The following is a 72,089-nucleotide window of genomic DNA, read 5'->3' on the forward strand; positions in this document are numbered from 1 at the left end:
ACTGAATGTAACCCAGAGTCACCACTGGAAGTCATGCCTCACCACAAAATAATGCCTGTACCAGACTCTGTATCTTCCATTACTAGGAGTCATCACTAGGGCCATCCTCATAGATTCCAGGAAATTTATACTACACTAGGGCTCCACATCACCTCCATATTCCCCCCTCCAGTCCAGTTGTCTCTCCCTACACTCTCTCCTCTTTGCCTATTTTTTCAATGCCTGTTTAAAATCACTCAAAATTTAACAGTTTGAAGAGAAATCTCTAACAATATTGGCCTGAACTTCTTCACAGATACCCCATCTATGTCTTCAAGAGTCTTTGAGACAGCTTTGCTCTCCTTTCGAGAGGCGTCTGTCTCTGCATAGATGCAGAAGTCGTTTTTATTCTTTCTTCCTTTCAAATGACATTTCCTAGTTTTATGCTGTATTCCTGTGCTGGCTGGAGACAGCTCAGTAGCTAAGAGCACTTACTGCTCTCGCAGAGGACTGGCGTTTAGTTCCCAGCACCTACTTTAAGCAGCTTACAACTGAAGTTGTGTAGAAATCCATGTCAGGATTTGGGATACCAGGCTGGAGGTGAGTGGGGCTGTGTTGAGGCAGAAACACACCATGGGGTCCTGCACTGAGAAGGTGCAAGTGATTCTTTTAGGCTGGCCCTGGCATCCACAGTAATTGCTAACAGACCACATTTCCCCCTGGCTGCTATTCACCCCTCCCCCAGCTCCTAGCATGTTAACAGTGTGCTTTATTTCTGAGTTATTAAAAATTACATCTTTTTTATATTGATTCTTGACAGTTGCCAGCTGACCTCTAATTGTTTCCAGGTCTGAGGTTTCAAATGTACTGATTTCCTTTTTGATATTTTAATCATTTTCTGTCCCCTGCTCACTCTCTCCCCTGCTGATTCGCCTTGTCTTTGGAATTTCTCAAACCCCAGCTTTCTTTTTCCCCCTCTTTAAATGTTTCTTTCCATTCTGAAGGGCACTAGTCATGCAGTGGACGAGCACTTGCAGTCTCCATGGTCCTCTGGCTCATTTTGAACAATCACTGTTCACAACACAAAGTCTGGACCAGGAACTTTCCTTTCCAGGACAGAACTGCACTCAGCTTCCTCTGGGAGGCCTCTACAGCAAAAAAGCATGCAACCTCTTTAGGTCAAATGATGCTTGGGCAAAATGAATTTCTTAGCATTATATCCAAGCAGACTCTGGACTAAGATGGTTGTTTGTGGGGATGTGTAAGAACAGTGAATTAAATTTGACTGCTTTGGTAACAATGGAATTGGAGTTGACATGAGTTAAAGCAAGTCTACCTCAATGAAGGTGTAAAAGATTCAATGACAGCTCGTTTTAAGAGCTTAGCAAATGTGTGCATTGATTTGATATCTTGTCCTCAAGTGCTTGAGACAGCTTGTGGGTAATACCCAGCAATGAATAAATAATTGGTGAGTTGAGTATTATTTTAACCCTTTCCCTTTTTATTCATTTGACAATTTGAGAATGAGACACATTTAGTAATATTTAGCAGGAAAATCCCATGTGCCTACTAAGTGACTTTCTCTTCTTGATATCTATTGGCAGTTCCTCTTTATGGCCCAAGAATATATCCTAAATGATATCCTAACACTTTCTTTAGAAGCACAGACATGTGTCTAAGTAGACAAATTCAATGAGTGAAGATGAAAGGGACCTTGGAAATGACTAGGTTTAACACTACAGCTGTTACCATGGAAGTAAAATAGTTTTCATTAGTCCCATAGATCTGTGGAGAAAGACTATCAAAACATGGCTGAATTAATTAAAACCATCTTTTAAAAATTCATGTACACAGGCTATCTATCTCCCCTTAAAGCAGGGTTCAAGAGACCATCATTGGGCATGAGGAAAGTGAGCGTTTTTAGAGCTCAGGAGAAGGTGGTTTCCAAATGAGTGATTTGGCAGGCATGTGGGGGTCACATTAACTACCATTTGTAATTAAGGTTACAGGTGGGATATAGCCCGATCCTTCAGAAACACATTTCCTCATAAACAGGAATGAATTTAGTTGGCTTTTACTATTAGATGGCTTTCAAGCCCAAACTGGAGGCACATGGCTTATTATTTTCCCCCGAAGAGTCTTGACTACACAGAATGCTTGCATGGCCACAGAACATTTATCCACAGAACAAACATCTGTTGAGAGTACAATTACTAATTTTCTGGTAATTCTGATCTATGGTACATGCCATAAGAGAAGATTTTCCAATTCTAGTGGGAAACATCTTCTATCTACAAAGACATATATACTGAGAGATGGTAATTATCTGTCACACCATGAAAGATTTGAGGGACATTAGAAGTTGTTGTAATTTAAGTGAGAAATGTCACACAAAAACGCAGGCATTTGAACAGTTGCTATCCTGGTTAGTTTGATGTCAAATTGACATAAGCTACAACCATCAGAGAGGAAGGACTTCCTCTGATGATGAACTATGATATGGAAGCATGAGCCAAAAATAAAATTTAAAAAACAAAATCAAAACAAAAGAAAAATCCCTCTTCTCCCCATGCTTTTGGTCATGGTGTTTTATCACAGCAATAGAAACTCCACTTTGGATAAGTTAGTAACAGGATAGTGGCCTGACCACTGACCACAGGCCTGACCATGTTGTTTTAGGAAGGATTTTGAAAAAAAAAAAAAAAAAAAAAAACCTTTGGAATTTTGGGCTAGAAAATCCATTGAGTGTCTGAGAGCTCAGTGAGCTGTTCTGTAGGAACTTGGGAGATAAGAATGTTGAAAGTAGTGCAAATGATACAGGCCTGGTTTTTGAAGTTTCAGAGGGAAGCAAGACTACCTTGCCATTTATGTGAAGACTCTGTGGTATATGGACACGTGAAGGTGGAGAATCGGTTGTGAATAACAGGAGAACAGCACCACTAGAGTAAAACCTTTCTTTTACTGGGACAATTGGTGCTGGTTAGCTGGAGCTGAGAAATTAGCAGCGATGAAGAAGAGACCAGCATCAATTAAGGTAAAATCTGGAAAGTCTTTCCTAAAGTCCACACACAAAAACTTGTGTCCCAGAGGTGTCCAAGGTTGTACCTCACACTGGCAGCCAAACATAGCAGTGTAAACATCACCCAGATGTTCCTGGTTCTGAAGGTATGAAGGAGTCATGGAGAGCAGCTGAGGCTTGGTCTGGTAAAAGGCCAGGGGAGGCCATTGATAAAGGTACAGTCTCAATAACCGTTGAAGGCCCATGACTGAAGAAGCCATGCAGAGAAGTTGAAGGTACTGAAGTATTCTTGATGAGTGCCTGTGAAAGGCTATTGATTAGACTACAGCCCAGGTACAGCAGAAGACCCCAGTATTTGGGAGATGCCAGCACCATAGGATTACCAGCAGGAACAGCAGCCCCTGTGGAATGAATCCAGCTGGTACCTAGAAGATAATCTCTGTGTGCTGTATTGGATAGAGCCAGAGTATTGATCCAAGCCTCTCAGAGGAGCCCAGAAGATTGTGAGTGAATCCCAGACATTAGATATTGAGTCCCTCTGGAGATGTATGCTAAAATAAACTTACTTCCATAAATTGTTTCTAGCCATTTTGTTTGGCCAGTTGTTTCACAGCAACTGAAGGTAACTAAATCAGGGAATCCTGACAGCACCTGCTACATGCATCACCATATCAGGAAATGGTAAGGAGTTGATGGGTGTGTGATTGAGACATGTGACTGGTCCACCTGTCTTAGAGTGAGAATCAAATTAGGTTGTGAGACCTCTGGGAGGTTGTTCCAAGATTTTATCACACTTGTCCTCATGATGTCCTCAAATCTTAGGCCATTCATAGAAGTGAGCACCTGTGTCTGTGTCAGCATAAGCTTAGAGCCCTCAAGGAGTGAGCATCTGTGTTCATCTCAGCATCATCAAGAGGGTGCAAGGGGGAGGATATAGGGATAGCTCTATGAGAGTATATCTGACAGTTTGAGGATATAGGGACAGCTCTATGAGAGTATATCTGACAGTTTGAGGATATAGGGACAGCTCTATGAGAGTATATCTGACAGTTTGAGGATATAGGGACAGCTCTATGAGAGTATGTCTGACAGTTTGAGGATATAGGGACAGCTCTATGAGAGTATGTCTGACAGTTTGAGGATATAGGGACAGCTCTATGAGAGTATATCTGACAGTTTGAGGATATAGGGACAGCTCTATGAGAGTATATCTGACAGTTTGAGGATATAGGGACAGCTCTATGAGAGTATATCTGACAGTTTGAGGATATAGGGACAGCTCTATGAGAGTATATCTGACAGTTTGAGGATATAGGGACAGCTCTATGAGACATATCTGACAGTTTGAGGATATAGGGACAGCTCTATGAGACATATCTGACAGTTTGAGGATATAGGGACAGCTCTATGAGAGTATATCTGACAGTTTGAGGATATAGGGACAGCTCTATGAGAGTATATCTGACAGTTTGAGGATATAGGGACAGCTCTATGAGACATATCTGACAGTTTGAGGATATAGGGACAGCTCTATGAGACATATCTGACAGTTTGAGGATATAGGGACAGCTCTATGAGATATCTGACAGTTTGAGGAGGCACATATTTACTTGGGAAAGTTTTCAAATTTGGTTTTACATTAAACCAATAGGAGAACGTCTTGTAAAGTTAGGGTTGCTAATACATAAATTCACAAGGAAAACTACCTCTTATATTTCCATGTGTATTCTCCCTACTGCTATACAAGACACGGCCAGGACCTGGACCATGGCTTAGAGAAGATTAATTGATTGCTGAATTCACCCTTCCAGTTTTTATATAACTTTATGTATGATAGAATTACATACTGGTATCATTTGCCATGGTAGAATTCCTTGCTCCTGGACTTGTTTGACCATGTTACATGTTGTAGCCAATGTAGTGACAGAGTAAGTGATATATGCAGAAACTGCATACATCCAATTGTTTTGTCTACTTGGGTCCCAGTGGGAAAAAGTCCTATGGCTCAGCCCTGGCTTAGACCCTAGGGCAGCCCACTCCCAAGGTTCCAAAAGTTCAGCCACTCAGACAAATCTGGGATGAATTGCCCAAAAAAGCCAATCCACTGTGGCCCTAAGATTATTTTTAAATGATTTTTTTTATTTTATAAGTATGAATGTGTGTCTGCATGTGTTTATGTGCACCACATGTGTGCTGGTGCCTGCTTAAGCTAGAAGAAAGTGTCTGTCATTGGATCCCCTGAAACTGTATTATAGGCAATTATGAGACACCTGCTGTGGGTTCTGGGAACTGAGCCTGGGTCCTGCTGCAAGAGCAACAAGAACTGTTAACCACTGAGTCATCTCTTCGGTACCCTCCCCTTTTCCAAAGATTGGCTCTGAGATGTTCTTTGATCATTTGTTATACAGCATAAATTAATACTGCAGAAAAATCATGTGTGTCAAATCAAATGCATGGTAAAAGGAGAAACTAACATTGCATAGTTATACAGGGCAGGTGCACTTTACTATCTAAATCTTTGTCTCTGTGATGAGCAGAGACCTTATGAGAGATCAAAACCTGGATAGCAATTCAAGTGACCGGCAGTATGGGTAGAAGTGGGCCAGACATTTAAAAGCAAGGCAGTGGGGCTTTGCAACACTTAAGCAATGAAAATAAACAGTCATGAAACCAGGAAAAGGCAATCCCCAGCTCAGGGGTCTGCCACCAGCTGCCTCAGCTTTGGTACATTTAATCTATCGCATTAGCACAGCTTTTACAGTTACAGTCCCTCTAAAGGATTTGGACTCCACTTGTAGTGTGGTTGCCAGGGCCTAAAGCTGTCAATTAGAAAACCATTTACCCAAGTCAACGCCTCCACTGGCTGTCAGGTGAAAGTCATTAGCCCAGCCTTCATTTTGGCCCTTGTTTTACTTGCAGATCCAAACTTCCATCCAAATCACATCCCCACAGCACGTCATTGGGGGACTGGGGGTGGGAGATGCACTTTCAAACAGTGTGCAGCTATGTAAAAGCTGCCTCATGTGCTGTGGGTGTGATGCAGAGGGGTCATCTGGCATAGGGTTGGGCAAGCCTTTTCCATGACTGCCTTTTCTTGGCCGTTTTATTTTCACTCTCAGTTCTAGCTTCTTGTCTGAATCCAGTTAAGTTAAAGTGAACAGCCTATTCCTCCAGCCACATCCCTCTTACACATCTCACAGAGGAATGATAAACATAAGGGCCATTTTAGAACAGGGATCCCTCTGCTCTGGGAGGCATGAGACGTAAGTGTGCTTCTTGTACCACCTCCCTGAAAGGTGCACCACTTAGAAAGGAAATTAACATTTCCTGAATGCTGGATCTGTGGTTTCTCATTTAATCTCCCAGCTCTCCTGTGAGTGGGTCCGTTAGTCTTAGTACACAGTGAAGAAAATTGAGACCACCACAGAGGTGATGTGACTGAACTGGGATTCTAACAAGCTTGTCACATGAAGAAGCCAGTTTCCCTCTGTGTTATACTTAAGAAAGAACAGAGCTATGGTATAAGATGCTGAGGTCTGTTCTTATATCCTGTGATAGGATAAATCACTCTCCATATAGATTTCTGTCTGCTTGTTTTGCATCGGCAAATGGTGGAGGTATTGCATCCTGCAAGCAGAGACCCACACTGGTCTCTTTGTCTCTGCCCTTGCTTCCTGGGTATGCATTTTACAAACCAATACAGTAACTAGAGGGTGATTTTTTTCTTTTTTTTTTCTTTGATTTGTTTGTATTAATGTTACAAAGTGACTAGATTCAAAGCAAACTATAAGGAAGTTTACCCATGCCCCTCCGGAACCTACACACGTTTAACATCTCGGTAATCAGCATCCCCTCCAGAGCTATGGAGTTGTCGTAATTGATTACTGCACAGTGTGTCATAATTGATGCTATACATTCTAGATGTTTAGACAAATGTGTCAAGATGTGTATCCACTAATACAATGTCTTCGCCTATTTTCACTGCCCTAAAAGTCTTCTGAGTAGTGTGTATCACTTCTTTCTCCTTCCCTAATAGGGAACTATGATTTTTTTTAATTGCCTCCATAGCTTTGCCTTTCCCTGAATGGAATGTAGCATTCCCAGAATGACTGTTTCACTTAGCTGTACAAAGGTCAGTTCACTCCATGCTTTTTCAGGGCTTGTTATTTTTTTTATTCTTATTAATATTCTGCTGGGTGGAAATACCACAGTTTATTCTCCATTCACTGACAGACATCTTGATTGCTTCCAAGTTTTGGAAATCACAAAGAAAACTGCTGTAAACACTGAGATGCTGTATTTTCATGTAGCCATAGCATCTCAACATTGGGTGAATATCAAACAGTGTGAGTGCTGCACTGCTCCGTAGTAGAATATTTAGTTCTGTAAGATGCTGCCAAGCTGTCTTCCAGTGTAGTCAGAACATCTCACATCTCCCAGTAGAGAGAGTTCCAGTTGCTCCAAATTCTCTCCACCATTTGGTTATCTCCTCACACCTGTGAAAGGGTTTGGCCGGTGTTCCCTGAGTCATAGGCTGGCAGATTGATATAGATGACACATCTACAGCTGAGCACTCAGGCTCTTATTCTCAGCACTTTAGGCAGTTATGAATTACTCAAAAGGATCATGCATTGCAGAAACGGGAGCAGAAAGAGGGTAAGAATCAGAGGATAGGAAGAAACCTGTGAAGCACTGTTGTTTTGCGTCATAGCCGCTGCACATGCCTAGAGGAGGGCAGCTTGCAGCCTCTCTTCAGATTCTTACATTCTTTGCATCCCTTCTTTTGCAACTTTCTGGATGGGCTGAGCTCTCAGCCATTACTTATTCTCAGCATCATGAGCTGTCATGTGCCGCCCTGGGCCTATTTCTCCCTTAGGATAGTCAGCCCTTTTTCAGAATAGACTGGAGGCAGGGAAGCTTCATTGGTTTGGTGGATGCAGACAAGATCTTGATGGGGATGAGTGTGTGGGCAAAGAACACACATCTGAGAACAGCTTTGGAAAACTAGTTCCATTTATTGGGGTGTAGAGGGAGAAGCAAGGATATTTAAACCTTTGGGGGTGAGTATGGACTATCAGGGTGAGAGTACATCATTGGCAGGGCCAGGGCACTGGGGATGCCTCATTTACATGAGGAGAAAACTCAGGTGCTGCTGGATATGACCTTAGAAGGGGAAAGAAAGGTTAACCTGGCCACCAGCTATGTGACCTGCTCTGAGGAGGTGAAGGTAGGGACACAGGGCTATGTGCACTGGGACATGCAGGCCCTGGGGAGAAGAGGAGGCGATTGATCCTGCCCGTCTCAGGATGAGATTTCCTGGGGTTTGGCATGCCTCGACTCCATGCTTGCTCCAGGCCTGCTCCTCCCAGTCCCATGGCTCCCAGGTCCCAGAGTCATGAGACTGTGCACTCACTATCATTTACTGCAAAGAGAATCTTTTTTATTAAGGTCTAGAGTAATATTTGCCTAAAGGTATAGACACAGATACTTCAAAGGCAATTGGAGTCTCTGTCAACCTTAACTAAGTAATAACCCACCCCTTGGGCCTATGAGCTCTCCGGGCTCAAGAGCATGTTACTTTCTTTCCTTGGGATACTTGAACCTATGACATGCTGTTGAAAAGCAGTGGTGATATAAAACCTTTGCCTTTTCCCTGCAATTTCTTGGAACCCCATTAAGTAGTTTATTAACTTCAGGGGTTTTATAAGCATTCTTTATCAAGCTGAAGAATTTTCCTTCTATTCCTAGGATTTTTAGTTTTGAATTTTCACTTTTTAAAATTGAACAGGAATTACATTACTTTCCTCTCCCATTCCTTCCATCTGCTTCTCCCAGCTAACCTTCCTCAAACTCTTCCTGCTCAGTGTGTGTGTGTGTGTGTGTGTGTGTGTGTGTGTGTGTGTGTGTGTGTGTGATATTACAACCTGCTGAATCCATGTTTGTTGTTTGGGTGTATATGTTAACAAGGCTGTCTGTTGTCTGAATTGGACAACCAATATGGAGCTTATTCTTGAGAGAGGCTAATCCTCCTTGTTTTGTTTTGTTTTGTTTTGTTTTTCCCCAGCAGTCATTTGTTGCCTGTGGTTTTTAGCTAAGGGTAGGACCCCTAAAAGATTTCCTCCTTCCATGCTAGTGTATCCGTTGATATCGCCATTTTTCTGGTCTTGTTTAAGCAGCTGTTTCTAGAAGAGATTGTTTCACAGGAGACTTCCTGGTATTCTGGCTCTTTCGATCTTTGTGTCCCGTCTTCCCTGATGTTCCCTGAACCAGAGATGCTACCTATAACTATGATGTAGATGTATGTGTTGGGGCTGGGCTTCCCATGATCTGTTGATCTCTGCATTGTAGTTTTATGTGTTTAAAAAAATCATAAATGAGTGTTGTGTTGTCAAATGTTTTCCTTGCATGTGTTTTGTGGTGCCATTTTTCTTTTGATCCTTTTGATTGATATAGTGCATTGCTTGACCATACTTTCCAGCAACATTGTACACGTGAGCATTATCCTTTCTCTGCATCCTCACCACCATCTATCTATATTATCTTTGTCATTACTGCCAAACTACTGAGATATTAAAAAAAAGAAATCTGAATGTAAAGAGAATGGGAGCAGAGAAATGAAGGGTCAGAGGAGAGTGGCAGAGACCTATAGTTTGATGGTCAGCGCCTGATGTTTAACTGACAGCAATTTAAAAATGGAGCACAGTGTAGATGCTTTGACTTGGAGTTGAATGTATTTTTCTTTAATTATTTTTACATTTCTTCCATGGTCACTATTTGAAAGACTCGATGTTGCCATGCTTTCCCTGAACCACCTCAGCATTTAGACATTTGTCTTGCCAACTGGCCCGTTATCTCCTGGGAAATACATTAGATTAATTGTAATGATTGCTGAGGGTGGTTAAAATGAGCACATTCTTTTCAATTTAATTAGAGTATTTTATCCAAATTTATGTATTATCAACCTACCGTGAACATCACACTTACAGCTCTAAATCTTCTTGTGAATCACGAATGTGAAGGAAACCTACCATGACCCCAGAGTGTTTTGCTTCTGCCTTCTGTCCAGCTACAAATTGCCCATTTACTTGCTATTCTGACAGTGTTTTATATCTAATAAGGTACTATACCCACAGTCCAAGATCTGAGCTAATGATCTCTGAGATGTTACCAAACCTTTTTGTAATTCTGAATATATAATGTCAATCTTTCCATGGTCACTATGGAAACTATATCCCAGGAAAATCCACTCACTTATTTCAGCATGACTTATCCCTTATAAAACTAAATTGGTCATTTCTAATAAACTTAAGCTTTTAAAATTGTTCCTTTACTAAATCATTGGTAATTGTATTCATTAATATTCTTACCATGACCAATAGTACAATTAATAATAATAATAATAAGCCGGAATACCAAGACAGCTGTGGTGCAGTGGTAAAAATCTTTGGACTTAAAATTGGGACACCCGGTATTACAATAGACACTGCTAGCTTTTCCCTGACATTGTGGAAGGTCATTGACTGCCTGGGCTTTAGGGTTTTTTTCCAAATGTAATATAAAGCACCTGAGAAACACATGTCTTTGTTAATATCTGAACAAAATAAAATACAATTAGACTGTGGGAGATACAAAACTCACAGTTATTATTAAGATAATGTCTCCTAATTTTTGCCATTATGAGTGATTCATGATGAAGAAAGAAATATACTATTAGGAAAATAAATTTACCACTGGACAGATTTATCATTGGCACAGAACTAGGTAAAGGAAATTATCATTGGATAATTCCTTAAAATGCATTTTTAACTGCAACTTTTGAACATATCATCTCACCAAATATCAATCAAACCTACTGAATTAATATAATACAAAGCTAAATTACAATGTTCTCTTCTGTTTTAACAACTTTCTGAAATTAGTATTGACACAGAATAAAAAGGCAACAGATACAGAGCGAGCTCACAAACAGGATTATCAGTCCCAGATATTTGAAAATTAATTGCATTTGAACAATCTCTACACATCCCTGACTAGGTCAGTTGCTAGGCTAGGAACTCTTCCCCAAGCAATGATCCAGCCCCCATAGTCATTTCAGAGATTTGTAGACTCTGAATAATTCAGAGATTACTAGGAAACTCCATGACACCGGAGTCCACAGGTACCCAACAAAGCTGAGTCCGCGTGTCTGTCTGATTCCAACTCTTCTTCTGACATGCAGAGATGTATGATACATATTTAGCAACTTGTCAGAAACTGAAAAAATAGGATTTATAGAAAATGCTGGTTTGTATGATGTAAATTTTCCTAGTGTTCTGCAGAAGTAACTGGTTGTAGCGGTTGGAAAAAAATGCCTACTCTAGTATACCTGAAAGCGGAGACTACATTAGTTTTCTTGTAAGCCCCTGTAAGTAAGAGTAGTTCTTACTTGGGAAGACTGTAAGAGATTAATAAAATATAAGAATGAGAATAGAATGTTATAGCTTAACTGTGAAATATTCCTAAACCCTTCTCTTTTGTTACAGAAAAGGTTTTATGGCAGATATAGGATCTAAACCTCTCTTGCCATTTCAACCCTCTCTTCTGGGCCCATCTCCCATTAGTCTTCCATTTTCAACCAATACGAAACTTGTTTCAATCTATTCACAAAATCCTAATTACATTATATTTTTCCAAATCGCTGATCATAACCAACTTCCATTGGTTGTTATATTCCCTATGAACTAAGAATGATAGCCAAAATTTAGGTTTGGTACCAAGTCTGTAGGATTTTCTTGGGACATCTTTTCCTCCGACATCCATTCATGTATCTGCTTCAGAAAGAATGGTTGAACTCCCATGATGGCTCAGCACAGACTTGCATGTTATACTTAAGTTGATATTACAGCATGTAAACTTAAAAGTGAATGCAAGGATTACTTTTTGCCTGTGCACATCAAAATAAGTCTGGATGGCAGCCGTGTGTGTGTCACTATAAAACAATTCTTCTCTTTCTGGGAAAGACCTCCTCTATTCTTAAAACAGCCTTTTAATATTTTCGATGGTGATCATATTTTTGCTTGTACTTCTAGAAAGTTTGTAGTAGCTTATGGGCATTTTAATTATATAGTTTAAAGCCTCAGAAAACAGTTCAGATGGTATGAAGTAAAATTCAAAAGCAGAGACTATTTACCACGTAGTCTGGGAAGATTTGTTGACTAAGGGATGTGCCCACAGCTGCCTAGGGAATGGATCTCTTCTTGGAGGAGTGCGGGAGAAATTAGCAGAGACTTGGTGCTCTTATCACACAGAACAGGAGAGATAGATACAGGAGAGATAGATATGAAGGCAGGTCAGAGTCAGGCAAGGGTCAAGGTAGAAATTTTCCTTTTTGAAGAACCTAAATTTTGACTTTTAAGTGGTTCTCCAGTGATTGAATGAGATTTACCTATGCTATCCTATTTAAAGTCATCTAATTACAAATATTAACTACAATTAAAAAATACCATCATGATGATATCCAGGTTTACTTTGTTAAATCATGGGGAAATACAGAATATTCTAACTGACACAACACCAGGGATGGAGACTGGGAAGAACACCCTCTCTATTCCACAGTGCTTAGGAACAAACACTTTCCAGGGACAAACTGTGTGTCCCTCTCAGTACACTTGTTATGTTTTAAAGATGCTCAGGCAGAAAGCTGGAGATCAGAGCTGAGGCCTCTGAAAGACAAATCTGTGATTTCCACAGTCTGAGGGATGAGGTGATGGGCCTACTTCTATCAAGAGATTGGGGGTCATGGGGGAAGCAGCAGTAGCATGAAACTGAAACTTAAGCCCAACACCAATCAACTTAACACTCAACTGGTCTTACATGACCACTCCGTCATCCTATTCATTTAAGAGAAAAGAAGAGCTAGCCATCATTGGTTGAAGATACTATTGCCTGTTTTTGAGTAAAATTTATCTTAATCATTCTAATAATGAAGGGACCAATCTATTTTGAATATACCATAGAGCAAAACATAATACTTGATTTCTCTTTGTATCCAATAACCTTAATATTTTAAGAAAATTACAAAAAAACTAGTATGAAAAATAAGCTCAAAATCATAGAACATTTTAAAACATTAAGTGACTAACTGATAGAATGAAAACACAAAACCTCAAAGTGACCAAAATAATCTGAACAACATAATTGACAAATTTGGCTTATTGGAGAGATTAAGACTATTGAGTAAAAAGTGGCAGTCTTTTCATGTTTGCATAAAATATCTTTTTCAGATTCACATGAAATACAAAAAATAGACTGAAATCTAAGATGGAAAACTCTGAAACTACTAGAAAAAAAAAATCCAGGGATGACATTTTAAAGCACTGGTAAGTTAATGATGTTTGGGATATTTAAAAATTTAAGAAACAGGGGCAAAAGTTGGCAAATAGAATTCTGTTAAACTAAATGGTTCTGTACTGCAAAGGAAGCATTAACGTAATGAAGATAGCTGAGTAGCAGGAAAAGTACTTACCAACCATTATGCAAAGTTTAAATGACCAGATGACACCAGGAACTCCATAAACTTAACAATAATAGCATGCAAGTGATTCATAACAAATGGCTAGTGACCCAAACTGACACTTCTCTAGCAAAAAATACAAAGCATAGAACCTCAAGATAGGTTGCCTGATCATTGGCAGGAAAGGTGATATAAATGTTCATTCATGGCCGATTACTCCACCGTCATGTATTCCGTGTATTTTGGCCAGTTGAGAGATTCTGTATTAATCGTTGCAATCTATATCCATTCATCAAATTAAGTACTAGTAGTAGATTCTCCCTTATAGCTTATGAACTCTGCAGCCATGGGTTCCTAGTCAGGTTTATAGCATCCAACATGGATTCCCTCCTATGGAGTGGGCCCCTAATTTAATCACAAAAGAGTAGGTTACCCCATAATATTAATGCCACTACTGCTCCAATAAGCATATCTCAATAGACATGTCAGTGTTGTACCACACAGTGTTGACATCTGGAAAAATGTGTTGTCAACTTTTTTTCCTTCAGCATTCTCTGTAGCACCTAGTAGCATCATGAAACCTAGTCACCAAGGACAAATCTTCCAGGCCTACACCACGTTGATTTCTCCATGTCCTGTAACCAAAGCGTATGAAATCTTAAACAATGGGTTCTGACCATCATGTCCTGTGAGTCAACCAAGAGCAATAACATGTATATCTAAATACTTCAAATAAAATGTCAGAAAATTAAAAATCAATACCGTTATCAAAAGGACAATATAATAGAATCAATAGGCTTTATTCTATGAATGGAAAGTTGATTTAACATTAGAGAAAACATATTTTATTATATTAATAGGAAAAGAAGAACAACAAGATTACCTCAAGTGGATAAAAATAAAATTCTACATTTGTGTTGAATATTGATATTGATCAAGTTAAGGAACTTACTGATTTATAATGAATATCCATAAAAGTTTGTATATTATAAGTTACAGAAAAGTGTCTCAAACTTCTTCCTTGTGATTAAGAGTGCATTTGGTATAATTCAATTTACATAAGGTACAAAATATGAAAAGTTAATCTCTATATGCTTGAATCATAAATAGCAGTTATACCCTGGGTAGAGAGAGTAAATCTGGAGTGCTGGTCATGGTCTGTCTCTTTACCTGGTATGAATATGTAATTATATTTACTTTTGTAAATTTAGTCAGCTGCTTACTTGTAATACAGGTATTTTTGTACATTATCAAGGACTCAATTTAACACAGTGCAATAGAAAATTCAATAGGCAACTTGTATTTCAATTCATTGGCACTCTCTCATGAAATAATAGGATGTATCCTTTGATGGTCATGGGTCATGTAGCTCTTTCTCCCATGTGGAATCGGGGTTAGTAAGAGCTGATTGATGGGTATTTTGAAGCCTCCTTAGAGAGCCTGAGCTTCTTAGACAATGCCCTGAAACCAGACAAGCCTATCATCAGTTTCCCCACTGCTAAGTGCATTTCCCCAGAACCCTTTCCAGGCCACAGGTAAAGCAATTCTGCTTCAGGCTGCTTTTCTTGTACATATAACCACCTAGCAGCTCTCATGGGAAAAGTATGCTGGGCCGTGTTAGATCTGTGCTTTCTGTTTTGCTCTGGATGGGGTGGAGGGGGGTGGGCTAAAAAGGCAAAGTCTTGTACGATTCAACCCATACTACAAATAGTAGTACCAAGAGTAGAAAAGACGAATTGCCTGCCAGCTCCTCTGATTAAGAAGCACAACCCAGGATCTTCCACTCCAAAGAAGTTACACATTTTTGCCCTAGACCACACTGAAGAGCCCCTTTCCAATTTTTTATTGTACTTTTGCTTCTGTACAAGGGCTCCCACAGCTTTGCAAATGTCCAGTGGTGACATCTTTGCTATGGCCTTCAGAGACACTTTACTTTCTTAGGATAGAAAACCGCACAATTTGTTTTAGCAGAAGCAACAGCCTATTTTGCACTTCCTTCCAAACATGCAACACTGCTTCTTCCTTTTAGAAAATGCACTTTGATTCACTCCAGTTTGTTGGCCACTTTAGATGCTCATGATTGCACATACACAAATATGACATGTAAGCTGTAAGCTTGCTGTCTGGAGCCCAGCATATCCAGCATTTTGTATAGATATGATATTTCTGCAATACTCAGCTTCTCAGGGTGACCCCTGGATCTTGTTTTATGTAAGTGGGTCCAAAAGTTTTGAATTGGATATAATGGAAACCTCTGTCTTTTTGGAGGAGCATGTAACAGCAGATCCAAGCTTTCAGAGTTCTATCCTAACTTAACCAAGTTCATCATCTGTCTTTGAAGATAAAGTGTGGTCTCTCTGGTCTGCTCCAAATGGCTCCTGACTTCAGCTCTTTTACATCCTTGTTGTTACTTCTTGTTGTTACTTCTTTTCCATTACTCTCAAGCTACAGTAGGTCTTTTCCTCCCTCAGGTGTTATCATCATTGTTTCTGTCTTTGCTCTTTATTTGTTCTTCTACATCTACAGTGATATTGATAATATCTTCTTGTGACACAGTCCTTCGTATCACCCATGTGTCAAAATGAGCATCTACCTAAGAAAGATCTTCCCAGACAACCCAATCTCTAACAAGTCAGAAATTATTTACTTATCTCTTATCCTTTCTCTTGTGTCTGGAGAACCTAGCTATCCTTTACTACAAGGCTGTAAAGTCAAGGAGACTCTCTGTTTTTGTTTATTTTATGTCCCTATTACTGCAACCACTGCACCTGGGATATAGCTGTGTAGTAGACAGTTGGAGCCATCTGAATTCTCTGAGGAGCAAATGCTAAGGTTGGATCATATCTGCAAGAAATTTATTAGGGGTAACACCATGAAAGGTAATAGAGAGGAACCCAGCCTGGGGGACTTCTGAGTAGGAAAGATTCAAGTTATGTCAGTTCTGAAACAGTCTTGACTAGGTTGATAGAGGAAATACACTTAAATATGTTCTATATTGGGCCATATGAACTGGTTCTATGTTCTAGATCCTACTCAAATAGTGACTTGAAGGGGTGCTTCTTTTCTTTTCTTTTTTTTTTTTTTTTTTTTTTAAATTTTTAAATTTTTTTTTCCATTTTTTATTAGGTATTTAACTCATTTACATTTCCAATGCTATACCAAAAGTCCCCCATATCCACCCACCCCCACTCCCCTGCCCACCCACTCCCCCTTTTTGGCCCTGGTATTCCCCTGTACTGGGGCATATAAAGTTTGCAAGTCCAATGGGCCTCTCTTTCCAGTGATGGCCGACTAGGCCATCTTTTGATATATATGCAGCTAGAGTCAAGAGCTCCGGGGTACTGGTTAGCTCATAATGTTGTTCCACCTATAGGGTTGCAGATCCCTTTAGCTCCTTGGCTACTTTCTCTAGCTCCTCCATTGGGAGCCCTATGATCCATCCATTAGCTGACTGTGAGCATCCACTTCTGTGTTTGCTGGGCCCCGGCATAGTCTCACAAGAGACAGCTACATCTGCGTCCTTTCAATAAAATCTTGCTAGTGTATGCAATGGTGTCAGCGTTTGGATGCTGATTATGGGGTGGATCCCTGGCTATGGCAGTCTCTACATGGTCCATCCTTTCATCTCAGCTCCAAACTCCGTCTCTGTAACTCCTTCCATGGGTGTTTTGTTCCCAAATCTAAGGAGGGGCATAGTGTCCACACTTCAGTCTTCATTCTCCTTGAGTTTCATGTGTTTAGCAAATTATATCTTATATCTTGGGTATCCTAGGTTTGGGGCTAATATCCACTTATCAGTGAATACATATTGTGTGAGTTTCTTTGTGAATGTGTTACCTCACTCAGGATGATGCCCTCCAGGTCCATCCATTTGGCTAGGAATTTCATAAATTCATTCTTTTTAATAGCTGAGTAGTACTCCATTGTGTAGATGTACCACATTTTCTGTATCCATTCCTCTGTTGAGGGGCATCTAGGTTCTTTCCAGCTTCTGGCTATTATAAATAAGGCTGCTATGAACATAGTGGAGCATGTGTCCTTCTTACCTGTTGGGGCATCTTCTGGATATATGCCCAGGAGAGGTATTGCTGGATCCTCCGGTAGTACTATGTCCAGTTTTCTGAGGAACCGCCAGACTGATTTCCAGAGTGGTTGTACAAGCCTGCACTCCCACCAACAATGGAGGAGTGTTCCTCTTTCTCCACATCCTCGCCAGCATCTGCTGTCACCTGAATTTTAAATAGATGACAATTCTGGTGGCTTACAAATGCTTTCTATTTTCCTTTCCTGGCATCCTGCAGCTCTTGGTGCAGTGTTAGACATATACGCTTTAATTCTAAGGTAAGCATTTCACACTTGACACGCTTGAAGAGTTAAGCATATTAAGTGAAGCTCATATGCTAGAAGTAGTAGGGACCATGATGATCTGGCTTGAGTTTGCCCTACTGTAAGAGGTGACTGCTCTGTAACTACAGCTCATTTCTGCCAAGCAAGAATGCAGACTCTCTGCTACCAAACTAAGCGATGCCATGCCAGAAGTCTGGATTTTTACATAAAATCTCCTGATTTTTAAGTGTTGGGAACTAATTAAATAGTTTTAAATACTCTGCAGACCAACCTCAGCATGGCCAAGGAAAACATGCCTGTAGGATAATTTGCCCAACAATTTATAGTCTTCATTCTAGACCAAACCTGATGGGCAGCATTCTAGATCTTTTAAACTCATAGTTACGTTAAAACCTTTGCAACCATTATTCTTGGAAGTCTGAACAGAACTAGCTGATGACTGACCATTTATGTCACTTTCCAGTATCCTGGACCCAGAGAGCATGGGAGAGAAGAAACCATAAATATGTGAGTCACAAAGGTCATGGGACTCAGAAGACGAGGTGAAGTTCCCCGATGAAACAGAAATTGACAGGCATCTCTTGCCAGCTGAGTAGAGATGTCAGAGAGCAAAGCCAGGTGGGTCCCACTCCCTGCCCAGAATGAAAACAAACTGGCCTTAGGAGAGAAAGAGTGAATTTCAAGGCAAATGTGATGTCTTAGATCTAGAAACTCCACATTTGTTTGTTTTTAATGGTAATTCCCAGGATTATAAGTCTTATGGGGACTTCTGCAGGTCTTAAGTATACTCTGTGTTCTTTTAATATTTTAGTTTGTTGTTGTTGTTGTTAGCAGCTATATGCATGTCGGTGTATGAATGTGTACATGCACATGAATAGGTATCCATGGAAACCAGAGGCATTGGTCCCTCTTGAAGCTCTCATTACAGAAAATTGTAAACAACCGAGTAAGGGTGCTGGTAGGTGAACTCAGGACATATACAAGAGAAGTATGTGCTCTTAACCACCTTTTCAACTCCATCCCTTAAATGTTTTATAAGGGCATTGTGTATATTTGTTGTACATATAGCTGGGATTTGTAGAGACAACTTAAAGTATTCTGTTTATTTAATCACATTAACTCCTTTTCTTTCTCCTCTGTCATGTTCTCCTACCATTTTTATCTGTATTTTTCTTTCATGTTATATGTGTGCATATGTGTGAGTATATAAAATCTTGACAAAAAATGTGTTATTTGTCTTCCCAAGTCCCCTTCTTTCATATAATATTAGGCCTCAAGTTGCATCCATTTTCCAGTAAATAACATAACTTCATTCCTTATAGAAGAATAAAGCTCCATTATAGAAAAATAACTTTAAATATGAAAATTGGTCTTAAAATTCAGACAGAAGCACAAAAATAGTCAATGACTGAAGGACCCCGTCAGAAGAATAATGCTGGAACTATCAGCAAGCCTGAATTTAAATTCCCACATTCAAGTTCAGAATTCACTTCCTCAACTCTCAGTCAATGTATTCCTTGAAGTCTTGGCTACATCATTAAGACCACAGAATAATTTAAGTGAAGAAAAAAGGAAGCAGGAAATATAGAAGCCATGTTCCTGCAGATGAAATTATCCTATTAGTAAAGACCCTAAAGACTAAGAGGAATAATGAAGACACTGATGAAGAAATCAGTAAAATAGTTCCATTAACAATAGCAGTCAATCAGTCAGCTAGTCAGTCTAGCCAAATACATGAAAGGTTCCTGCAAAGGAAAAGTTTAAAACACTAGAGAAACTGAGGAAGACATTAGACTTCACACATCATAGACTGTCAGAATAGTCTGAAGATGAATAAATTACAAATGGCAATCTATAGATCAAGTGTGATCACCATCTGGCTGTGCTGCTTGGTGTCTTTCAGCTTGACAAAAGCTCACCGTATATGGGAAGAGGGAATGACATTTGAAAAATTGCTTCAGTTAGTTGGGCCTACAGGCAAGTCTATGGAGCACTTTCTTAATTAATGAATTATCTAGTAGGTTACTGCTCACTGTGGGTGATACCACCTTTGGATAAGTAGTTCCTGAGCTGTATAAGAAAGCAGGTTTAGCAAGCCATGGAGGGAATTACAATAAATGGTATTCCTCCATGGACGCTGCTTCAGTTTCCTGCCAATGTATTTCTGCTTTGAGCTCCTGTTCTGACTTCCCTTTATGATAGACTATAAGGTGCATGATGAAATAATCCCTTTTTTCCCAAGTATCTTTATGTCATGGTGTTTATAACAGCAGTAGAAGACAATCTGGTCCCAACTTGGATAGACACATCCTGGTCAAGCACAGACTAAACTTTCTAGAATACCAAGTAACCAGCCATCTCCAGACCTTCCTCACTCTCTTGTTTCCTTTTGTAAGACACCCCTGCCCAACCTGCCAGAAGACCAGGTAGACTGCCCACCCACAGATTCTCTAGCCTCGAACAGACACAATCATCAGTTGTCCCCTCTTCTTGTTTTGTTACATCCCAGCCTCCAACTCTGACAGACACCAATGGTCAATCACAGGCCACACCTCCCTGAAGACCAGATATTGCCCAACCACAGGCTACCCTGTCAGAAGACCAAGAAGGCTTTCTGCCTGTAGATATTCTCTACTCTCTCAGTGCCATACCTATGACACTATCTTCAATCCCCACTTCCTTCTTCATTGCCATATACCAGCACCCAACTCAGGCAGAAACTCCATGTTGGACCAGAGGCCACACAGGCCATCAGAATTCCAGATAGCTGCCCACTTTCAGACCTTCTCTAATCTATCTGTGCCCGTGCACCCTATCTCCAATCCCCTCCCATCCTCATCACTGTGTCCCAGCCTGCAATTTTTGACGAGACCACACTGGCTACCAGAAGTCCAGCCTCACCCTTAGGGGGTTGTTGGAGGAAGGCCTTCTGCTTAACCAGATGCCACACAGAACCAGAGAGGAAACATAAATCAAAGAATAATACACCCAACCAACAAAGACAAACCCCCAAACTGGCACTTAGACCTATAATCACCCCAAATCTAGATGACTAGACTCTAGCATAAGAACATCATCAACAATTGCAAGGACAATATGTCAACACCAGAGCCCAGCTATCCTAATACAGCAAAGTCTAAATATTATAACACAGCTGAATCAAAAGAAGAAGATCTTAAAACCAACCTCATGAAGATGATAGAGAAGAAGTGAATAAATCCATTAAATAAATTAAGAAAAACAAATGCAAAAATTGGAGGAAATTAATAAAACCCTTGAGGAAATCCAAGGAAAAAACCCCACTAATAGTTAAGAGAATTAAATACAACTGTTCAAGATGTGAAATGGAAATAGAAGCAATAAAGAAAACACAAATGAGCCAGGCGGTGGTGGTACACGCCTTTAATCCCAGCACTCGGGAGGCAGAGGCAGGTGGGATTTCTGAGTTTGAGGCCAGCCTGGTCTACAAAGTGAGTTCCAGGAGAGCCAGGGCTATTCAGAGAAACCCTGTCTCAAAAAAAAAAAAAAAGAATGAAAGAAGGAAAGGAAGGAAGGAAGGAAAGAGGGAGGGAGGGAGGAGAGGAGAGGAGAGGAGAGGAGAGGAGAGGAGAGGAGAGGAGAGGAGAGGAGAGGAGAGGAGAGGAGAGGAGAGGAGAGGAGAGGAGAGGAGAGGAAGGAAAAAAGAAAGAAAACCCTGGAGGGCATTATCCTGAGTAAGGTAACCCAATCACAAAAGAACTCAAATAATATGTACTCACTGATAAGTGGATATTAGCCCAGAAACTTAGAATACCCAAGATATAAGTTACAACTTGCAAAACACATGAAACTCAAGAAGAATGAAGACTGAAGTGTGGACACTTTGCCCCTTCTTAGAATTGGGAACAAAACACCCATGAAGAAGTTACAAAGTTTGGAGCTGAGACAAAAGGATGGACCATCTAGAGACTGACATATCCAGGGATCCATCCCATAATCAGCCTCCAAATGCTGACCCCATTGCATACACTAGCAAGGTTTTGCTGAAAGGACCCTGATATAGCTTTCTCTTGTGAGACTATGCTGGGGCCTAGCAAACACATAAGTGGATGCTCACAGTCAGCTATCAGATGGTTCACAGGGCCCCCAATGGAGGAGCTAGAGAAAATACCCAAGGAGCTGAAGGGATCTGCTACCCTATGGGTGGAACAACATTATGAACTAACCGGTACCCCGGAGCTCTTGACTCTAGCTGTATGTGTATCAAAAGATGACCTAGTCGGCCATCACTGGAAAGAGAGGCCCATTGGACTTGCAAATTTTATATGCCCCAGTACAGGGGAACGCCAAGGCCAAAAAGTGGGAGTGGGTGGGTAGGGGAGTGGGGGGGGAGGGTATGGGGGACTTTTGGGATAGCATTGGAAATGTAAATGAGGAAAATACCTAATTTTTTTTAAAAAAAAGAAAGAAAACACAAATGAGGGACTTCTGGAAATGGAAAAGCTAGGTAAGATACATCAGTCAAAGAAATTGTTGCATCTAAAAAAGTCCCTGGCACAAAACATCCAGGAAATCTGGGACACTATGAAAAGATTAAACCTAAGTATAATAGGAATATAAGGAGAAGAATTCCAGCTCAAAGGCCCAGAAAATATTTTCAACAAAATTATAAAGGAAAAATTTTCTAACCTAAATAAGGAAACATCCACAAAGCTTTAAGAAGCATACTGAAAAGCAAATAGATTGGGCCAGAAAAGAAAATTACCTTGTAGCATGATAATCAAAACACTAAACATAGAGGAAAGGGAAAAATATTTTTTTTTAAAAAGTTGTGAGAGAAACTCAGAGGTAACCTATAAAAGTAGAATTACAACCTTTCACCTGAGAGTAATTTTCAATAGAGACTATAAAAGGAGAAAGGACATGAACAGATATGTTGTAGCCTCTAAGCGATCACAGATGACAGCCCAGACTACTATACCCAACAAAACTTTCAATCATCATAGATGGAAAAAACAAGATACTTCATGGTAAAGTCAGAGAGAAATGGCATCTGTTTATAAACCTAACTGTACAGAAGATGCTACATCAATGGTCTCAACTCTCCAATAAAACAACAGAACCAAACAGAATGAATTCAAAACCAGGATTTATCCTTGTGCTGCGTAAAACAGACAAACCTCAACATTCAACATAGACAATACTACTACAAAGTAAAGAATTGGAAGAAGATTTTCCAAGCAAATGAACCTAAGGAACAAGCTGAGGTAGACTTTTTAATATCAAATAAAATAGACTTAAATCCAAAATCAATTGAAAGGTAAATATTCATATTCATCAAAGGAAAATCTGCCAAGATGACATTTCTACACTTGATCTTAGCCAAAAGGCTGAGAAGTGATACCAAGATGACATTTCAATTCTTAATATCTATTCCCCAAATACAAGGGCACATGTGTTTGTAAAATCAACACCACTACAGCTTAAATCACACCTTGAACCCCATGCATAAACAATGGGAGACATAAATGCTGTCCTTTCACTAATGTATAAGTAATCCAGACAATAGCTAAACTGAGAAATAATAGAACTAATAGACATTATGATTCAAATGGACCTAACAGATGTCTACAGAAATTTTCAGTCAAACACAAAGGAAAGTGAGGAATAGACTTGAATGCTTTGGGACAGGAGACAACTTCCTGAGAAGAATACTGATAGTGCAGGCACTAAGAGCCACAATTAACAAATGGGACATCATGAAACAGAAGCTTCTGTAAGGCAAAGGACACTGTCAAAATGACAAAATGGCAGCCTAGAGAATTGGAAAAGATTTTAACAATTCCACATGTGATAAAGAATTGAAGAAACTAGATATCAACTTACCAAATAATTCAAATAAAAATGAGGTACAGATCTGAACAGAATTCTTAGTAGAGAAGTCTCAAATGACTGAGAAACAATTCAAATGAAAGCTACTTTGAGAGTTCACCATAACTATCAGAATGACTAAAATCAATAATACAAGTGCCAACAAAAGCAGGCAAGGATGTGGAGGAAGGGGAACATGCCTCCATTGCTGGTGGGAGTGCAAACTTCTACAACGACTATGGAAATCAATGACAGTTTTCTTTAAAAATTGGGAATCAATCTACTCCAAAATCCAACTATACTACTCTTGGGTAGAGTAACTCCATTCTACAACAAATACACTTGCTTAACTATGTTCATAGGTGCTTATTAATAGCCAGAAACTGGAAACAACCTACATGTCCTTAAACTAAAGACTGGATAAAGAGAATATGGCACATTTACACAATGTAGTATTACACAGCTGTTATAAAGAAATGATATCATGAAATTTTCAAATAGACAAAACTAGAAAAAAATCATCCTGAGTGGTGTAACCCAGACCCAGAAAGATGAACATAGTACCTACTCAGTTATAAATAGACGTTTTCTGTAAAGTAAAGAATAGCCACATTACAATCCATAGACCGAGAGAGGTCTCAGGGTAACAAGGAGGACTCAAGGGGGTTGTATGAATCTCCTTGGGAAAGAAAAATAGAATAGATGTGTGTGTGTGTGTGTGTGTGTGTATGTGTGTATGTGTACTGAGGGCAGGTGAGTATGGAAACCAAAAGGATCAGGTGGAGAAGGGAAGGAGAAAGAAAGGAAAGGAGGGGGGGGGAGAGGGAGAGAATGTGTGTGTGTGTGTGTGTGTGTGTGTGTGTGTGTGTGTGTTGGAATTGGGTGGTTTGGGGGGAATTATGTGCAAGCCTAGTACAGTAGAAATTTCCTGGAAACTATGAGGGTGACCCTGGCAAGAACACCTACTGATGGAGGATATGGAGCCTAAAGTGCCTTTTTTAACTAGAAAAGGCTTCCAGTGGTGGGACTGGGACACAACCCAGCCACAAAACCTTAGATCACAACTTGTCCTTCATTCAAGATGTGCTGAAGCAATGCTGGCACACTGCTTATGGGTGTGTGCAATCAATGACTGGTCTAACTTGAGACCCACACCAGAAATGGGAACTCATGCCCAACTATGGATGGGTTGGAATCAGAGCTTGATGGCCCAGAGACTTGGGGTAAAACTAAATATGACTGGCAAAAAAAGTCAATTAAATTAAATAACTTCTAAGGACTTGGAGCTAGAGGTGTTGAGGACACCATGAGAATGTGGCCCACAGAGTCAACCAAGAAGGGCTCACAGGTGCTCACAGAGACTGAAGCACAATCATGGAGCCTGCATGGGTCTGTGTTTGGCCATCTATGTATAGGTTGTGGCTATTTAGCCTGCAGTTTTTGTGGGATTCATAACAATGTGAATGGGGAGGTGTCTCTGACTCTTTTGCCTTCCCTCGGAACATTTTTCCTCCTACTGGGTTGCCTCACCAGCCTTGAAATGGGGGTTTGAGCCTGGTCTTATTGTATCTTGTTATGGAATGTTTGATTTTTATCTATGGGAGATCTGCTCTATTCTGAAGGGAAACAGAGGAGCTATGGACCTGAGGATAGGGACTGTTGGGGGAAGGAGTGATAGAAGTAGAGGAGGAAAGGGGCTGATGTCAGGATATATTGTATGAGAGAAGTTTTTCCTAAAGGAATAAAAAACCCAAGTATGAAAGAAAACAAACTGATACATCATCAATATTCTAACCACATTCTTCACAGAAATAAGAAAAGCAAGTCTTAAAATTCACATAGGAGCTTAAACAGCCCAATAAATAACTAAAGCAACCCTGATCAAGAGCAATGCTAAAAATATCACAAAGCCTGATTTCAAATTATACTACAGAGCCACAGTAACATAAACAGCATGGTATTGGCAGAAAATAGATACGCAGATCAACGGACAGCCAGGGCCAGGTTTTGAAATAGAAAACATGATGCACTTAAGAAAAACAGCCCTTTAACAAATGACATTGAGAAACTGTACATCCAACAGGCAGAGTGACACTCGGTTCCTGCTACTCTTTTCATTACTGTTAGATCTCATAATTCAATCTGTCACAATCACAACACAGCATCATCCTGTGACCTTCAAGCACACTGGAAAGTGTTTCTCAGTCCTTCCATTCAAGAAAGCCCTAAATCTGAGGAGACAGCTCAGTATATCTCATCAAATATCCCCTTCTGATGGCATAAATATGAATGGCATCTGCGTATGCTCCTTCAACTGCTTTCAAATATCCAAATAGCTGGCAATGACTCTGTGAACTGGTCTCAAGAATAGTCACAGCTGGAAGGGTTTGCTTCATCCTGTCGCATCTAGCAAAGGCCACAGTCCCAACCATTGCAGCATGAGGCAATGACAGTATGCATGCCAGCCTGTGCTACTGATTGTCATAAGCTGTCAAAGGCCTATGCTTCCTTTTCATAGCAGGTGTCCCACTGGCAAGTGAATTCATATTTTCCATGTTTACACCAGTCTACTACTGGCATAAGTTAGTGCTCACTAGCTCATGCATGTCAGATAATCCCACATGGGCATGCATTGAAATCTAGACTCATGCCTTTAAAAGGCATTCATGTCCCCATAACTACATAGTCCAGAAAGCTATCCTACAACCCAACCCACAGGCTCTTGTTATCCTTTCATTCGCTTGACAAATATTTAGTGAGAACACTCTGCCCAGATGTCTGCATTTATTCTGTTCTTGTAGAGTTTCCCATTGTCAACCCCAATCGCTTTCCATTACCAGCACACATAAGACAAGGATTTGTTTTCAAATGACCTTGGCAGAAAGTGATGCAGTAATTAACTTTTTTACAAAAATCCCCCACTGTTTCACAGTTTACTAACTTCTGTGCACGGAAATTCAGAAACCTGCCAAGTGCAGTATTCTTTTTGAAAAAAATAAAAAGAGTGAATTCTAGTTTTAAAATCCTCTACGCAATCATATCCTGCTTTGCTTGCCAAAAATATCAAATCTTTTGATTGAGACATCAATTGTACCTTTAAAAACTCTCAAACAGTAAATCGTTCATGTATCCAAATCCATCCTGAATGTATATTTGCCATCCATGTTCTACCATGGCTAGTAATTTTTAAAACACTTTTCCAGATTGTATGGTGACCTGTATCCATTGAGCTAGCCACAAACTACCTGTTAGCTGACATCTGCTTGCTGCTATGCAACTGCTTTTGCTGTAGCATTCAGTTAAACATGACAGGTTATTATCGTGCTTGCTATTCACTGCCATTTGCAATTGTCATCTTTTAAGACATGCTGTCTCCTTAGATCTCTTTGGAACATTTCTATGACGTGAAAAGAAATGACTGCAAAGTAAAAATGGCTCAAGTGTTATGGCTGGTTGTAGTTTACATGAACATCTGGGCTCATTCAAATCACCCTTCCTTCTCATATGACCTGGTTAACCATGACTGAAAGGCAAGAGGTTTGACCAGGTGGCTTCCCCTGGGAATTCCTGGAAAAGGAGTTTTCTTCCTCAAGGGATTGTACTTCTGAGCTCTTTAAGGGTTTTAGGACAATATGAAAAAGGTTTATGTAATTCACATCTTGTCCTGATATAGCTAGAAAAATAATTTGGGACTTCTGTTAGTAGGATGTGCAGAGTCAGGTGACGCAGGGGTGAAGGAAGAGTAGAATCCAATGGAAGACCTGGCCACCATCTTTGAAATTGAGCAAGGGAAACAAACAGCTCTTGTTCTGGCTGAGGTCAGAAGTTATGAGAGTTAGAGGTCACTCCCACAGAGACTGCTCTATAGAACTCAGCTTGAAGATCATCTCCTTGGAGAGAATTTCTCCGCCACAGAGAACAATTGAGTCTCCTCTCCCCAGTACTCCTGTTCATGCCTCCTAACCATTGTCTCCAAACAATGATGGGACAGTGAGATTTTTCCTGTGATTTATTAGTGGTATTGTACTCCTTAATTAAAAGTATATTTCATGACAATAAAGAGCCTGTCTATTCCCTGTTCCATTTTAGTCACTAAATCCATCTTCAGAACAAGGGGAGCTCTAGAGTCCATAGAGCTCAGTGCAAAATGAAAATATGAGACACGATAGGACAAACACATAAAACACCCTTTACTAAATAGTTTCTTTCTCCCAGTTGCGGAGTTGTTCATTTGCTATCTAATGTTAATCTGTACTTTCACACTAAAACTTTAAATTATTATTATGGTGTTTAACTTTTTAAATATAGTTCAATGAATCAAAGCCAGGACCTTGTATATGATTAGCAAATGCCCTACCACTGAACTACATCCAAACTTCTACTCTTTGTCTTTATATTGTTTATTTTAAATTTTATTTATTTTTATTAGATATTTTCTTTATATACATTTCAAATGCTATCCCAAAAGTCCCCTATACCCTCCCTCCGCCCTCCTCCCCTACTCACCCACTCCTGCTTCTTGGCCCTGGCATTTCCCTGTACTGGGGCATATAAAGTTTGCAATACCAAGGGGCCTCTCTTCCCAGTGATGGCTGATTAGGCCATCTTCTGCTACATATGCAGCTAGAGATACGAGCTCTGGGGGTACTCGTTAGTTCATATTGTTGTTCCACCTATAGGGTTGCAAACCCCTTCAGCTTCTTGGGTGCTTTCTCCAGCTTCTTCATTGGGGGCTCTGTGTTCCATCTTATAGATGACTGTGAACATCCACTTCTGTATTTGCCAGGCACTGGCATAGCCTCATACAAGACAGCTATAACAGGGTCCCTTCAGCAAAATTTTTCTGGCATATATAATAGTGTCTGGGTTTGGTGGCTGATTATGGGATGGATCCCCGGGTAGAGTAGTCTCTGGATAGTCCGTCCATACATTCGTCTTAGCTCCAAACTTTGAGGTACTCATACAGATAAAAGCATTCAACCTGCAATAAAAACTGCAATATTACATACTCTGTATTTTTTACTTCACACCAACACATGCATTTCATTGTCAGCATCACTGTGGAAAGAGTTGCATGAGGTTAACAGTTTTGACTCCACTACAACACTCCCTCCTGCTTGTTGACAGCGAAGAAGTATTCAAAATGTAGAGGGAACTGTGCATTTCTCTATAGTTCTCTTTCATTTTCATTTCTTTCCATTTGGTAATGAGACTTCATGTTATTTACTGACAAATGCAACAAAAAAGAAAGGATATGAAAAGTTCCCTCACATAGTACTACCGAAGGATCCAGCAATACCTCTCCTGGGCATTTATCCAGAAGATGCCCCAACTGGTAAGAAGGACACATGCTCCACTATCTTCATAGCAGCCTTATTTATAATAGCCAGAAGCTGGAAAGAACCCAGATGCCCCTCAACAGAGGAATGGATACAGAAAATGTGGTACATCTACACAATGGAGTACTACTCAGCTATTAAAAAGAATGAATTTATGAAATTCCTAGCCAAATGGATGGACCTGGAGGGCATCATCCTGAGTGAGGTAACACATTCACAAAGGAACTCACACAATATGTACTCACTGATAAGTGGATATTAGCCCCAAACCTAGGATACCCAAGATATAAGATACAATTTGCTAAACACATGAAACTCAAGAAGAATGAAGACTGAAGTGTGGACACTATGCCCCTCCTTAGAATTGGGAACAAAACATCCATGGAAGGAGTTACAGAGACAAAGTTTGGAGCTGAGATGAAAGGATGGACCATGTAGAGACTGCCATATCCAGGGATCCACCCCATAATCAGCATCCAAACGCTGACACCATTGCATACACTAGCAAGATTTTATCGAAAGGACCCAGATGTAGCTGTCTCTTGTGAGACTATGCTGGGGCCTAGCAAACACAGAAGTGGATGCTCACAGTCAGCTAATGGATGGATCACAGGGCTCCCAATGGAGGAGCTAGAGAACGAACCCAAGGAGCTAAAGGGATCTGCATCCCTATAGGTGGAACAACATTATGAACTAACCAGTACCCTGGAGCTCTTGACTCTAGCTGCATATGTATCAAAAGATGGCCTAGTCGGCCATCACTGGAAAGAGAGGCCCATTGGACTTGCAAACTTTATATGCCCCAGTACAGGGGAACGCCAGGGCCAAAAGGGGGAGTGGGTGGGTAGGGGAGTGGGGGTGGGTGGGTATGGGGGACTTTTGGTATAGCATTGGAAATGTAAATGAGCTAAATACCTAATAAAAAATGGAAAAAAAAAAGAAAATTTCCCTCTGTTCTTGTCCTTGGTTTGAGCAACAGAGATGATTTTGGTGCTGGAGACTAAGACCACAGACAGGCCTGGCTTCAGGAAATCCCAGAAAAATGGACCCAGTTACTACACCTCAAGCAAATGTGGTGGACACACAATTACCACAGCATGACCGTGCTGGGAAGATCAGCAGCATAGAGAAATCAAGTTCTATATTTACATGATGAAATGCCAAGACTCCATGGAGAAGAACAAGGGCTGGAGCAAATAAGTTTGTATGATCCGTCAGCCTAAGTCAAAATGAACTCTGATTACTATCTCAGATATTATCATGGGGTGAGAGGGTCTTGTTACACAGGAAAGTATTTACTGTATGAAAGGAAGTTTTAGTTCACATCATGAAACATTTGCCTATAAGCTTTGATGTTCTTGGAATTTGGGATTAGTTGAGAAAGAGAAAATAATCATGGAATAACAGGTTAGAGGGAGAGAGTAAAGCCACTGAAGACAAAGCTGGTGCATCCTCAAGCCTAGGATGTCAGGACTTCCCCTCTTCCCCAGATGTCTTAGTAGTGGACTCAACACCATTTTTTGTCTTTGCTTTGAGTATCCCTGGTTCCCCATGGCTTGTGGATCACCACCACATTTATGCTCATAGAGTACCACGAAAACGCTGAGTGTGAACAGAATAAGCAAGAACTGTGTGAATCCTTGCTTGTTTATCTATTCTATCATTGCGTTGGACCTGATTACAAGGCACAACCTCAGTGCTTTCTCATCAAAGCTGCAAGCGCATCAGACCCCATGTGGGCCACTTGGTTGCTTAGGTCTTTGTTCACGAAGCCATCCCTGGTCCAAGTTCAAGTGTAACAGAACAAGCAGAGTCCATGGTGAATAGGTACTTATCTTCCTACCAAATGGAGAATACATTCAGAGTTGTCTGTCAATGAACTGAGCTATACAAATAACTGACCTCATGACTCAGTAAGAGAGAGGGAGGGAATGTGGGGTTAGCTTCTGCTCCAGATCATATTCCTTTGCCCAAGTCTTTGAAAACCTTTTCTTCTTACAGTTAATGAAACTTACACCTCCTTATAACTCTGTTGCTTAAGGAAGTATCAGAGTCTTGTAGCTGCCTGACAATGAAAGTTGTGTCCTGAACCATCCATGATTCTCTCTATTGTATCTAGCTCCAAAAGTTCTCTCAATATGATTTTCACATCATTATAATTTTGCTCATCAGAGCTGTCCTGGGGCTGTCTGCATGCTATTTTCTAATAAACCAACTCTTCTTCCTACTTTAAGACCAGCTGTCAGCGCCTACTTAAGGTAGTTGTACATATGTCGCCAGATTAGAAAAGACTGATGTTTACTTCTCCGAAACTCACACGAGGACAGAGTGAATCAATGGCCTCCTTTGTACTTCTCCTTTAATGCTTGGCCCTTGGCATGAGAGTTTGTTGTTGACTTACCACCCAATTTCCATATGCTTAGGAAATATCATGCCAGGATTGTCTTAGAACCTCTGTTACAAGCTAACTACCACAATCCAGTACTTATTCCTTTGTTCAAAGGTGCTTCTTCAAGGAAAGCTGTCTTTATGACTGTCTTATTCAAGGCAGTGACTGTAGGAAAGGGTGTGAATAATAAAGAAAAGGATATTAAAAATGGACTTGGACGTAAGCCGCTCAAGGGATCATCTGGGCTCAGCTGTGCCTAGAGTACTTTGGGAACAAGCTATTTATGAAGTAACAGACAACGGATTACTGACTATGACACCCACATTCATTCTTGACTGCTATGACTCAGTTTAAAGTTGTGCACATGCACAGGAGCAGGCATCTGGGGCCAGGGAACGGCCAGCTATTGCACATGTCAGTCACAGAGGCCTGGAGCCAGTCTTCTGAGCATTCGGAAACTGTCTACTTTACATTCTACAGGGAAATAATCTGAGGTGTTTAATATTTTCACCAAACATGGTGGTCTACCAACTATGACATGAGGTTTTGAAAGGGCCTCTCCCAGTGGAGTTTTGTTTATTATTTACTTCTTATCAAATGAGAATTGCTCTACGAAAGAATATGGCTTCCATGAAGAACACAGATGTAGGAAAACAGTTTCTGAAGTACAAAAGATAATGTCTTCATGGATAAATGACTTACTTATTAGAGTACCTGTCCCTTGTTTTCAAGAGTTGGTCATGAGTGGAACAGATGAAGTTATTTGAGGACTACACAGACACAAGAAGAAAAGACAAGGCATGAAAATTCTATAGGAAAGCTAAGCCTGGAATTCCCTTCCTTTTTCTTTCATCCTTTGTTTCTCCATTCACACATGAAAATTTTTCCTCCTAAACTGGTGGAAAAAATTGGTCTTCCATACTCCAGTCCTGTGTGAGTATGGAAGCTAGAATCCACAGTGTGAGCCAGTTTAACCACTGGGTCCTTTTCATTAGCTTTGGGCATGTAGTTCCCCATCATACCACTCTGTTTGTGACTGTGTGATTTCATGTCAAGCCTTTCATTGTTTTCCCCAAACCTGAGCACCAGCTATATGTGGGTGTGGCAACAGCAGAAGTCATGTGAAACCCACCAACTGGGTGCACAGCGTGTGTATCCATTCTGCACAACACCTTCAAAACATATTTTAACTTCATGGCTTTAAAAATTGGTAAGAAAAAAAAAGGAAATGAAAATACTTGGCTGAAGGCAAGAATGCTTTTCAGAAGGGAAACTCTTTTCCCAGGATGCACTGTGCAGACAAAACTTACTGCATCCCTTCTGGAAATGTGTCTGGAACCAACTTCCAAGATGATTAATAGAACAAGTATTTCTCACAAGGGTCTGACCTTTGAGAGCACAGGCAGACAAAAGGCACAAATAGCCAGAGAAGGATAAAAAGAACAGCTTCACAGGATACCCAAGCCCACATACTGACCCCTCATCAGGACACAGGGAGTACGTATGACCCCATCCTTCAAGATCAGATGCCAAGAACCAAAAGACCTCTAGAAAGCCACTTGTCATTGTAAAACTCATTGCTTGAGGAAGATTTCCTTTCAAGTGATGGAAATTATAGTTGGTAAGTGAAGAAACAAAGCTGATTTTTAAAAGCTAATCAGAAAATTCTTTCACCAATCTATGGACTTCAAGTTTAGGAACAATTCTTAAATGTGATATGTGTCTGACCAGAGAAGGAGGTAAACGTTGAATTCAGTGTTTTAAATCTTCCTAACAGGTGTGTAAGGAAGCACTCATATTCTCATTTCAAAGACAGGAGGTTGGAACATGAAAATTTTGGTAAGATCACCAAGAGAGAATGCTTAAGTTCAGGCCCAGTAGTCATCGATCATTACAACTTTATTCCTGTCCCACTATCTTAAGGTGTCTAAAGCCGAAGAAGAATTGTTGGGAAAGAGTTGTTGGGAACTATCTACCTTACAACAAAAGCATGCTTCTAGCTTCACCAGTCTGGTATGTGAGGGCTTCTGCTGAATTGCTAGTGTAGACAGTGATGAATTTCACTGTGCCAGATGCTTTATAACCAGCTCCTACTCTTACCCATCAGTGTATGATAATTTCCAATCATTTCGATTATTATTGAAAAAGTATCCAGTACCATGAACTATGCTATATAATTGGTATCCAGTGCTTGGCTGTCTCAGCATAGATGTCTTAAAACTGAGACTGTGGCTAAAGCTCTTATGTTGTGGTTTACTTGGGAAGTAACTTTAGTTAAGTGAAGAGTTAGTGAGAGTGGACCAAGGAAGGGCAACCAGGGAAGCAAATGTGAGAATAAATGCCAGAGCAGTGGCTCATACCATGTAGCCAGTACTTAGTCTTGAGGGCACCATTGAAGGGGTGTGTAATCCACTAACTTTTGGCCTGTTTTGGTTGGGTGGGCACCAACAGGTTCTAGCTAAGAGTCAGGAAAGTCTCTGGACAGGAAGCAGAGGTGTGCAACACAGAGTTTGGGTAATTATCATCAATGGAGAACAGTTAGAAGCCTCATGAATCTCTTTGTGAGAGCCATGAGATGAGGATAACAAATTGATATAGTGAACCAGATCTCTGGTATAGTACACTAAATGGCAGTTCTTGTTACCAAGGAAAAGTCAATAGTTAATTAGAGGGATATGTATCAGATACATAAGAAGGCCTAATAACTCAGAATTTGAGGTCTCACAAAGGGAAAGCACACATGCCAGGAGAAGTGCAGACAGGCAAGCTCATCTTGGATTGGGATGGTGAGGGAGGCTTCTTAAGGAAGATGACATTTAGTCTGAGATTCACAGAATAAGAAAGGAATGACCAGGGGAGAGAGAAAGCTGTCAAAAGGTCTGCAAAAAGGATGCCTTTGTAGAACAGAGTCGGAGTAACGTGTGCAAGCAGAAAGAAGCCCGTCAGGACCTAGCAGAATGAGCAGCTGGAGTCAGGACCTAGCAGAATGAGGAGCTGGAGTCAGGACCTAGCAGAATGAGCAGCTGGAGTCAGGACCTAGCAGAATGAGGAGCTGGAGAGAGCAGGGGGAGATTCCTGGAGAGGCAGGCAGCTGCTTCTGGACTTCACTTTGGGCAGGAGATGAAAAGCCAGTAAAGGTGTTTTAATAGTTTGACATTTCTCTGTGTTTTTTATGAAAAAGAAACTTGTGCTGTGCAGTGAGAAGAACAGGCAAGCTTTTCTGAAACTAGTGGTAGGCTGGGGAAGGAATTAATATTGCTGACCTAGACTAGAATATGACACTAAGGGAAGAGGAAACTGGGCAGATTATAGATTCATTTTCAGCTCCAGAGTACGTGTTGATGAATAACTTATTAGGCCAATAAAGAAGGAATTTTAGGGTAAATCCCAATTTATTAATTAACTTACAAATATATATTGACTATTCTATATATACATTGGTCAGGCTTCTAAATATTGGTGAACTCTGCCCTGGCTTCTGAATGGCTTACTCTTCATGGGGAAGATAGAGAAAAAAGAAATGACTCTGTTAGATTCATGCTGGCTGTGCTTGTTCTATGTCATTGAAAACTAACACAATCAAGTTACATCCATGTGCTCACTTGGCAAGAAATACACTATACTAGTAGATTACTTCCCCATTATCCAAAATTCCCTAGAGGGATCAACTGTCAAATGCTCCCCCGACCTTCTTCACTGTTTAACTAAGTTAATCTCATAAGTACCTGGACATATAAGGTCATGAGTTTCTAGCAGTGGACGCATTAAATGAATCAGAATTACCTGGGGTTACTCAGTGTCTCTGAGTTTGATTCCCAGTTCTGATGTTAGAAGAGAGAGCTAATTCAAGAAAAATGTTTTCTGACATTTACGTGAACACCCTTCACACACACACACACACACACACACACACACACACACACACACACACACACACCAAGAAGATAAAAAAGAGATAGGGAGAAAAAACAGACAGACAGACAGACAGAGACAGAAACATAGAGAGGCAGAGAGACAAATGTTCTTGGCATAAAGCTTGGTTACTCTTTTGCTTTTTGTCAGAATCCAAAGCCATGGCATCCTACCCACAGCACTGGCTCTGGCAGTGTTCGCAGAAGCACTGTAGTCTTCTCAGCCCCTACTGTAAGGATGACCTTGACAAAGCCACGGGACTTCCCTTAAGCTTCCTGGATTTCAGTCTCCATGTCTTGGACCATTTCTTTGTAGATAATTCCACTTGCAGTAGAATGCACAGCATGCATTGTCCTGAAGTGTCATTTAGCAAGTTCCAAGGTGAGTACTCCAGATTAGAGAGAATAAGATAGGTTGCCCAGAATCCTTTACCCTAGAGAAACACTGCTACATGCAGACTTCTAAAAGTGGAGATCTTAAAGATCTTATTGATTTCTCATCCTGGCTTGGAGGGTGTTGACTTTTCTTTCTGAGAGGAATTACATTGTGATGAAATGGTGTTGATGGTGGCAACACTAAAAAACCTGATGTGTGATTCTAAATGCTTAATTTCCTTCAGAGTTATTTTATCACCTACCTACCTTCAATTCAACATCCCCAAACTAGTGATTTTGCTTCAAATATACTAGATTAATTTTTAATGAAAGTCCAAGTAGATATAAGCCTGAAATTAATTTTTTGTTTTGAATTCAAAGAAGGTAACTTATCTAATTTTTAACGTATTTGTTACAGGTATGCCAGTATATTTGCTTACTGATATCATGGAAGACAAGTATGAATGGCTTATGCTCCTTCAAGCAGTTCTAATCAAACTCAGCAGGTGAAAGATAGTAGAAAGAAAGAGGGTAGTAGTAGGGGCCTGTTGAGAAGAGGAATGGTATTAGTGGAAGCGAGAAAGCAATGAGAGAGCCTAGTAGAGGTAAAAATGTCTAACATATATTATGTGCATGAATGAAACTGTTGATGAATAAATATTATTTGAAATTAATATTCTGGGGAAAAAGAAAGGAAATAAGAAACAGAGAAAAGTTAGTATTTCACTATTCTTGCTCACACAGCACTTCATCCCTTTCTTCTGAATTTGGTTCAAAGGTGAGTAGGGTAACCTTGTAAGACCCATTGGAGACTGTGAGACCAAGAGTTTCTGTGTTTATTATCTCAGTTTGTGTGCAGGCAAAGGTTTGTAAATATCAAAGGCCTCTTGTTTCTACGTGGTAAAATAAGAAAGGAGAGGAGACAGAGGAGAGAAGAGGGGAAACGGGTAAATGGAAATGAGTGGAGGAGAGGGTAGGGGAGAGAGACAGAGGAAAAGAGGAGAAGTGAAGAGAGAGAAAAGGAAGGAGTAAGATCTGAAGGCAGTAGCCGGATCCTTGAATATAGGATTTCCTGAAGAGAGCGATAGGTTATGGGAGCAATGAGCCTATAATTATTTGTACTCTCTCCTAATCTCACTGTGGTTGGTACCCTGACAACAAGCAATTTAGGGAAGAACGGGCTTATTTGACTTATAATTCCAGGTTACAGTCCAGCATTGCAGGGAAGGCAGACTATCAGGAACTAGAAGTAGCTAGTCTCCTCACAGGAGTCAAGAACAAGAACAATTCATGTGATCATTTGCTTGTTCGTGTTCGGCTTGATTTCTGTTCTCTGACACTATGAAGAACTGTGTGACAGAGGACACATATTAGATAAGCTTGATTTCTCCACACCGCCCAGATAAACTCCCATGGGCCAAGCCAACACACTGTCTACAACCCTGCATTGAGACTCTCCTTTTCTTGCTTGTGCCAAGTTGACAAATTTAAACATGTTATAGCATATAATTACTGTTTTATGAAATTCATATCAATATGATTATGTAACAAGTAAACTAGAAAGACTTATGCTACAACTTAAAGTAGTATACCATAGGTAGGATTAAAACTAGTTTTAACTTTGCTTTTCTTTATAGTTTCTGTTTCCTGGTCTTCGACAGTTCTAATGAACTGCTGTGTAATCTAGATAATTTATTAATGAAAATCTACAAGCTTATGCTTTTGAGTTAACAAGATATCTTCATGTAGCTAGCCCACAGTGCACTCAGCATGTTTCATACTCAGCATCTGTACATTTGACTTCTAATTGTGGTCCTTTAGGCATTTCTGTACTTGTCACTGTATATACTTACCCTCCTACCCAGTGAATTTTCTATTGCGGTGGTAAAACCAAGGCAACCTATGGAAGCACAGGTTTGCTTTGGGCTTATAGTTCCAGAGAGATAAGGTGCCATCACTCTCATGTGAGGGAAACATGGCAGCAAGCACCAGGAATGTCAGTGGGCACAGGGTGTCAGCGGGCACAGCAGCTGAGAATTCACATCTGAAATCCCAGACAGGAAGTAGACATAGAAAAGTTGAAATGACATAAAACTTTTGAAACCTCAAAACCTGATCCCAATGGCATACTTCCTCCAGCAAGGCTACATCTCCTAAGCTTCCCCAAATAAGGCTACCAACCATGGAGAATACAGAGGACCTCTCATTTAAACCAGCACAAGTTCCATTGCACTGTTAGTTTAAATTAATAATAGATGGCCACTTCCATGTGGAATAAAGGAACCTAGTTGTTATTATTACAGTTGTTAAGGTGAGGGGCAGGATAGTAAGCCTTCCTTGGAGGGCACTGGAGTCTTCTCACAAAAAAAATGAAATGTCAGGTTCTTAGGTAAACAACACCAAATTTCTGGGTGTTGGGGTGGGATAGGTGAAACAGGAGATACTCACTCTTGGCGTGGAAACTTATTAGAATTAATTTCTTCTGCCATACAGTTCATTGTAGAGTAAACAAGGTTGGAAAGAAAGTTCCCACAATGCTCTCAATACCCGCAACCAGAACTGGATAAGGTTTCCTAGGGTAATGAATCAAGTAGTAATGAAAAATGCACATATGTTGGCCACTTCCTCAGGTCAGAGATTTGGTAGAAATTGCTACAGCCTCCTTAAAGATACTGTCATTGCTCTGGCACAGATTTTTCCCTTTGTAAAGAGCTGACTGTCATGCAAGGTCTGGCATTCAAAGTAAAGGCTGAAGGAAAACAGCAGTGATGGCTTGGCGTTGCTCTCGCCCAGCCTTGGCTTGGAAGTTTGCTGCTTAACAGGAGGCTTATGAGTTTCTACGGTGTGTTGGGTGGAAACAGTCTATGTCTGGTGAATTTCACAAACAGATGGATATGCTCCTATTTCCAAGCATGCAATTCAGCCACTTGGACCCAGCAATAACTGCCACCCATTTCAAAGGGGCTGGTGTAATGCAGTCCTTCTATCTGAGCTCAGATCTATTACGAAAATCAAGCTGCATGTTTTTCCAGGTGCTACCATCTTGGAAACAAGGCACAGGGGAACTAAAAAATGTGCTTCAGAGCCTAATGTGAAAGCCTCCAATTAGGCTTTTATTCTTAAATCCAGTTACTGCAGGCTCTTTTGGCTAAAGTACACAGATCTACTTAATGTCTTCCAACCCTGTATATGCTGCTTTTACTACTGATGAGTTATTTTGAAAATGTTTTCTAAATGCCATTAAATTAAGTGGATATTTGACATTATAGTCTACTTTCGTTCCCTCCTCCCAACCCCCATCTGAGTGTGAAATTAGGCAATGCCTGTTGATTGTCAGGAAAACGAGTACAGCAGAATGACTACATAGCGAATAGTCTCACTGTCAGAAGATCTCTGAAACCAGACCAGGAAAAACAGCAACATGAAATTAAATGCCATTCGGAGACTCTGAATCCCTGTCTATCTGTCTCTTTATGACATTCTGTATTTCAGGCCAGATCTATTCTGTCCTCAACCCCAAAATGACATGAAGAGCAAAGAACAATTTTCCCACTGAACACTGTTATTCTGAATTATATTTTTAAAGTTTTTTGCCCAAGTTAGTCATATGTCTAAAAATGCATAGAGTATTCTCTTAAGCAAGAGTATGACTCAAATCCTCACCAAAATACTTGCAAAAGGATTCTGGCATGCTCTGTCTTTGAGTGGGGTTGAGCCTGGACCAAATAGTGGCGGAATGTTTTTTAAACAGAGGTTGCTCCTGAGATCCAGGCTTAGTTTATCTGTAGGATGAGGCAGTTCACTGGGCACTACATAAACTGTTCTGTGATACCAGGGAAAATAGAGCAGACACTGAAGGAGTCGACCCATCCTTGCTGCCAAATGTCTCCCCCTTGTCTTCTATGGTGAACTTGGAATCTGACCTTATCTTCTTTACCCCACCCCACCACTTGCCTTCAGTGTTCTCTGCATACAATCATATTTCATCCTGTCTCCCAGACTTTAATACAGCTGATTATAAATCTGGCTATTTCCATAACATTACAAACCTCCCAGCTTGTTCAGCAACCCCTATTCCCCTACTATCATGATCCTACAATGATACTCAACTGGTTTCTAAATGTTTCTGGAAGCTTCTACGGGAAGTTTTCTCTTATTTTCAAGCTGGATATCTTGCCTATTCTTTCCAAATTACTCAGACAAATTATCCATACTAAATAAACAAATTCCCTGTGGATTTTCTGGAAAAGGATGGGTTGGATTTTTAAAAATATGATTACTGTATGGTGCAAAAGCCCTTAAGTTGGTAGCACAGCCATCAAGAACCAGTGTGGCAACCTCCACAGCTAAGATTAAGGGAACATGAGGGACAAGTGGGTAGAAAGTGCCCAAAAGCCAGAGGACCAGGAAGTTTTGCCCTCTGCAAATCCTGTTGCAAGATTGTGTGACATAACAGGGGAGCTAGAACTTTAATACCTCAGTGATATGGCTGCCTAAATAAGATCAGAACAATGGCAATAGCAGCTGACATACTACCATACAGGGAAAGCTCATGAGGCCCCACATTCATAGGAAGAACTTGCTGCAGGCAATCAGTAACTGATAAGAGAGGGAAATTAGCCTTACCCAGGATGAGCCCCATAATTGGTTATCCAATGTCACGTGGTTGGCCATAGAATCATCCACATACAGGCAGCACTGAGCAGCTTAAACAGGTCGCACTTATATATTATGCATATATACGTAACAATATTTATTACAGAAGAAAGAAGTCATGAGTTTGAGAACGATCAAGCAGTGGAACATGGGAGGGGTTGGAGAGAGGTGTAAATGGTATAATTATGTTTAATTTTCAAAACTAGAAAAATTAAAAATGATCCATTGTCACTGGCAAGCTTTACCATGGAAAGACTAAAAGTGATATGATAGGTACCTACAAGTGGCTATTTAAACTGTTTTTAGCAAAAATCTTTTAAAAATACTGCTACTATGCAGCACTAAAGATATTGATAACAAAATTTATCAGTGCAGAAAACATAAACATTCAAATAATAAAAGAAAATGCCTATCTAATGATATTTAATATATTGAAATATAATATAGCCACATAAAAAACACATGTGACAAGAGCTGAGATTCAGATAGGTCAGAAATATTCCTCTCACTCTCCTAAAACATCAATTTGCTTTTATAAAATTCACATGAAGACTGAAGGTTCTTGTGAGAATGGGATTCAAAAGACATATTAAAAATTGGAGTATAGACATATTTAGTTATATCCGGTAAATTTTGTGTATGCTTCAACCGATATTTCTCATTAAAAGCCAATATCAGAGACATCATGGGTCCCTGAGTAATAGTTCATTCTGAGTTAAGCACATCATATCAAATTCAGAAACAGGGTCTGAAAGAGAAAGTCATGATTCTGCATTGAAAATATCAGTATAATTTCAATCTCTATCCATTTCTTCTGGAAAAGAAGAAACTGACCAAGCAAATGTAAGATCAAAATATTGCCATTTTTCCAAAATTACTTTCCAGAACTTGATGATAAGAGCATATTTGCTGAAGACACCACATGCCTTAGTCACGAAATATGGAGAAATAAGGCTGGTATTCAACAGAAAGTTTCATTCCTTCTGATTAACTTTCATAGTGCTGGAGTGTGCCAGGCTTGTTACCAGAGGGGGGCAATAGTCAATCTTACCCAGTGGTGAACTCTATGAACTACAATAATGGCTGGTTTGACACAATATTTCCTTGTTTTTGTACAATGATGACACAAATGGAATTAGAATATGCAAACACTTTCTGCCTGGCTCTAAGACTTGCTCCACAAAATGAAATCCATGCTTGGCTATTATAGCCAAGTGCCTATGGATATGTAGGTCAAAGGCCTTGGGGGAAAATATAGTACCATTACTCTGCAAACTATGCATTTAATCCCAGTGAATTATTGCTGTATCCATTACTGCATTTCTCAGCCCTCACCAGAAAAACTTCTATTTTTAGTAAATGGTCATTACCACAGAGATCCATAACTGGTCAAGATACAAAGAATAAAAGACTAAGAAATGTTCCACCTTAAATTGAACATTTATATCACACCCCTTCATCCCAATGTTCAGAGAGCATAGCAAAAGAGAGGTAGGATGCACTGAACAAAAAGTTAAAGGTGGAGGATGACTTTAAGAAAAGTGTTTTCTGGATACAACCAAGAAACTACAATAGGAAGACACAATGGTTTGTGACAGCATGCATAAAGCCTGTATAACCTTAAGACAGACAAAATTCCAGCAGAGAAAGGGAGGTGGACACAGAGTTCCATCCCTAGCAGAGGAGCTAATGGCAATAGATACCTCTTGGGAGAGGGAAAATAGATATTTTAAAGGGTGTGGCCCATAGTAGGTCAACCATGTCCCAGTGACATATTTAGGTATCATAGTTAGGGTTTTTTTTTTATTAGATATTTTCTTCGTTTAGATTTCAAATGCTATCCCAAAAGTTCCACATACCATCCCCTGCCATGCCCCCCCCCCCCCCAACCCACCTGCTTCCTGGTTCTGGCATTCACCTGTACTGGGGCATATTATCTTCGCAAGACCAAGGGTCTCTTCTCTCAAGGATGGCCAACTAGGCCATCTTCTGCTACAGATGCAGCTAGAGATATGAGCTCTGGGGGTACTGGTTTGTTCATATTGTTGTTCCTCCTATAGGGTTGCAGACCCCTTCAGCTCCTTGGTTACTTTCTCAACCTTCTCCATTGGGGGCCCTGTATTTCATCCAATAAATGACTGTGAGCATCCACTTCTGTATTTGCCAGGCACTGGCATAGCCTCACAAGAGACAACTATATCAGGGTCCTGTCAACAAAATCTTTCTGGCATATGCAATAGTCTCTGGGTTTGGTGGCTGTTTATGGGATGGATCTCCAGGTGAGGCGGTCTCTGGATGGTCCTTCCTTCCATCTCAGCTCCAAACTGTCTCTGTAACTCCCTCCATGGGTAATTTGTTCCGCATTCTAAGGAGGAATGAAGTATCCACGCTTTGGTCTTCCTTCTTCTTGAGTTTCATGTGTTTTGCAAATTGTATCTTGGGTATTGTAAGTTTCTGGGCTAATATTCATTTATCATTAAGTGGATATCATGTGAGTTTTGTTGTAATTGAGTTACCTCACTCAGGATGATATCCTCCAGATCCATCCATTTGCCTAAGAATTTCATAAATTTATTGTTTTTAATATCTGAGTAGTACTCCATTGTGTAAATGTACCACATTTTCTGTATCCATTCCTCTGTTGAGGGACATCTAGCATGTGTCTTTATTACAAGTTGAAACATCTTCTGGGTATATGCCCAGGAGTGGTATTGCTGGGTCCTCAGGTAATACTATGCCCAATTTTCTGAGGAACCACCAGACTGATTTCCAGAGTGGTTGTACCAGCTTGCAATCCTACCATCCTCGCCAGAATCTGCTGTCATCTGAAATTTTATCTTAGCCATTCTGACTAGTGTGAGGTGGAATCTCAGGGCTGTTTTGATTTGCATTTCCCTGGTGATTAAGGAGTTGAACATTTTTTCAGGTGCTTCTCAGCCATTCGGTATTTCTCAATTGAGAATTCTTTGTTTAGCTCTATACCCCATTTTTTGATAGGCTAATTTGATTTTCTGGAGTCCAGCTTCTTGAGTTTTTTTTTTTTCATATATATTGGATATTAGTCCCCTACCTCACTCAGGATGATGCCCTCCAGGTCCATCCATTTGCCTAGGAATTTCATAAATTCACTCTTTTTAATAGCTGAGTAGTACTCCATTGTGTAAATGTACCACATTTTCTGTACCCATTCCTCTGTTAAGGGGCATCTGGGTTCTTTCCAGCTTCTGGCTATTATAAATAAGGCTGCTATGAACATAGTGGAGCATGTGTCCTTCTTACTGGTTGGAACATCTTCTGGATATATGCCCAGAAGAGGTATTTCGGGATCCTCCGGTAGTACTGTGTCCAATTTTTTGAGGTGGGTTTCCTGTATGCAGTAAAATGTTGGGTCCTGTTTATGTAGCCAGTCTGTTAGTCTATGTCTTTTTATTGGGGAATTGAGTCCATTGATATTAAGAGATATTAAAGGAAAGTAATTGTTGCTTCCTGCTATTTTTGTTGTTAGAGTTGGTATTCTGTTCTTGAGTCTATCTTCTTTTAGGTTTGTTAAAGGATTGCTTTCTTGCCTTTTCTAGGGAATGATTTCCCTCCTTGTGTTGGAGTTTTCCCTGTATTATCCTTTGAAGGGCTGGACTCATGGAAAGATATTGTGTGAATTTTGTTTTGTCATGGAATACTTTGGTTTCTCCATCTATGATAATTGAGAGTTTTGCTGGTTATAGTAGCCTGGGCTGGCATTTGTCTTCTCTTAGTGTCTGTATATCTGTCCAGGATCTTCTGGCTTTCATAGTTTCTGGTGAGAAGTCTGGTGTAATTCTAATAGGTCTGCCTTTATATGTTACTTGACCTTTTTCCCTTACTGCTTTTAGTATTCTATCTTTATTTAGTGCATTTGTTGTTCTGATTATTATGTGTTGGGAGGAATTTCTTTTCTGGTCCAGTCTATTTGGAGTTCTGTAGGCTTCTTGTATTTTCATGGGCATCTCTTTCTTTAGGTTAGGGAAGTTTTCTTCTATAATTTTGTTGAAGATATTTACCGGCCCTTTAAGTTGAAAATCTTCATTCTCATCTACTCCTATTATCCTTAGGTTTGGTCTTCCCATTGTGTCCTGGATTTCCTGGATGTTTTGAGTTAGGATCTTTTTGCATTTTGCATTTTCTTTGATTGTTGTGTCCATGCTTTCTATGGAATCTTCACCTGAGATTCTCTCTTCTAGCTCTTGTATTCTGTTGCTGATGATCATGTCTATGGTTTCTGGTTTCTTTCCTAGATTTTTCTATCTCCAGAGTTGTCTCCCTTTGGGTTTTCTTTATTGTTTCTACTTCCATTTTTAGATCTTGGATTGTTTGGTCAATTCCATCACCTGTTTGGTCATGTTTTCCTCTAATTCTTTTAGGGATTTTTGTGTTTCCTCTTTAAGTTCTTCTACCCGTTAAGCAGTGTTCTCCTGTATTTCTTTAAGTGAATTATTAATGCCCTTCTTAAAATCCTCTACCAGCATCATGAGATATGATTTTAAATCTGAATCTTGCTTTTCGGGTGTGTTGGGGTAACCAGTACTTGCTGTGGTGGACATACTGGGTTCTGGTGATGCCAAATGGTCTTGGTTTCTGTTAGTAAGATTCTTACTTTTGCCTTTCACCATCTGGTAATCTCTGGTGTTAGATGTTCTAGCCTTCTCTGGCTGGAGCTTTTCCTCCTGTGATTCTGTTAGCCTCTGTCAGCACTCCTGGAAGTTCAACTCTCTCCTGAGTCCCATGGTCAGAGCACTCTCTGTAGTCAAGCTCTCCTCTTGCAGAGAAGGTGTGCAGATGTCTGGAGCTCAGATCTTGGCTGAAGATGAAGGCCCAAAGGGACCCTGTCCAATCAGCTCTGTTGCTTCTGTGGCTCACGAGCTCTCTTGGTCAGACTGGTCTCTGAGAGACCGGAGATACAAGATGGCCCTCTCACCTGAGTTCCCTGGTCAGAGCCCTCCCTGGAGGCCTACTCTCCTCAGTAATTCTAAGATCCTGGGTGTACTAGGGAAAATGCAGCATGGAGAGTCCTCTGGGGACCTTGGAATCATCCGCCGAGTTCATGCCAAAGGTTGTGTGGTGCTGACTGGAATGAACCCCAGCCACTATTTGGGTGGATTTCCTTTGTCCCTGTTCCTACTAGCTCAAGCCCCTCTGGGTTGTTTTGGAACAGATGTTGCATTTCACTCACCAGTAATCCCAAGATCTTGGGTGTGCTAGGGTGCCTGCAGTGTGGAGAGTCCTCTAGGGACTTTAGGACCGTCTGCCTAGTCTGTGCCCAAGGTAGCGTGGGGCATAGTTAGCATTTTTTAAAAGGACACAAAGTAAGTTCCAGGGGTGTTAGATATGGGAGGACTTGGAGGGTGTGGTCAAAATACATTGTATAATATTCATAAATAAGCAATACAAATATTTACAAATAAACATGAAAAGTAAAATGTGAGATTCTAAATAAGTTTTTATTAGATCTCCTGTACCTGAGCATATAGAAGAAACAAGAGACTTGGCAAGACCAAGAATTCATGCTAGCTGCCCTTAAAAAAAAAAAAAGGCCAAAAGACCAACACACCCTGTCCCATTCCCAGAAGCTCCACAGCTAATCTGCTGTAATCTAAACTCCAGCACACTATGATCAATAATTGGTAGCCATAAATATATTTCTGTAATATTATTTTAAATATTTTTAGAGTTTAACTTTTACCATCTTTTCTTAAAACAAATGGTGCTTCATTGAAAAACCTTGATATTAAATCTTACGAGAAAACATACAATATACAGAGACATGTTCTGACTTGATGATGCTCTTCTCCAGTTCGAAAGCAGCTTCTCAAAAACTAAAAATGCATCCATGATGTTATACAGTCACACCATTTCTGAGTATTTACCCAAAAACTTCCAGTCAACATAACCAAAAATAAATAAATAAATAAATAAATAAATAAATAAAATAACCTTAAATGTAAATACTTATTCAACAGGGTTTACAATAGTTAAGCTATGAAACCAACCTAATATTGACAACAAAAGAATGGAGAATAAAGTTGAAATTACATTTTTTGCTTTATGCAAATAATTCTATAAGGATGAGTTCTTAGAAGGAGACTTTGGACTTGATGATGTACTTTATTCAGAACAGTGACTTATATCCTACATATATGAAGTAGATACCCTTTAGAAAGACTGAATTTCCTTATTTTAGTAGCACTGAATAAGTGACAGATTTAAAATTAAAATTCATTTAACGTTTTCCATCTACCTTGAATAGAGTATCCCTGTATTATTCTTTGTTTGTTGATTGATTGATTGATTGATTTTCCTTGTTTTTGTACAAGGTTCCATGTAGCCCAGGTTGATCTTAAACTCATTATGTACCCAAGGATTATCTTGAACTCCTGATTCTCTGACTTCCATCTTCCAAGTGCTGTGATTACAGTGTGCACCAGCATGCCCAGTTTATAAGAGATGGGTAATGAGACCCAGAGATTTCTACAAGATAGGCAAGTACTCTACCAACAGACCTACATCCCAAGTCCAGGCCCTATTCTCTTTCAAACCACCATCCATTGTAGATAGAACAGAGGTATTAAGTCACATAAGCTGCCTGCAGTTTTCAATGCCTAGTCCCATGTTGAATCAGTGTAGCCGCACTCCATGCATAAATCAAAAATCATGATTGAGTCTGCCCTCTTCTTTCAAATAGCCTATATCTGACTTCTCTGGTGTACATTTCTTGAGCACTACATCTCCTTCCCTTTAGAATCATGTTGGGATAGTTTTCTTCCTGGAATATTCTGCTCTTCCTCAGCCCTACTTTTATTTGGTATTTCCAGCCTACATTTCCAACCTCTCTGAGCATGCCGACTTTCTGTGTGAATTCACTCACATTAGAGCCACTTAAATGTGCCAAGTAGAAACCCAAGGGACAAACCATTACTAAATGTGCCCCAGCACCGCATCTGTCCTTCCTTGCTTTCCGTTTCTTTTTATGAGCTCATTTTTGGTTTCACCGGGTTCTTTATTCCTGCTGTAACTGTTTTATCCAACTTTAAAAATACATTTTAAAGCAATACAATTATTTACAAGAAGGCTGAAGAAACAGGATGGAATAAAGAATATACTTGATATGTGAACTTTGCTTCTATCACTTGGCAAAGGTTGTAACGTTATTTAGATAGAAAAAAACATTAATGGTCTTATGAGCTGTGAGTATAAGTTGATACAGTGTTTCTGGAAGGTAGTTAGGAAATATGTATCAAAGAACTTAAGAGCATTTAGTAATGCAATTCTATCTTTATGAATTTATCTGGAAAAAATAACTAAACAAGTATACAGAGACCAATGTAAGAGCATGTTTATTGCAACATTGAGTAAAAGGAACTAAACATGACATTCAATAACAGGGAATTGTTTCAATAAAATAAGATTCCATGTACATATGGAAATATATACAGATATTACAAGTTTTGACTTAAGTTTGTGTTTACAGTAGTGGAAGTACACCGATGTTAAGCCATTAAATAAAAATGGCAGGTTGCAGAGTCTCTTGGTGTAGAACGATCCCTCCTAGGTAATAAAGACATCTGCATATATGTGCCAGAGCAGAAAGCCTGGATTCCATTTGCTGGCATGTCTGCCCAGCATGAGAGAAAAGGATAATGGAGAGAAGTGTTAGGGACACTGGTAAAGGAAAAGAGAAAAACAGGAACTCAGACAATTAACCAGCCCTCACTGACCTTAACCCCTTTTGAGTCAACCTAAAGCGTTCAATTCCAACCTAGTAGAGTTCGGCGGCCCTGGGTGGGAAGGGAGTGCTGGCACCACATTCTACCTGTAGAGGGCCCAGTCTGGAGACAGCATGACTCTTACTTGCCTGTGCACTGTATCTATCTAAACAGCGCTGAGAGCAAGGAGCTAGCTACAGAAAGAAAAAAGACTGCTTATAAAAGTTACATAATGGCCTGGATTTCTTGTCCTGGTTGATGAAGCAACTCACATGGCCACCAATAGGAATAGGTCAACTCATATAGCTATCTTTAATGGGGATGAATCAAATAAAGTCATATGGCAAAGGACCTAGATTTAGGACAGTAGTAAAAATCTCAAAACCATTTGGATTTTTTTTATAATCTATCACTTGTATTTTCTTAAGTTTTGCATAATAACCATATGACAGAGCATCCATGCTTCTTGAAAAGACAGATAGTAGGGTATACTAGTAGGCTAGTAGTCCCCAACTAGGCAAATCTCTCAGTGTTCATGCCTATATTGATTAGCTGTTGCTTTTGAAACAGTCCTGCAAATTGAGCTTAACGCAAAAAATACATTCTTTTTGTTTTTTGGGTTTTTTTTTTGGTTTTTTGGTTTTGGTTTTTCAAGACAGGGTTTCTCTGTATAGCCCTGGATGTCCTGGAACTCATTTTGTAGACCAGGCTGGCCTCGAACTCAGAAATCCGCCCGTCTCTGCCTCAAAAAATACATTCTTAAGTTCTGGGGGCTGTACGTCTGAAATCAAAGGGATCAAAAAGGCTAGACTCCAAGGGAGGAGTTCTTGTTTTCCACTTCTGGAAGTTTCAGGGTGTCCTCACTGATTTCCACTGATTTGGAAGCCCCACTTTTTTCCAGGACAATAACATCTCAGCAAGAACATATCAGAAAAGTCATTTTTAAATAAGATCACATTATAAGTTTACCCACTTTCCTCCAGGACAATAACATATCAGCAAGAACATATCAGAAAAGTCATTTTTAAATAAGATCACATTATAAGTTACTGGTAATTGGGATCTCTGAAGACATACTTCAGTTTATACCAGCACCCTATGCTATCTCCCATACCCTTGATTGTAGGTCATGTAACTTGCTTCAACAAACACGAAAGCAATGGGCTGATGCAGGAAAAGCCCATGAGGCCTTGAGCACTGGGTCCTCGTGATGGAGCACTATCACCAACAAGTGAAGATGGATGCAAGTCAACTGAGACAAACAACTTGTAGGTTGAAAGGTTATTTGGGTTCTGCTTTGAAGATCCAGTCCATGATCAATTGGTCTAATTGTTTTGGGCCTGTAGTAAGACAGCACAGCATTCTGGGAGTAAGCAGCAGAATCAAAACATTCATCTCAGACTGAGGAGTATGAGAAGGACTGGCACCTCACAGTCTCCTTTGAGGTTACCTCCCAATGAGCTAAACCTTCCCGACCCTCTCAATACTACCACAGTGCAAACCAATCCTACACGTGTGCCTGAAGCGGACATTTAAGGTCCAACCTACAGCATCAAGTGTTGCTTTGGGTCACGGCATAGAAAGAATGGCAAAATGAAGCCATGCCACCCCAGATGCTCCAGCTCAGCCCAGCCTTTAGCTCAGCCTTATACTGAGTCCACACATCTTGTAGCACTTTTGTGAAACCACTGTTTCCTAGGCAGATCACACAATTGTGAGAAGCTGCATACTATTACTTCCAGGAGCTAATGAGTTTGGAGATAGTACCAGGAAATCAATGGATGCTGGCTTTCCTAAGGTATAAACACAATTAGGGTTGAGGTTCTTCAGCCTCCCATTCTAGAATCACGAATTTAACTAGAATTGAAGAGAACATTGAAAATAATACAGTCTGACTTCATCATGTCGCAGATAAGAAAACTGAAACCCTGTACTTCAGAGCAACACAGAAGAGACAGGCATCTGTCTGCAGACTGCTGGCTCTGCTCATTTGACATTGCCTCAGGTCACACAATCTAATATGAGACTACTGAACTAAAGGTGGGGCCAGCTCATAGGTGCATAGCTATTTAGTGTTCACTATCAGGGTTAAAAATCAGCTTCCCCAACTTCTACTCTACAATTCTCTTCCTTTGGGAGGGGGCGCATTGAGCATATAGTGTCATATTCTCGCACACATAGCTGAGTATTGTTCTGGCAAGTGTTCTTCGTCCCAGAGTAAGGTTTGAGGGAATGGAGAGCATCCATTATCTTTCTTAGCTGTGGCATCTCTTTTTCTTGTATTCTTTCCCTTCCTAAATCCCCCGGCCTTGGCTATATGAGTAAGAAGTCCTACCCCTCCCCACCAGCCACTTCATGCAGGCTAGATTAATGAGGTTATGTCTCCAAAGAACTTTGAGTTCCTTGGAAGAAAGGCATCAACATGCAAAGTGGTGGTTGTTATTGCGATTACTTCACTGAGTAGGGTTTCACAGCTGTCCTGATGGAAAAGGGGCCAACAAAACAAAATGCCAGTTTCCCCCAACAGAGGAGCAGCTGGGATGGATTATAAATGAGACCTGTGTGCCCGGTTCTCTTTTTTTGTCAAAGCCCATCAGCCTTTCTCAATGCCCGGCTCTCCCCTTGACAGCCCAGCAAGCTCCCTGGGCCAGACAGGTGTGGGCAAAGACAGCCTCTCAGCTCCATGTGCAGAAGCCTACTTGGCAGGGACAGAAAAACCGTATATTCTGAACCAGGGCCAACCCATTAACAGTGCTCAGTAATGCAATGGATTTCTGCAGTGGTGACTTGGGGTAAGTAAAACATTCTCATTGCTCAAACTTCCCTCTACTTTATGGGACAGGAGGGACAGAGGAGGGAGCAGGAAGAGGGTGTGCAAACTCAGAGAAATGTTAAATTGGCAGGACCAGAGCACCTCTGCTCACCTCTCCTCTCTTTCCTTCCTTTTCTCACTTCCCTCCTATCTCATCCTTCATTATTTCCTTCCTTCCTTTCTTCCCCCTCCTTCCCTCCTTCCCTGCCACTTAACATATATGTATTAAATATTATGTCAGGCACCATGTGAAATTCTCAGGAAATACAGACAAATACGATCCGATCCCTGAGGCAGAAGAGACCGTGGAGACAAATAAAGTAGAGACAAATAAACAGACAGAAACTTCCCTTTCCTGAGCCACATTGCTATGGCAAGAGCATGACTCCATAGAGACACATAAAATAGATGTGCACCCAGTTTTGAAAGGACCTCGGAAGGTTATGAAAGGCCAATTGTAGGCTTAGTAGGGAAGAGGTTGTATTTAGCATCCATGCCTCCATTAGTCCCAAAATAGCAGAAAATCAGTGTTGTGTGTGTAGAAAAATAGACTCACTTTTGTAATAGTATTTGCCATTCTCACCAGTTGTTCCTCTTATGGAACATGGTCTCGAGTAAAGCACTACTGAAAACTTTAAACATAGTTACTTGTTCAAGCAGCATCGATGATTTTATAAAGCAGATTTTATCACCATGTTTATCTTACTAAAGATGAAACTGGGACCCAGGAAGGTGAAGTGACCTGCATAAAGCCACAGAATTAGTAAATAAGAGCTTCATGTGCCTTTCCACACAGAGCACATACCTGGAACCTGACATGGAAGCCCGTCATACAGAGACCCACCTACTATCAACTCCACATCTATGAATTCTGTCATGATTTGATTTCTCTCTAAAGGTCTGTGCTAGCGAGGCACAATGCTAAAAGTGATTTCTTCCAAAATGCTTACTAACCAAAAGCAACATTTCCATGTGCAGAAAATATGGGTGTCCTCGTTTATTTGGAAGAATAGGTAAGCACACTGACATTTTCTTCAGATCTGATAACTTCTTTTGGAAATAGTGTCCTTGCTTTTTAAAGTCATAACTTCAGTAACCCATTTGACCTAACTTTGCTGAAGTATGACAAATAGAATTGTGTATATTAGAAGTGTACAATATAGTATTTTGATATACAAAGACATTACAACATGACTACCAAAATCAAGCTTATTCATTTCCGCACATGATTGCATTTTGCACATCCCCCCTCTTTTTTTCTCTCTGTCTCTGTCTCTGCCTCTGTCTCTCTGTCTCTGTGTCTCTGTCTCTCTCTGTCTCTCTCTGTCTCTCTCTGTCTCTCTCTCTCTCTCTGTGTGGTGTGTGTGTGTGTGTGTGTGTGTGTGTGTGTGTGTACATGCACATCTGCATATGTGTAAGCATAAGAGAGAGAAGAGGCCTTTACACAGAATTGAATGCACAACTACATTGGAAAAAATTAGTATTAGTCAAGAAGAAAATTAAATTGTACCTAAGGAGAATTTGGCTCTTTTAAATTATAGCTGCTTTTGTTCTGGAACTTTCTCTAATCCTCTCTTTTGTCTCTCTAGCTAGACTTTTAGTTCCTAGAGAGCAAGACCGGTTTAAATCTTTTTCTACCCTCGACAGCACCCACCTAACCTTTCCGTGTACTTTCAAGGGTGATCTTGCTGTGTCTTTACTAAAGAATTTATGTCAACATCTCTTAAGACAGAAGATCCCCCCAGGACATCTAAGGAGGATCATGAATATTTCCAGTGAATGATTTTTGGTCTGAAACAGAAGACTCTTGATCAAACTCAGGGGTAACTGATGAATGAAATTGAAGCCAAAATCTTCCAAATTTCCCAGAAATTTCTTCAACATCCTGTGAACTTCTCCCCACTCAGCTCTGTGTCCATCTCTTTCAGCAAAAAAGATGTTTTTAATCTCCTTGACCATGGTGCTGTTTTTCTCTGGAGTTTAGCAATCATAAGATCTCCCCCTAATTCAATGACTCTTTCAATACCAACATTTTGCTGTGTTTAAGAGTTGGGGGTATGCATATCTGTTTAAAGGAACTCCAGCCATTGTCTTTATTGTATTCTAATAATCTGATTTGAGTATGGAATTTAGTTCTTCCTACTTAAGCAGAAGTCCTTTGCTGATACAAAGAATAAACCCTTATCTAGTTATTGAAATCTATGGTTTCAGAGCCTTTACTTCTAGCATGGTGTTGGTCTCCATATTTTTGATGCATCATTCAATCTAACTTGACAATGCCTTTCTGAAGTAGACCTTAGTGTCGTGTCCACACTACAGTGAGAGATGATGCTAGGATTCAAATAAACCTGATTCCCTGTGAGTTTATAGAATGAAGTCATCTGCTTCCACCTGTTTTGCCTAAGATAACCAGTTCTCTAGAGTTGGTCACATTTACCTCCCACATACACAGGGAAATGGTAGACACACATAGGTGGTGTGCCTATGGCCCCAAATATCACCAGTTCAGATTCTGGTTGGTTGGAGACATTGTTCTTGTTTCTGGTTTGAACAGTGAAGTCAGAGAAGGAAAGACTAAACTGTTCCTTACTGCTTTGTAACATGCACCACATCCAAGTGCCAGAAGTAAGTGACATGTAAGTACGTTTGAGTGCCTCAACTCTGCCTTTGTCAACCTCCAAGATCATCCCAGTGACAGTGACACAGGATGAGAGGCTGGCTTGCCTGTCTCAGAGCTCACAGCTTTCGCTTCTTACTGTGTTCAGGCATGTGTAACCCAGTTGTCATCCCACAAACCTTGCTTTTGCATATGCCATTTTCTCTAAAGTGAGCACAAGAAGAACTCTAGGAGGATAGAGACCTGGAAGGCTGCCTGCTGGTATTCAAGACCCCAAACAAAGAAACTGATCTGGGTCTTGGCATCTGGTTGAAGGAAATGTCTCTGCCAGACGTTCCCAGGTTCTGAAGCATGTCTGTCCACAGTGGAAGCCCCAATTCCCCATTCTCTCCAGCTCTCTGCACGTGGCCTGGCTTTGAAGTCCCTGATGGTGACTGACTTCATGTGCTGATGGTTTTCTATGGTGTGTGATGTGAGGAGAACCACAGAAGCTGTCACCCAGAAATAGCCTTCCTCCATGACTACCACGAGTCTAAAGAGCCTCTCAGACAAGCCCTCTGGCTGCTGTTCACATGCTTACTGCTCTCTGAATACCGCAGGATGCTGGCCACCTTCAGTCCTTTGCTGTTGTCCCTAGAAACAAATATAAAGAGAACAAACTGAGCCTCCCAAGTCTCAAGGCATCACCTTCCCCCTGTAATCAGATGAAACCTCTTCCCTTTCAACAATATGCATAGTTACCCATGTCATATACATGTTTGTACCCCTTATGATCTAAGAGCCTCTGTGGAAGAAAGTATATCTTACTCTTAACTTTCCCCAGAACCTAGCAAAGCACCTGAGGTATAATTAATAATAAAGAAACATTTTTTGAAGAGACCAACAAGTAAACATGGCTTAAATAATTTTTGGTCTTCATAAATCCAGGAAGAGGAAATGGAAATCAATTATTTTCACCAGTTTGAACTACTCTGGATAAATGACCCTAGAAGAGAGGCTCGCATTCTTAGCTAAAATATTCTTGGCAGACTTACTTGATCTCATCCTCTTCATTTCTGAGCCATGCAGCACTTGGCTTAGTAAGGGCTTAGGAAATATTTGACAAGAGGAAGAAAGATCAAAGTGTTTTATTTTGAGCTGCAGGAGCTTGTGAGAATGTGACTCTATGGTACAGAGCCTGGATAGACAGTGACAGACAACTCAGAAAGAATTGGGAGCCTCAAAACCCCAATGTCTGTCAAAACCCTTCAGATGTGGTACTGAGGACAGAGCTTAGGGAGAACATCTCTACCTCCTCATACTGACTTATCCCTGGTGACTCAGTCACATACAATGAGCATAATATTTACGTGATCTTTATATTATCATACCATATCATATTATCAACATTTTGAAATAATAATTTTTTACCATTTATAATTTTATAATTTACCATGATAAATTATAAAATTTACCATGATAAAGTTACAGATGCTTGTGAGCCACACTATGTGGGTGCTTGAAATTGAACCCAGCTCCTGTGGAGCAAGTGGATCAATCCACCAGACAGAAGAATTGGTAAGGTTGAGCAAGCCCAAACCCTGGGAAATCTGAGAATTGAGAACAGTAGGTGTGAGGGCAGCTCCCTACCAAACTACCTGATCTAGAATGCACCACTGAGAGGACCATGACGATCTGTCATGTACTATAAAAACCTGGAGTTCTCCATGCTAATGAGGTATCTAGATAGACCCCAAGTGCTTAGCCAATGAGCTTCTCATCCTGGGCATTCCTTCCCTTACAAAAGGTATCTAATCCTTGGTTCACTCTGAGTTAGATGTACTCATTGACATGCTCAATCAAATAAAGCAGTTTGGACAAGCAAGGACCATCTCCTTCATCAAAGATCAACACAGAGGGAAGCCTTCATTGTGAAGAACTGCATTAGAATCTCCTGGAAAAGGTTTTCTCTCTTCTAGCTCCTCTGTACTCTGGGCACTCACTTAGAAGCAAACCAGAATCTGACACTATCAGGGCTCATCGCCTTCCTACCTGGTACATAGGGAAAGCCTAGACCACTGTTTCCAACTCCCTGAGGTCCCCTCTGACGTTTGGGTACACAAGACAGTGAGGCAGACAGGCAACCCAACAAATTCGTATGGAAAAACATCCAGTACTTTAAAACTCTGAGCCATCTCTTAAGCCCCTATTATTATTGGGTTTTGACATTTGAAAGGATTTGGAATATGAAAAGATGGCTCAGTCAAAAAATGCCTTTTGGGTTAGCATGAGGAGCAGAGTTAAGCTCCTCAGCAACCATATAAAAAACTAGGCATGGTGATACATACATATAATTCCAGTGTTGGAGAAGTGAAGATGAAAAATTCCATGAGGCTTGCTGGCCAGCTTGTGCCACCAACAAATCAGTATGCTTCAGGCTCAGTGAGAGACCCAGTCCCAATAAATAAGGTAAAACTTGAAATTGAAGAACACACCTGATGTGCATTTATAAACTCACACAAATGCATATTCCTCTGTTCCACAACACACACACACACACACACACACACATACACACACACACACACACACACACACACACACACACACACACACACTCACATGTATGTGTGCATAATTTTGCAGCAAGACAATAATAGTTTTTGAAAGCAAAATTTTGCTAAGAAAGAATTTCCTGGATTACACTACCATCCATTGAACGGGTCAAGACTAGTCTTGAAGGAATGCATTCAGTTTACATAAATTAAAGAAGGGAATATAAATGTGCAAAGGGAGGATGGATCAGAGGACCAACAGAGGTTCATAAAATGGCAGAGAATCTCTTCCCTGGGTCTCCAAAACCCATAGAGTGACAAGATACTGTAGACAGGTTGGGACCATAGTGAAAGTATGGGGACTTTTTGACTAACTCGGTTTGGTTAGAACAGCTGGACCTGGATGTTTACAGAAGCTTGTGTAGTTTATCAGCAAGTGCTTACATTGAGACAGGAAGGGTTTATACACTTGGGTCCTTGCACTCTGGTAGCATGGATGCTGGTATGAGGAGTCATATTCTGGCCACCAGCTTCTGAGGTTGCAGCTGAAATAAGCCATCAGCCTCAAAACCAGGGTAGAAATCTGGCACTGAGAGTTTCAGAAAAGGCAATTGTTCATGAGGGGAGGGGGTCTTCCCCACAAGAGTAGGGTGGGAGAGTAGGCGAGTCTTCAGGGAGGGGCCCCTGGATGGAGTGAGCCAAGCAGAAATAGACCAAAAGTACATCAGCCACAGATGTCAGCTGCAGGCGCCAGCTGTAGATGCCAGCCATGGGGCGGTGCCAAGCATTCCTCTGCAGACACCGGGCACCTCACACCCAAGCAACAAGGGCAAGCCCAGGGGCTTCCTTTCCCCAACACCATGGACTGTATGACCAGGAAGAGGGGGCAAGAAAAGGAGAAATGAGCCGGGAAGCGAAGCACTGAGCAGAGAAATTAGTGAAGTGATTGGGTTTTGAAAACTGGTTTTGAACTGTATTAGACTAAATAGTTACTAGGTATTTGTTTGGGAGAGGGTTGCTTGTTTGTTTTTGTTTTATTTTGGGTTTTTGTTTTTGTTTGTTTGTGTTGTTGTTGTTGCTGTTGTGGGTTTTTAATGTGTATTTTATCCCTCCTTCTATTAGGTAAGGGCTAATGTGGGGTGGGGGTGGGGGAAAGATCAAATATAAAGAAAATAACTAATTTTCTTCATGTGCTAACTGTATGAGAAATGTTAGAATGCTGCTATTCACAAACAAGTGTGGTCACATCAACATAGCCATGGGGCTCTGCAAGGCTATGGTTTACAATTAAGTGATTTGGAAATCCACCCAACATCAGTACACCCTAATTTCCAAACTTGACATCCTTATTTCTTTCTCCATCTCTTTTCTCATACTTGAGGCTTCTTCTCTTCTTTCCTGCTTCTTGGGTCCTTTCTTTTCCCTCTCTGAAGACAGAATACACACAAGATTTGCAAGCTACCTCAGAATGGCTTTTATGAGAGCCATTTGGCATATAAGAAAAAGAAAAAAATACTGAACTACTTTGAGACCACAGCAAACATCCCTGAGATATGATAAAGTTAACAGGTGTCCCCAAAGGACCTTATATATTATACATCAAGCACTTCATTTGCACTTTGGGCTAATTAGGGAACCTGGAAGAGGAAGCTGGTCCATGAAGGAGGCTGTCCCAGTGAGCTGATGACTATGCTTGTGAGTGGCACAAACCCTGAAGAGCTGAGCAAGCGGAACATTCCTGGTGCAGTACGTTAACTCAAGTAACCTAATATAATGACCAAAAGGAAAACACAAGTCATGTCCCCGGAGACTATCTATAGTCATAGAAAGAAGATGTGGAACTCTAAGTAAATAACTATTTGAAATGATCTGAGGTGTTTGTGCTAATCAGAAGGTCTCCATTTGGAAAGATTTTTGAGGTGCTTATTTTGAGGTTCATCATGCGCACACCCACACACAAACACACACACACACACATACACAAATAAGCCAGACCCAATGACATTTTGGGGCACTTAGTAATTGGTAAAACCTTGAAAAATAGGAAGAGAGATTCAAATTCAAAGCAGGACAGGCAGGCAGGTTGTGCCCTGCCCTGCCCTACCCTGCCCTGCCCTGTCTCCTGTGGTCCCTCTTACTTTGGGAGAACTTCTAGTCCAGAAAGGGACATTTTAGATCAAATTAAGTTAGAAGCAATTATGAGCCACAGGGATGGGTGGGGATGGACAGTTTTGGATTTAACAGGTGTCTTCCCTCAGAAAGAATTTCTCGAATGTCATGATCCACAGAAGGGTGACAGAAGGATATGACATCCTACTATGAGACAGACGTTCCATTAATTATTTCATATTTATTGGGTCATTTAATCTTCACAAGAATTCTGAGACTTGAAATATCTCCATTTTACAGATAAGGGACATTGGACTAGCTCTTTGGATGACTCCCTCAACTATTATGTGAGCTTCATATACTTCTCTCTGTCTCCGGTTAGAGAAGCTCTACCCACATCCTCAGTATGGTCCAGCTCTACAGTGTTCCTTTGAAAAACATTTTCCCTTTTTCTGTGTGTGTACAGTTTGAGCACACATTGGTGGGGGGGGGGGATGCATGTTCTGCCTGCGTGAGTCAGAGGCCAGAAGAAGACATCTGGTAATCACTCACTACCCTTGAGACGGGGTTTCTCAGTGAACCTGGAGCTAGGCTGGCAGTCAGCAAGCTCAACCTGTCTGCCTGTCTCTACCCATAGTGCGTGGTTATAGTCACACATGGAGTCATGCATGCCTGGCATTTTACATGGGTGCTAGGGAATCATTTCATGCTTGAACACAGAGAGTGCCCTTAACTCCTGGGCCATCTACCTAGCCCCTCTTGGAGACTTTGAACTTAAGCTCTCATTTATAGCCCAAGTCTTCTGTCGAGCTTCAGTTTCTTAGTGAGTGAACCATGAATCCTCTGTTCAGAAAAAAAAAAATCCTCTGTTTGGGTATCCTGAACTCAGGGAAGAAAACAAATCAGGCAGAGCAAGATAAGAAGACAAGAGAGACACTGAGTGGAATTAAGGCATCGAGTCTTGTCCTACATCTATAAATATTACTCACACTCCCCTTGTATCAGGCAATATGCACCTCCCTTTTACTTAAAGATATGAAATGCTGTATAGTGCAATAAAAAGAGTAAAATCTCTAATAACTCACTTCCAGGGTGTTACCAAGGCAGAGCCTGGCTGTGTCATTGATCTCTACAACTAACATGAGATGCAAACTAACATGAGACTTTGGAAGTTTGTAATAATGAAAAGATCTTGCACACCTGAATGTGACTCTCAGCTTTGGCGTGGGGGGGGGGGGTCATTAACATTCTCTGAATACAAGCTTCCTAGATGATACACGTTTCAATACTGTACATTCCCAAGGTGTAGAGAAGCTTAAACATTATATATGTAAAGCTTGCAGCATGATGCACACACAGCAAAGTAGCTTTTTGATAACCATGTCCAATTGACTATCACAGACATCCCAGACATTAGGAAACTTCTGTCTGAGATGTAAAACTACCAGATGCTAAGGCGGTTTCCCAGCGTTCACATTCTTATTATTTCTCTGAGTTAATGGCTAGACTTCAGGCATAGAGTTTATGGAATAAGCACTTGGTTATAGTTTGTTGATTCTTTTTAAATAGGATTTTTTATTCTGTTTATATATTCTTTACTGGATAATCAAAGCTACTCAAAATAAATAATCCAGAATTAATAATGATTTCTTATATAATCTTCAGACACTGAAAATAAATCTTACCTTTGTAATGGAAGTTGGCCAAAGCGACTTTGATGGAATGAAATGGGGATGTCCTATCTGGCTTGGCTTTAGGGTGGGGGTAGACCTGATACAATGCAGGAGAGTCAGTGTAAGGAAGCACGGCTGTCTAAGGAGTGCCCAGCCATCCCACTTGCTGTGGTTGAAAAGGAAGACTCAGAGTTTCAGACTCTGACTGCCAAGATCCTGTCACTCTTAAGGCACTCATTTCCAGCTGTGGCCCACAATGCCTCCTCAAACAAATTATTCTGCAATGATCGATCGTGCCCTGCTCCCTTTAGAAGGCCTCTAACCACATTTGAGCACTGAACAGAAATACTGACTGACAGATTATTCTTGTTGGGGCCAGAAGACTTAAAGTGCAACATCTCCCAAATGACTTGCCCGTGTGGGATGTGCACAGGGCCCACACCTAACAACCATGTCAGCGTGCCTGTACACTCAGCAGCCTCCCCTCTGTGCCAGCAGCCTCTAAGTTCCAGAGGAAAGGCCCATCTGGACCTTCATTTCTAAAATACCGCACACAACCCTCAAACAAACCAAGTGTGTGGCTAGTTGTTTGTCTCCATTTACCTGGATGATATACTCCACAAGAACTTTGGTCTGTTCCTGTAAATCCAACTTCTCCCTATGTGCGCACTTGGCTTATAGCAAGTGTTTCATTTGTATTTGTCAAATGAATGGGGCATCTTAATGTGGTCTCTCCTTGGTTTTTCTCAAAGGAAAAGGAGTCCAAACAGTAATGAACAGATCATAACAGGAACTCCAGTTTATATATATATATATATATATATATATATATATATATATATATAATAGCCCAGAGGAAGGGTTCTGTCAGTAAAGTAGTGCAGTTCAAGCATGAGCCCCAAAATGTGGATCCCCAGAACCTGCATTAATCCTGTGTATATGGTGGTCATCTGAAATCCCAGCACACAGAAGTGAAGACAGGAAATACCTAAAGCATGTTAGCACTTAGTCAAATTGGTGAACACTAGGTTCAACAAGAAACGCTGATTCAATATCCAAGATAGAGGATGATTGAAAAAGACTTCAGGAATCCTCAGACTCCAGAAGCACATGGACATACATATACATACAATCACACACGTGAAATAAATAAATAAATAAATAAATATGTAAATTACCAAATGTGGAAAGTTGCCTTATTAAAATATGAGGCACATGGAGATGCTTGCCTTGCCAAGAATGTTCTTTACTCTAAAGTTAGGTTGTAATGCACTAGTTTGTATCCTTTATAGCTTATAAAATGTCATTAGAGTTTTTTTTTTAAAGCATGTGCTAGCTTTTATTTACTTCTATTAATTGTATTCACTAAAAAATTTGGAGCAGCCATATGCGTTACTTTAGTAATTAATATGTCAAAAAATCATGTGGTTGAATTTCATAAAATTCAAAAGTTTGCTGCTTATATTTTGATCTATGAAAATGATTTAAGGGAAATTCAAGAAATATTTTGACCTCAGAACATGGCAAGATTTGTTTAAGCATTCTTCCTCATTTTGTTAAAAGTTCTTCCTATAATATGGAGTCATAGATGGCTGCCTATGACCACGCTAAAAGTCTATAATCTTGCCTAGTGGCACTAGCCCCTCACCATATCTTCCAACAGTTGTTGCTTAGTGTGGGCTTGCTTGTTAAATTGTTTGACATCTGTGTCTCTTGAACACATTGTGAGCACGAGTTGTTGGTTTTGTTCATGTTTTACACCTGGTACCTAGAATACTGCTGGAATGTAATAAGTGCTTAGCATATATTTGCTGAGTGGACGAATTGGTTAAAGGTTACATTACAAATCATAATGTCTGTGCAAACACAACTTAGAGAGGAAGTCACGTTAATGATGTGGTTGGTGTCCAAGGCATAACCCCTCATAAGAGAAAGAGGTCTGGAAACAGATGGGCTCCAGTACAATCTAACTCCACTCCTTTCTAGACAGGTTTGCCATCCAGCACTGAACCACTGAACATCCTCACGGCTCAGTTTTGTTATGTGAAAAATAGAAATAACAGTAATCACCACATAGATCATTATAGAGGTTGTATGAGATAAAGGTTATAAACATATTTGTAAAAACTCTAAGAAGACTCAGCCTCTACTAGGATTTGGACATGCATGCCTATTAATAGCATAAGAGATCGAGTTGCACTGAGGCTTCAACTCACCCTGTATGCCGAAGTCTACTATTGGATGTTCAGTTGTCACAGAGACATAAAAAACTTCTGGGATTAGGGGTCTCATTACCTTCAAATAGGGAGTTTCATAAAACTGTATACTCGAGTAAAACGAGCAATAGTAATTGTTTAAAATTAGTTGTCTCCCTTGGTATCCTAAATCTTGCCATATATACCCTCCTTTCCTGTAGATAGAAGGTAGTCCTCTACCCCCAAACACTGGGTGTACCCAGGGATTTGCCTTAGTCAATGAATCCTAAGTGGATGTGATGCATGACACACCAGTGTAGAAACCTGAGACATGTTGGTGTGGTTTGGCATCCTTTAAGCTTCTGCCCTCAGTTATGAGAACGGCATGCCCTACTTATGTATATTCCTTTAGCCTTGGTTCTGAAATGAAAGTAGACATGCCTCCAGGTCAAGCCCAGGCAAGCCCAGCAGAGCTACCACAGACCATGCCCTTCACAGAATGTGAGCACAAGTGTTTGTACAAGCTATTGAGAAGTCACACAGTATGTTACTTCAGAACAAATGCGACAGGAACTACTGGCTTCCCACATATTTTGAGGCAGAAACATCTGTCTCTCCTCAAGCCTTGATGTGATTCTGATAATGTCCTGTTTTGGAGCCTCTCTCCTGCACTATCCACCCTCCTTTCCCTCCTTCCTGCCACCTGTCTGTAGGAACAGGCCTTGAACAGCTCCCACTATAATTCAGTTAATAGCATTCCTGCTTGTCAGGCCAGTAGGAAAAGAGATGGCCCTCTGCTTTGGGATGGCGATAACTCGTGGAGCTGCAGAGACTGGATTAAATCGAAGGTTTTGGGGCCACCTGACCTTGCCTCTCCAGTACTTTTTTGGGAATGTGATAGAATAATTTATTGCTGAAAAGGCAAGATAAAACCTATGGAAGGGCATACTCTGTTACAGGCCAGGTGGTTTGAATTTGTGTGTAGTAATTATTCTAGTTTTTGACAGAGCCTAATAAGTCTGTCTATGTTAACTGCTAAATTATTATTAGATAATCAATGTCCAGCAGTCTGGCTGTTGACAAGGTCTGGAGGCACCATAAGGAGCTTGAACACTCTCTGCATGATCATTGGTCAGTGGTAGATGCCATGACTCTGGCTCTGAGGGACACTGTGCCTTGTACTCCCTAGCATTTCAGTGACAAAGACAAAGATAACATGCTTCAATCCTGGAGAATAATGACCTTTGAACACTTGGTATTAGGTCATATTCCAGGTTAACATTTTATATAAATAAAAATCCCTAATATAAGTTGGGCAATGTCATAATTGTGATTGTCTCTAAATAAAATTCATAAAAGACTTTATGAAGAGCCAGATCTATAACATATTGCCTTGATTCTTTTGCCCTTCAACAAAGATGACACACCTGGCTTGGTATTTTAAACTTTTTATTATGATACAACTTGTAAATTGTATAGCATATATTTGAGTTGTATACCATGTTCTATATGTCTACATATGCATTGTGAAAGAATTGCCATTTTCAAGCTAATTTATATATTTATCACCTGGCATAGGTAATGATTTTGTATATACAGAGAACATTTAAAAGCTGCTCTTACATCAAATGCTATGAAAGACGGTGTTAGTTAGTTGACACACTCTGCTCTAGATCTTCTGAACTGATTCTGCATCACTAAGATAGCATAGCTTTGGACTAATGTCTTTCCATTTCCCCCACACTCTAATAACCACTCTTCTGGCTGCTGTGAGTTGAATCTTTTCAGGTTTTCTAGGTAAAATAATTGTAAAATATTTGTCTTTCTGTTCCTGAATTATTTCATTTAGCATAGTGCTCTACAGTTCCACCCACGTTTTTACAAAGCCAGATTTCCCTCTTCTGCAAAACTAATATTTCAATGTAATCCCCAGTGTATACTTAGGTTGCTGCCATATCTTGGGTACTGTGATGCCAAAGTTTGGGGACTTTTGTTTTTGTACTTTGAAGACAATAGTAATCAGAAACTTGATATAATCAACCTTAGAAGAGGAACAAATTTTATGTTAATAATAATATGATTATTTTCCTGTCCTTTTTTCTTCTTCATAAATAATCATACCACCAATCCATACACAGATGATGAGTTACTATTACTGCAAATTGTTCAAAGGTTTTTGGAAAGTTAAGAATGCCACTGTCCTATGATCCACCAACCCTCCTTTGAAATATTCCCAAAGAAAATAAAATTGTAGGGCTCTTTCCATGATTAGTGCAACACTGTTCACAGTACCCAAAAACTATGTAAATCCCATTGTCCCTTGAGAGGAGAGGTCTACATTCCTTGAGGGAGCAGTCCTCAACCTTTATCCCCCACAACTCCCAGAAGTTTGAAATGAATAAGTATCTAATTACCCTTTGCAAAAGAGACATAACAACCAGCTCCCAGTGCCTCCACTTACTCTCCTTAGAGTGTGACTGTCTTAAAATTGCTTAGGAACTAAAACCTCAGCCACTACCAGAATATTCTGGCTGATGGTCATCTACACTTTGCTACAATCCCTGCTGTAGATGTACTGAGAAGTTCATTTCCACAGTTGAAACTGACATTTCATTGACTTAAAACCTAGTATTTAAAATCCTGCTATTTCTTACTGAATTCACAAGAATTGTTATTTTATTTAAGATTCTATTTTCTTCTTTTGAAGAAAATAAAATTTTCCCTTTAAAAAATACCATCAAGCATATGAAAGTCTATTGAAGATATGCCTCTTTCTCTACAGAAATTAAAATATCACAGTTCTGGGGCCCTGCATAAAGGTTTCCAGTGTAGAAATGCCAAATGCCATAAATATCTAAAGTGACATTGTATTCACATGTGGGATTCTTGAAGCTTCCTCACGAAGGTTATGATTAATGTAAGGATGTTCCTTCTAACCTCTCCTTTTCAACATTGTACTGAAGTAAAAGTAAATTCAGTGAAATACAAGACGGAAATGAAGTGTTTATAGATATGAAGATAAAGCATTGTCTTTCTTCATTGATGCCACGAGGCTCTGTGGAAAATCTGAAGGACAAGACACATGCCTGAGACAACAAGGAGATCATAGGGAGTTTGCAAGATAGGATGTTGTCCAAGTCAGGATCTCTATAACTGTGACAAAACACCATGACCAAAAGCAGGTTGAGGAGGGATGGATGTGTTTGCCTTACATATCCAGAGTCACAGTCCATTGAGGGAAGCCAAAGTTGGCACTATCACGGGGCAGAAACCTGGAGGCGGGAGCTGATGCAGGGGTCATGGAAGGGTGCTGTTTCCTAGCTGGCTTCTAGTGGCTTGCCCAGTCTGCTCTGTTATAGAACGAGGACCAGAGCCCTGGGTGGCCCTACCTACCATTGACTGGGCCCTCCCAACATAATCACTAATTAAGGAAATGCCCTACATGCTTGTCTGAAGCCCATTCTTACAGAGGCACTTTCTCAGTTGAACTTCCCTCCTTTCAGATGACTCCAGATTGTGTCCGGTTGACATAAGTAGCCTGTTGTGATGTTTGTATATGCCTGGCCCAGGGAGTGGCACTATTAGAAGGTGTGGCCCTGTTGTAGTAGATGTGGACTTGTTGGAATAGTTGTGTCACTATAGGTGCGAGCTTTAGGACCCTCATCCTAGCTGCCTGGAAGCCAGTCTTCCACTAGCAGCCTTCAGATCAAGATATAGAAATCTCAGCTCTGCCTGTACCATGCCTGGCTAGATGCTGCCATGCTCCCACATTGATGAAAATGAACTGAACCTCTGAACCTGTAAGCCATCCCCAATTCAATGTTGTCCTTTATAAGACTTGCCTTGGTCTTGCCTGACTAATATAGAAGTTGGTACCAGGGACTGGGGTATTGTTGTGATAGGCCTGACAATGCAGATTTGGAAACTTTGGATTTGGAAAGCCATGTGACGCTTTAAAGGGGGCTTAATGGGATATTCTAGTAGGAATATGGAAGACTTTGTTACTGAAAGTGATTTGAATCACACCAGTGCAATGGCTAATATATAAATGTCTTCTGATTTCCAAAGCAAGTCTATAGCCATCCTGTTTTCTAGCAGTGCAGAGCTGGAATTTGAATGTGAATGCATCACCATGTGTGCAACTCCAAGTGAATACATGAGTAAAATTTATGGATTTTTATTGAAAAAAATTTCATCAATTTATTCTGATCATGTTTTCCTCTCCTCTGAGTTCTTTCACATCCTATCCACCTCTCTACACACACACTTTTATGCCTTTTCTATCTCTTTAAAGAGAGAGAGAGAAAAACAAGTAAAAAAAAATCAAGAATTCCCCTTCCCCGCTTCTTGCGCATACACACAAATACACATACATACACATACTGCAAAATAAGAAAAAAAATACAAACAAAAGATAAATAAGCCAGAAAAAGCCTGACCAAAGCAAATACCATTGAGTTCATTTTGTATGATAGTGTCTTTATTAGGAGTAGGGTCATCCCCTGTCTCAGCACCAGAATCCCATCTAACTTGAACCTGTGCATACTGCCACAGTCTCTGTAACTTCGTAGCTACATCTTCCTTGTGCCTGGAAAACTTTCCTTGGAGTTACCCACCCCCTTTGGTTACTATACTCTTCCAGCCTCCTCTTTCCCATAGTTCCCTGAGCCCAGAGGGAAAGAGTTTGATAAAAACATCCCGTTTAGGACAAAACATCCCATTGAGTGTTCCAAGGTCTCTCACTCTGCACATTGTCCAGTTGTATGTCTCTGTGTAAGTTCCCATCTATTGCATAAAAGCCTTCTCTGAGAATGGCTAAATTGGGTCCTGATCTATGGGTATGGCAAAATGTCATAGGAGTCATTTTATTGCTTTAGTAGAACAGCATTCCTCTAGGCCTGTGACCTATCTAGTCTTGGGTTCTTAAAATATGCAATATCTATGAGAAAATAGTTACCAAACTCATGAATGAAATCAAAGAAGAATTAAATACTTTGGACGAGGATGGATTCCAGAAATAGGTTCTAACTGCTCCTCTTTCTGGCCCCCTGATGCTATTCCCTGAGAACCTGAACTGAGCCCCTTGCTCACTTCTCAGGCTGTTCTCGCCTCTCCCCTGGCACCATCTGAGACCCGGTGCCAAGTACCTATGTTCCTCACTGTAGCCCTTGCCTCCATCTGTCTGACATACTAACCACAACTGCTGAGGAACTGAAAGGAAAACCCACTTGTTATATAGAGTGCCTGCTGGTAATGTCAGCAGCTCCGAATACAGCTGCTCCAGAAATCACAGCACAGACCAGCCTCACGACTGAACTTAAAGCTAGTCTTCAAGTTGACATTACCCTTCAAGACTGGGTCATATCAAATAGGGAATCAGACATCCACTCAACAAAAAGCAGGCTGTATAGAGGATATTGGAAGAAATTACCTCAGAATGAAGAAATAACTTCTACAATGGAAGCTAGAAAGAGACCATTGGTAGAGAGGGCAAAGAAAGGTCTTAATGGAGGAGAGATTGTAAAACACAGGGAAGATGAATGGGAAGGAGAAATAATGGGGAGAGAGATTCAAGTTGGTAGAGGTAGAGTAGAAGAAATAGTTGGGGTATAGTGAAAGCTAAGGATGTTTAAACAAGTCATAAGGAAACCTACTGTGCAATAGCATAAGTATAAATTATAGTTGTAGGCATAGTAATTATATATTGATATGTTATATAGTTTATATATATTATATTCATATAAAACAATTTAGCTGGACTTATCCTACATACAGAAGTATGCTCACTACAGAATAGTTAACAAATAAAAAGGTCTGTTCTATGTGTGGGATACCTCCTATCAAGTTCTGGTGACCTGAACATTCATCCACAATACAGGCTATTGCTATATGTTCCTGGCTGCCCAACAGAAATTGGAGAGAAGAGTCTGTTGCTAAAGACACCACTCACATTGGTAATAGGAATGGAGAAATCAAGCCAATACTAACCAGGAATCTTCCGCCATACTGGCTAGCTCTCACAGTACTGGGAGGTACCATGCAGGCTCCTGAGGACAGGGGGACATAAGTAGTTTTTGGTAGCTGTAAACCCTATGAGCTGAAGCAAGCTATATCTATGGGTGCAGTGGTCACACAAATGTTATAAAGGCAACTAACTGCTTTCTAATTGCCCACTCTACAAACGGAAACCAACTCCTGGTACTGCGAATGCCATAGCCTTGGAGCTCCCAGGCCCCAGAGATGAACTTACTCTTATCATCTTGGTAACTGGACACAGTGTCACACTGCCCTCTGTGTTTGCTCCTTTACGCTTCCTAGCCACCATTTGTACACTATTCTCTATTCTTGGCTTGAAGTGATGGACTGAACCATCTGAAAGCTGTGAACCAAAGTGAATCTTTCTTTCTTTTAAGTTGCATTCGTTAGGTACCTGGTCACTGCAAAATCCCAAATAACACATCAGGGTAGAGCAACTGAAACATCAGAGATTCTGCAGCCCACCAACTGGAAGAGCCCCAAACTCTAGTAAGGATGCAGAGCAACAGAAAGCCAAGTTCATTGCTGATGGGAATGCAAGGTACTTCAGCGACTATGGTGAGAGTTTTATATTTTATTTTTATTTAAAAGTATTAAACTGATAATTGTGCATTTTCTATGTATACAGCGTAAGTTGGTGTGTATATGCACATACATATACACATATCTATAAAGTCCTGTCATGACTACCACAATAAAATTAACACATTTAGAATCAGTCGGTTTTCGGCTGAGTGTGTATGCATGTGTGTATTAAAAAGCTTAAAATCTGCTCTCTTACTAAATTTCAGGTAAATAACACAACACTATTTTCTACAGTCACTGTTTATCACATTAGATGGCCAGTATTTACCTATGTTAAAATTGAACATTTATACCAAACGTTATGGGAGACAGAGGTAGAAACATCAGGAATCCAAGGCTAGCCACAGCTATATAATAAGCTCAAGGCTAGCCTAAGCCATATGTAAAAACTGTCTCCAAAACTACAGAAAATTATTTTTTAAACCTAAAAAATTATAACCTGTCCCCAACATATCTCCATACCATCTCCAGGTCCTGAAAAATATTTCACTGCCTGTTTCTATGAATTCAATACTTTTAGAGTCTACATATTAGTAGAACTACACAATATTTGCCCTTATGTCTGATTTATTTCACTTAGTAATGAATCTTACAAGGTTCACCGACATTGTTGCTAATAGCATAATTGTTTCTTTGAGAAGAATAGCATTATATTGTATATGTGAATCATATTTTAAGCCCATTGATCTATAGATAGGCAGCTAGATTGCTCCATATTTGAGTTAGTACAGATAATGTTGCAATGACTGTGATGATTCAGTTTACTGAGGTATTGACTTGTTTAACTTCTTTCTTCCTTCCTTCCTTCCTTCCTTCCTTCCTTCCTTCCTTTCTTTCTTTCTTTCTTTCTTTCTTTGTTTTAATTAGGTATTTAATTCATTTGCATTTCCAATGCTATCCCAAAAGTCCCCACAAGCTCCCCCCGCCCACCCACTCCCACTTCTTGGCCCTGGCGTTCCCCTGTACTGAGGCATATAAAGTTTGCACGACCAATGGGCCTCTCTTTCCACTGATGGCCAACTAGGCCATCTTCTGATACATATGCAGCTGGAGATACAAGCTCCGAGGGGTACTGGTTAGTTCATATTGTTGTTCCACCTGTAGGGTTGCAGATCTCCTCAGCTCCTTGGGTACTTTCTCTACCTCCTCCATTGGGGGCCCTGTGATCCATCCAATAGCTGACTGTGAGCATCCACTTCTGTGTTTGCTAGGCCCCTGCATAGTCTCACAAGCAACAGCAATATCAGGGTCCTTTCAGCAAAATCTTGCTAGTGTATGCAATGGTGTCAGCGTTTGGAGGCTGATTATGGGATGGATCCCCGGGTATTGCCGTCTCTAGATTGTCCATCCTTTCATCTCAGCTCCAAACTTTGTCTCTGTAACTACTTCCATGGGTGCTTTGTTCCCAATTCTAAGAAGGGGCAAAGTGTCCACACTTTGGTCTTCGTTCTTCTTGAGTTTCATGTGTTTTGCAAATTGTATCTTATATCTTGGGTATTCTAAGTTTCTGGGCTAATATCCACTTATCAGTGAGTTCTTTTGTGATTGGGTTACCTCACTCAGGATGATGCCCTCCAGATCCATCCATTTGCCTAGGAATTTCATAAATTCATTCTTTTTAATAGATGAGTAGTATTCCATTGTGTAAATGTAGCACATTTTCTGTATCCATTCCTCTGTTGAGGGGCATCTGGGTTCTTTCCAGCTTCTGGCTATTATAATTAAGGCTGCTATGAACATAGTGGAGCATGTGTCCTTCAACTGGTAAGTTGGAACATATTCTGGATATATGCCCAGGAGAGGTATTGTGGGATCCTCTGGTAGTACTATGTCCAATTTTCTGAGGAACCATCAGACTGATTTCCAGAGTGGTTGTACAAGCTTGCAATCCCACCAACAATGGAGGAGTGTCCCTCTTTCTCCACATCATCACCAGCATCTGCTGTCACCTGAATTTTTGATCTTAGCCATTCTGACTGGTGTGAGGTGGAATCTCAGGGTTGTTTTGATTTGCATTTCCCAGATGATTGAGGATGTTGAACATTTTTTCAGGTGCTTCTCAGCCATTCTGTATTCCTCAGGTGAGAATTCTTTGTTTCGCTCTGAACCCCATTTTTTAATGGGATTATTTGATTTTCTGGAGTCCACCTTCTTGAGTTCTTTATATATATTGGATATTAGTCACCTATCTGATTTAGGATAGGTAAAGATCCTTTCCCAATCTGTTGGTGGCCTTTTTGTCTTATTGACAGTGTCTTTGACCTTGCAGAATCTTTGCAATTTTATTAGGTCCCATTTGTCGTTTCTCGATCTTACAGTACAAGCCATTGTTGTTCTATTCAGGAATTTTTCCACTGTGCCCATATCTTTGAGGCTTTTGGCTACTTTCTCCTCTATAAGTTTCAGTGTCTCTGGTTTTAAAGCCCAGGACCAGATGGGTTTAGTGCAGAGTTCTATTAAACCTTCAAAGAAGATCTAATTCCAGTTCTTCACAAACTATTCCACAAAATAGAAGCAGAAGGTACTCTACCCAACTCATTCTATGAAGCCACAATTACTCTGATACCTAAACCACAGAAAGACCCAACAAAGATAGGGAACTTCAAACCAATTTCCCTTATGAATATCGATGCAAAAATACTCAATAAAATTCTTGCTAACCGAATCCAAGAACACATCAAAACAATCATCCATCCTGACCAAGTAGGTTTCATTCCAGGGATGCAGGGATGGTTTAATATACAAAAATCCATCAATGTAATCCTCTATATAAATAAACTCAGAGACAAAAACCACATGATCATCTCATTAGATGCGGAGAAAGAATTTGACAAATCCAACACCCATTCATGATAAAAGTCTTGGAAAGATCAGGAATTCAAGGCCCATACCTAAACATGATAAAAGCAATCTACAGCAAACCAGTAGCCAGCATCAAAGTAAATGGTGAGAAGCTTGAAGCAATCCCACTAAAATCTGGGACTAGACAAGACTGCCCACTTTCTCCCTACATATTCAACATTGTACTTGAAATCCTAGCCAGAGCAATTCGACAACAAAAGAAGATCCAGGAGATACAAATTGGAAAGGAAGAAGTCGAAATATCACTATTTGCAGATGATATTATAGTATATATAAGTGACCCTAAAAATTCCACCAGAGAACTCCTAAACCTGATAAACAGCTTCAGTGAAGTAGCTGGCTATAAAATTATCTCAAACAAGTCAATGGCCTTTCTCTACACAAAGGATAAACAGGCTGAGAAAGAAACTAGGGAAACAACACCCTTCACAATAGTCACAAATAATATAAAATATCTTGGCGTGACTCTAACTAAGGAAGTGAAAGATCTGTATGATAAGAACTTCAAGTCTCTGAAGAAAGAAATTAAAGATCTCAGAAGATGGAAAGATCTCCCATGCTCATGGATTGGCA

This window comes from Mus musculus, chromosome 4 (assembly GCF_000001635.26).
Source record: "Mus musculus strain C57BL/6J chromosome 4, GRCm38.p6 C57BL/6J".
NCBI lineage: Eukaryota > Metazoa > Chordata > Mammalia > Rodentia > Muridae > Mus > Mus musculus.